The following is a 72,089-nucleotide window of genomic DNA, read 5'->3' as shown; positions in this document are numbered from 1 at the left end:
CAAGATGCAGTTGGTGGACGACCTGAAGAATGGTGGACATAACCAGTGGATGCTCGCCAAGCGAGTATCCCCCAACAATCACTGTCTAAGTGTTAAATTAAAGGCAAGCCCCGGTTTTATGCATAACCGTTTATATATGCTATTTTACTACACTTAATGTTTGTAGGTTTGTACTGTGCACTTAAGTGTAGGAGTTGACTGAAACCCTAGTTGCATGAACTCAGGAATCCTTTTTGAGATGGATACTAGTATGCTAGGTCGAGTAGCTGCTTTGCTAATCAGGGATCTCGGTAGAAGTCGAGTGATTTTTCTAGCACTCGCGCGAGGTCAGGACATTGATTGTACCCACTTTCATATCATACTGATGTTGGTCTGTGGACACGGATCCATGGGGATGCGTGGTCTACGAGATGGAAAATTGGAAAAAGGATTAACGTGCGGATACCTGTGTCAAGCGTTTGAACGTACTAAACACATACCGAGAAATATGGTAAATCGGTAAGCCTAGTACCTGAGTGAACCTGCCCGCAGACATATCCCCTCACGCGACCTGAGACGTGGTCTCCCATTCCGGTTATGGTGGGTACAAGTGCGGTCACTGCACGACGGCAGTCGGGGTCAGTGAGGCATTGTACGCCAAGGCGGTGAGCCCTGATCTGTTGCCAGGGAATCGATGGGGACGGTTGATGTGTGTGGGGACGGAGTGCCCCTACATGTCGTGTGTTTAGGTTTACCTTGCAAGGATAAAAACTCGATTCGAATCATCTGCTTCTCGCAGCTAATGAGACTGCTTGATCCATTGTACTGCATTGAGTAATAAGTGGAAATGAGATTACTGGCAAAAGATGTTGATTGCTAAAAATGTCTGATACCATGTATGAGTAGCTAGGTACTCATCTAGTTAAAAAGGATCATACTAAAACTTGAAAAGCTAAAACTTGATTTTAGACTCAGCTAGTGCTTTTGGCAAACCAAACCCCTCAGCCAAACAGCTGCATGTCTAGAGGTAGAGGAGTAGACTCCTCACACCGGGTAAGTCTAGCTGAGTATTAGTATACTCAGCCTTGCTTGTGGCACAATTTTTGCAGGTACCTCCTTGTTCTGGTTGATGGTGTGACTTGGCCTTCATCCCTGCCACCGGGATAGATGGTCGAGTGGGTTACTGCTTCCGCAGGAAAGGACCAGGAGGAGTAGCGTGGCCAGGCTTCGCTATGTTACTCGGTTTTCTCCGTTAGTTATTTCCGCTGCACTAAAATTTATGGTTATTATTTCTGAAACTCCGATAATGTAATCACTAATGATACTTATTAACTTTGTGGTATTATGCTTTATTGTATTTCTCTGTGCCTCACCTTCGAGTGAGCTAGTGGTATTCGATCCTGGTAAGTGGCTTTATCGGACTAGATCCGAGGGACTGACGGGTTATTCCTGTTTAAGTGTGTTGCTGCCCTTAAGGGTGCGACTTGGGCACTTAAGCTAGAATAATTCGGGTGGTTCCGCCACAGTCGCCAGGGGACCGGGTCCGGCAGATCACTCGCAGGTACTTTTGGGCGTGCCTCTGGGCCTCTAGCCGACCCCTAACGAATGGGGCACAGACGTCCACTCGGATTATCCGCCTGCAGCTCACCGGAGACACCATGTTCGGCGCCCACCGAGGGCAACATGGCGCTTTCCCCCCTCCTCCTTGCGGAAAGGCGACGCAGGGGCGTATGTAAAAAAGTCGAGTCTGTCCCTGATCGCCCTCTCGCCCTGTGCGGAGGCTCGGGGGCTGCTCTCACAAACCCGGCTCCGGTCGAACCGTTGACAGCGTCAACATACCAGCCCGAGAACTTGGGACCCGACCGTACACCCCAGCTACGGCCAGCTCGCATGAGGGAACGACCAGACCAGCCGAAGCATTACGCGAGGCATTAAGACCTCGGAGGAGTCAAACCACTCCTCTGAGGCCTCGGGGGCTACACCCGGCGGGTGCGCTCGCGCTCACCCACCGGAACAAAACACAACCGAGAAAGGCTGGTTCCCTTGCAAAAAAGTGCGACGAAAGCCTCCAAGCGAGTGCTAACACTCCCTTCGAGGCTCGGGGGCTACTGTCGGGGACCATAATTAGGGGTACCCTCAAGGCTCCTAATTCTCAGCTGGTAACCCCCATCAACATAAAGCTGCAAAGGCCTGATGGGTGCGATTAAGTCAGGGATCAGTCCATTCGAGGGACTCGATCACGCCTCGCCCGAGCCTAGCCTCGGACAAGGGCAGCCGACCCCGGAGGATCTCCGTCTCGCCCGAGGCCCCCCTCCAGCGGCGAACATATTTCTGGGTCGCCCGAGGCCCTGTCTTCGCCAAGAAGCAACCCTGACCAAATCGCCGCACCGACCGACCAAATCGCAGGAGCATTTAATGCAAAGGTGGCCTGACACCTTTATCCCGACGCACGCCCTTCAGCCAACAGAGCCGAAGTGACCTCCGTCACTTCGCCGCTCCACTGACCGGCCTGACAAAAAGATAGCGCCACCTGCGCCGCTCCGACTGCGGTGCCACTTGACAGAGTGAGGCTGACAGGCAGTCAGGCCCGGCCGCAGGCACCATAGGAAGCTCCGCTCCGCCCGACCCAGGGCTCGGACTCGGGCTAAGCCCCGGAAGACGGCGAACTCCGCTCCGCCCGACCCAGGGCTCGGACTCGGGCTAAGTCCCAGAAGACGACGAACTCCGCTCCGCCCGACCTAGGGCTCGGACTCGGGCTAAGTCCCGGAAGACGACGAACTCCGCTCCGCCCGACCCAGGGCTCGGACTCGGGCTAAGCCCCGGAAGACGGCGAACTTTTCTCCGCCCGACCCAGGGCTCGGACTCGGGCTAAGCCCTGGAAGACGGCGAGCTCCGCTCCGCCCGACCTAGGGCTCGGACTCGGGCTAAGTCCCGGAAGACGACGAACTCCGCTTCGCCCGACCTAGGGCTCGGACTCGGGCTAAGTCTCGAAAGACGACGAACTCCGCTCCGCCCGACCCAGGGCTCGGACTTGGGCTCAGCCCCAGAAGACGACGAACTCCGCTCCGCCCGACCCCAGGGCTCGGACTCCACCCTGGCCTCAGCCGACGGTCTCCGCCTCGCCCGAACCAGGGGCTCGGACTCGACCTCAGCCACGGAAGACAGACTCGACCCCGGCTTCGGAGGAGCTTCCACATCGCCCAACCTAGGGCGCAGACCAGCCACGTAAACAGGAGGCGCCATCATCACCCTACTCCGAGCTGACTCGGGCCACGGGGAACAAGACCGGCGTCCCATCTGGCTCGCTCCGCCAGACAGGCAATGATGGCGCCCCACATACTCTGTGACGACGGCGGCTCTCAGCCCCCTTACGGAAGCAAGAGGACGTCAGCAAGGACTCAACAGCTCCGACTGCTGTCCCTCCACCAGGCTCCAGCACTCCTCCGACGGCCACGACATCACACCAGCTGGGTGCCAAAATCTCTCCGGCTGCCACAACGGCATGTACTTAGGGCGCTAGCTCTCCTCCGCTAGACGCGTAGCACTCTGTTACACCCCCCATTTTACACCTGGATCCTCTCCTTACGCCTATAAAAGGAAGGACCAGGGCCCTCTTAGAGAGGGTGGGCCGCGCGGGGACGAGGACGATACAGGCGCTCGCTTGAAGCCGCTCGCTCCCTCTCCCGCGTGGACGCTTGTAACCCCCTACTGCAAGCGCACCCGACCTGGGCGCGGGACAAACACGAAGGCCGCGGGATTTCCACCTCTCTCACGCCTGTCTCCGGCCACCTCACTTCCCCCCTTCGCGCTCGGCCTCGCGTCGACCCATCTGGGCTGGGGCACGCGGCGACATTCACTCGTCGACTTAGAGACCCCCCGATCTCGAAACGCCGACAAGTAGACTGGACAATACCTTGATATCCCTGGAGGTGGATGACCAATCGATCTTGGTTGCACCACTTTTTTGGAAAGTTTAGTCAGCCTTTGCTTTTGCATATATCACCTTTTTGACTTTGTTCTTTTTATTGGTTGGTCATGTGGAACGACCTTCTTCTTAATATATTTAGTAAGAAGCTGATCAAAAGTAGGATCGGTTCTGCTAAATTGGCTAGACGTCTTGAAAGTGTTTTGCTCAAAAGTAGGATCGGTTGTGACCACATGGGCGGGTCTAAGGGCACCACGTGGAAAGGAAAGATAATACACCCCAGGATGCATCATTGGGTCCGGACCTCCACAGAGGGACACCGGACCCCTATACGTACAAGTCCGGAGCTCCCAAGAAGGCATGTTGGGTCCCTCGGGCGGGCCCCAGGTCCCTCCGAGTAAGGTCCGAGCCACGGCAAGGTCCCGGGGTGGGGAGGACCCCGGCATGAGTAAGGGTCCGGTGCTGGCACGTGTCCAGACCTTGCCCTACGCTCCCCGCTCAGGCGGAGACCCGCTGCTGCCGCGTGGCTTGTGGCCCGTGACATGAGCCAACGGGCTGAGCCTGGCGGAAGGCCCCTAAAGCCGCGCAGTCTCTGCATTTATTATAGAGAGGACGCGCCGCCTGCCACCACGCTGACAGACGATGTGCCCTCTCAGCATTTAATTCGGCCTGTCCACTCCGCTGGCAGACGGCGTCAGAGCCATCCTGCAGACGACGCGTCTGTCCGGTCTGTTGTCAAACAGTGCGTCCGTGCCATGTGGCACACTGTGCTCACCATCCCTTATACGAGAAGCTTTCCCTACACGCCGAGGATATGCAGATCTCGGGTGTTAGGGCACGAGAAGATTGCCCCAGCCGAAAACGTTTAAAGCTCCAAGTATTATATTCTTTGTGTCTGCCTGGGCCCAAATGTCGGGGCTCAGTACCTTTGTGCATGCCCCCCTTCGGCTATAAAAGGGGAGGCATGCGACATTACAAGACAGATCCAATCTTAGGCTCGCTCAGACGCTAACAAGTTCATACAAGCTCTCAAGCAATACATCACACAGTGGAGTAGGGTGTTACGCTCCGGCGGCCCGAACCACTCTAAATCCTTGTGTGTTCTTGTGTTTCTCCCCATTTCCAACTAATAAGCAAAACACTTAGGCCCCTCCTCATCTTAGGATTTAGGGCGGGTGCACTCCGCCACCCGGCCGGAGATTTCCTCTCTGACATTTGGCGCGCCAGGGCAGGGGGCTAGGCATTAGGTTTTTGCTTGTTTTCCTGTTCGACACTATGGTCCATATTGCCGAGCATCGTGACAAGACTTCTGAAGACTTCCCCATGGAGGAAGAAGCCACATCTTCTACGCCACATAGCTCTGGCCACCGGCGCTTGGTGTCACAACCGTGCGCCCTGCGCGGCAGCACACGCTAGCGCAGGCGCCCCGGACTCCGTCAGGGGTTGCTCCCACCGGAGCGCTCTCTGCGGCCAGAGAGTTGTTGCGTCACCTGCCAAGCCCCACGGCCTCGCCAGGGTCTATGAGGTAGTGGCGCGATGACGTGGATCGCCTCCTTAACATGGCGCACACAGACTCAGTCAGGCCCAAACCTCGATCGTCCCGACGCCAGTATGAGGCATCAGCCTCGGAGTGCTCGCCCTCGGTAAGGGCTGCCCCGACCGAAGACCTACGGGACGAACTCAATCGCAGGCGTGCGGGCAAAGATGTCTGTATCTCTTTAGAGAAGGCGCGTGAGCGCTGCAGCAACTTCGGGCAAGATTTCGCTGCGGTCGTGCCGCGGGCCCCAGGGGATGCTCGATTCTAGACCAGCATCCCGTTGGATGGAGTGGGCTGCGCCGCCCTAGCGGACCACCTCCGTGCGGCAACGTGGCCACCCAAGTTTCGGCCACATCTGCCGAAAAAATACGACGGTACGACAAACCCGTCAGAATTCCTGCAGGTTTATGTCACCGCCATTACGACAGCAGGTGGAGGCACCGCCGTAATGGCAACCTACTTCCATGTAGCCTTGTCTGGTCCAGCCCGGACTTGGCTCATGAACCAAGCCCTAGGATCCATCTGCTCCTGGGAAGAGCTCTGCGCACGGTTTGTGGCAAACTTCGCTAGCGCTTACTAGCGGCACGGCGTGGAGGCGCACCTCCATGCAGTAAGGCAGGAACCTGGGGAGAACCTCCGGGTGTTCATTTCCCGCTTCACCAAGGTACGTGGGACAATCCCCCATATCTTGGATGCTTCCATCATCACTGCTTTCCGCCAGGGGTACGTGATGAAAAGATGTTGGAGAAGTTGGCCACGCATGACGTGGATAACGTCACCACACTCTTTGCCCTAGCTAACAAATGTGCCAGAGCCGCCGAGGGCCGTGCATGGCACTCGGTACCACAGGCCGAGGTTACCCAGGTGGGCGGCTCGGATGTCGTCACCCAGGGCGGAGGCAAGAAGAAAAAGAGAAACAAGAACTGCGGCCACAGGAAGCCGCAGTTCGCTGTTTCAGTCGTTGCTGCCACTGCCGGGGGCCAAGGCGAGCGCAGCAAGCGCCCACGGCCCCAGGGAAGCAGCGGTGGCGCATGCCCAGTGCACCCCAACAGCCGCCATCGTGCCGCCGACTGCCGTGAGATTATCAAACTCGCGAGGCGCGTCAGCGAGCGGCGCGAGTAGTCCTCCAAGGACGTCTCGCCGCCCCACTGCCGGCCATGCCAGAAGGAAGCTGACGAAGAGGCTGCGACTGTGGAGGGACGAAACCTCGGCTACCAGTCACCCGAGGGGGACCTAAAGGATGTTTTCACCGGAGATTCTGACTCCAGCGACGATGGCGACCGTCGCAAGAAGCTGTATGTAATGTACGGCGGAAGCTGGGAGCTCATCTCCCGCAGGAGTGTCAAGTCCCTACGACGAGAGGTTCTTTCGACGGTCCCAGGGATCCCCAAAACTGCTCCACACCAGCGGTGGAGGGGCACCACCATCTCCTTCAGGGCATCCGACTGCCCCGACATCATGGCAGGGGCCGGCGTGCTGCCGCTCATCACCGCCCCTGTTGTCGCCAACATGCGGCTACATAACGTGTTGATCGATGGGGGGGCCAGCCTCAATGTCATCAGCCATGCAGCATTCAGACAGCTGCAAGTCCCAGGGTCGCGGGTGGGGCCCTCTCGCCCATTCTCCGGGGTGGGACCACAGTCCGTATATCCCCTCGGGAGCATAATGCTCCCGGTTACATTTGGGACGAAAAAAACTTCCGCACGGAAAACATCTAGTTCGACATCGCGAAGGTCAAACTTCCTTTTAACGCCATCATTGGGAGGCCGACCCTGTACCGGTTCATGGCCATTGCCAATTACGTGTACTTGGTCCTCAAGATGTCGTCTCCCGCTGGGATCCTCACCGTGCGGGGCGACCGCACCACCGCACTAGCAGCCGTCAAGAAGCTACACACCCTGACGGCCGAGATCGCTCGGCCGGACGACGGAGGGAGAGGCCCCTCGGTCCCCAGTGCCAGGGCACCCTCCAAGACGCCGAAACTACAGTCGTCCGGGGTGGACGGTGGGCCCGCGAAGACCATCCAAGTCGGCGCAGACCCCTCCCAGACCACCCGCATCACGGGAAATCTGGGGGAGAAATAGAAACTCGCGCTCGTCGCCTTCCTCCAAGCAAATGCCGACGTGTTCGCTTGGGAGCCGTCGCAGATGCCTGGGATCCCCAGGGAGGTGATTGAGCACCATTTAAAGATCTACCCGGACGCCAAGCCGGTGAGCTAGAAGCCACAGAGACAGTCCGTGGAGCGACATGACTTCATCCGTGAGGAGGTCCGGAAGCTGTTGCATGCTGGCTTCATCGAAGAGGTTCATCACCCCGTGTGGCTGGCCAACCCAGTCATCGTGCCAAAGGCAAACGGGAAGCTTCGGATGTGCATCGACTACACCAGCCTGAATAAGGCATGTCCCAAGGACCCGTATCCACTGCCGCGTATAGAACAGATCGTGGACTCTACCTCGGGGTGCGACCTTTTGTCCTTCTTGGACGCCTACTCTGGTTTCCATCAGATCCAGATGTCTAAGGAGGATTGGAGGCATACCGCTTTTGTGACAGTGGATGGGCTATACTATTATGTTGTAATGCCCTAAGGTCTGAGAAACGCCTTGCCAACATTTGTTCGGGCAATGAGTAAGACCTTTGGAGACCTGATCCGGGACAAGGTGGAGATCTACGTCGATGACATCATGGTCAAGACTAGGGAGGGGTTGGCTATAGTGGAAGACCAGACCCTGGTTTTCGGCAAGCTGCGGGCAACCCGCACCAAGCTAAACCCGGAGAAATGCATCTTCGATGTCTCCGTAGGGAAGTTGCTGGGGTTCCTGGTTTCGTACCGGGGCATTGAAGCTAACCCGGAGAAAATCAAGGCTATTGAGGTGATGAGGCCTCCCGCCCGTATTAAGGACATCCAGAAGCTTACGGGGTCACTGGCAGCCCTTAGCCGCTTCATTTCGAGGTTGGCTGAGAGGGCGCTACCCTTCTTCAAGCTCCTACGGAAATCAGGCCCATTTGTCTGGACCGAAGAGGCGGAACAAGCCTTCCAAGAAATGAAGCAGCACCTAGCTTCCCTGCCGATCCTGGTTGCTCTGGAGCCAGGGGAACCGCAGTACTTGTACATTACGACAGCTGCAGAAGCAATAAGCATGGTGTTAGTCGCCGAAAGGGCGGCACAAGAAGGACAATCACCTGGAAACTTAGGACCAGCTACAGAGACCCGGACTATCTAGAAGCCGGTCTACTACGTCAGTGAGGTCCTCCATGAAGCAAAGGACAGGTAATTTGAGACGCACAAGCTCCTCTACGTCGTGTTGGTCGCATCCAGGAAGCTGCGTCACTATTTCCAAGCGCACAAAGTTCTGGTGGTGACCTCCTTTCCGTTAAAAGCCATCCTCTACAACCCAAATGCCACTGGCAACATCGCCAAGTGGGCGGCGGAGCTCGCCAAGTTCTAGCTGGACTTCCAGCCCCGCCACGCCGTCAAAAGTCAGGTCCTGGCCGACTTCATCGTAGAGTGGACTCCACCCCCGTGCGCCCTTGGGGGCCTGGATCCTGCTCCGGACCCCACACCTGCTGAGCGCAGGGGTCCGATCTTCACCGAGCCCCACTGGACGCTTTTCTTCGATGGATCCGCCCGCCAACAGAGTGCCGGCGCGGGTGTAATCTTCATTGGCCCAGGCGGAGACCAGCTGAAGTATGTGGTGCGTCTTGAGTTCAAGGCCACCAACAACATGGCGGAGTATGAGGCGCTGATCTTCGGCCTATCCGCGGCCCTATCCCTGGGGGTCTGCCAACTCCTCGTGAAGGGGGACTCTCAGCTAATCATCAAGCAGGTCCACGGGGAATGTAGCTGCAACGAGCCCAGACTCGCAGCTTACCTCCTCCATGTGAAGAAGCTGGAGAAGGACTTCACGACCGTGGAACTACAACATGTTCCCCGAGCCGACAACTCGATGGCAGATGACCTCTCCTAGAGGGCATCAACTCGGGCACCCGTGCCCGAGGGCGTCTTTGAAAGACGGTTGCTGAGAACCGCCAAAGGATGTGTGTGCTCTGGGGGACCCCGCTAACCCTTTAGGGCCACAGTCAATAACTCAGAGCGGTCCCGATGCATGGATCTCCGAGATCCGGGACTACCTGAAGGAAAATATCCTTCCTGAAGACCATGTCTCCGCCGAGCGCATAGTGCGGTTGGCTAAGCGATACACGATGGTAGAAGGGGGTCTCTACCGCCGTGGCGCCAACGACATTCTCATGCGGTGCAACACCCAGGAAGAGGGCCATGAGTTACTCACATAGATCCATGGAGGGGAGTGTGGAAGTCATTCTTCATCCCGCACACTGGTCGGTAAGGCCTTCCGACATGGTTTTTATTGGCCAACCGCCCTCCAGGATGCAACCGAGCTAGTAAAGTCCTGCGAAGCGTGCCAGTACCACGCAAAGCAGATACACACACCAACTCAGGCTCTGCAAATGATTCCGCCCTCCTGGCCATTCGCCGTATGGGGGGTGGATATCCTGGGACCGTTTCCCAGGGCTGTCGGCGGGTACTGGTACCTCTTTGTCGCCATTGACAAGTTCACCAAGTGGTCAGAAGCCACCCCTATGGTCAGCATCACCCAGAGCGTTGTTGTCGCCTTCCTCAAATCGATCGTCTGCAGATTCGGGGTCCCAAGTCGTATCATTACAGACAACGGGACCCAGTTTACAAGTCGGATCTTTCAGGAGTACTGTGAAGGCATCGACACCCAGCTCTGCTTCGCATTCGTGGCCCACCCTAGGAGCAACGGATAGGTGGAGAGAGAAAATGCAGAGATTCTCAGAGGGCTCAAGATGTGTACCTATTATTGCTTAAAGAAGCATGGCGCAAATTGGGTCAGTGAGCTGCCCTTCGTGCTATGGGGGAACCAGACCACACCCAGCCGAGCTACCGGGGAGACCCCATTCTTCCTGGTCTATGGGGCTGAAGCCTGTCTTCCCCCGGAAATCATTATGGGCTCTCCACGGGCCCAGTCGTTTGATGGGTCTGCGCAGGAACAACTACGGCGCGAGGATGTGGACTTCATCGACAGCACAGGTGGCGAGCAGCAGTCTGAAATGCACGGTACTACTAGGCGCTCTGGCGCTACCACCAACGGTTCGTGCATAGTAGGAAGTTTGAAGTCGGGGACCTAGTTCTAAGGCGAGTTCTGAACCGAGAGGGGCTCCACAAGCTCTCTCCCAGCTGGGAAGGACCCTTCAAGGTGACAGAAATATGCTGCCCCGGGTGCGTTCGCCTTGCCACAGATAACGAAGTACCTCTTCCCAACCCCTGGAATATAGAGCATCTCCGTAAGTTTTTCCAGTAAAAACAGAATTGGGGGTTCAGTCTCTTTCCCTGTAACTAAGAAGCGCATTTATATGCGCCAGCCCGGTGAGGTCCGCCCTCAATAAACCCGGTCTGTTGGCCTACACTCGTGTATATCCAATTATAAGGAAGGGGTTCGACCCATAGAACTTTTTTATGTTGGTTTTATTCCTAAGTCTACAACCATTATTGCTATCTCACCCACCCATGCAGTCTCCCTCCCTGGCTGGTATAGCGACATCCGAATTGAGTAGCCAGACCCGGCAACCAGACGATGTGGTGGTTGGGGGCCGTGAAGTCGCTTAGCATGGTCAAGTACCATAAGCCTACATGCCCCACCGCTCTGCAGCCGGTCCTGTTGCGTGAATCAAAGGATAAGAAATACCAGCTACCGGACCCTATGGGTGCACTACTAAAAAATTCCTAGCCAAGACTGTGTGCAGGTCGGGTCCCAGTTGAGATTGCCCCTTGGGGGCCATGACACTGGTTCCTCCTTAAGAATCCTGGCATCCAGCCTCGACACGTCGAGGCCATATCCCAGGGGGGCCAAGTACCAGAGAGGAAGTTGGTAACAATGCACACAACAAAGAAAAAGTGGCGTGCAGATAAGTTGTAATATCGTCTGATAAGTACTACCTAAAGAGTATCTTGCAAAATCAAAGACATATTACAACCCGCTCCCTAGCGGAACCCTCATTTTCTCCACGCAGGCCTGGCTACTCGTCGTTAGTAGGATCCCGTTGGAAGCGCCCTACCACCACGTCCACAACGTCCTGCACGCCCTCCCGGGCAGTGTCTTCAGCATCGGCCACCGGACCCACAATGACTGGCCCCAAAGAGACAGCCGGGTCATGGCTCCGGAAGCATGTCAAGACATACTCTATTGCCGACCGGCAGAGTCTGCTGCCCTCAGCCTCCAAGCGGGCGCCAAGAATCTGATCCAGACGTCGGAGGCGGTCAGCAGCGGAATCTAGTACTGGGAGCGCGTCGGAGATAGACACCGGTCGCACCAACGCCGGGATGGGACTCACCCACAACGGCACCAACGCCGTACTTGCCTCGCCAGCCTAGGCCGCGATGCGCTGGGCCCCGGCACGTGGCTCAGCCCGGAGGTCGTCGATTGTCTTCCTCATCACCTCCACCGCCTAGGGGCCCGAGGCCGTCTGTGTCGCCTGAGCGGTTTGCACTGCCTGGAACTGGCAGACCTGCTCCTCCAGTGCCCGCACTTTCCCCTCCAAACACTTCCCTTTCTCCTCTACCTCGAGCTCAAGCTCATCTAGCAGCTTGTTCCGCCTTGCCCACATCTCCTCCCTGAAGGCGAGGTCCTCCTCCTTCCAGGTGAGATCAGTCGCTCGTTTCTCCAGGGAAGCTTCCCTCGCCTTGAGGCTTTCCTCGGCGCGAGCAATGTTGCTGGCCTTGTCGGCAAGTTCCAGCTGCAGCTTCTACAGCTTCGCCTCAGCCGCAACCTGCTTGTCCCGCTAATCAGACTCTGGCCCCACCTGCAGGCTCACATCCTCCCCTGAGGTGGGCCCGGGGGCCACTATCGCTACCCTGAATCAGGGGTACCCTCTTCTACAGTATGAAGATGCTGTACACATACGACGTCTCTAGGCCACATGGAGAACGACACCCGACCCCACCCCATGGGCGGGTCTAAGGGAATCACGTGGCAAGGAAAGATAATACACCCCAGGATGCATCATTGGGTCCGGACCTCCACAGAGGGACACCGGACCCCTGTACGTACAAGTCCGAAGCTCCCAAGAAGGCATGTCGGGTCCCTCGGGCGGGCCCCGGGTCCCTCCGAGTAAGGTCCGAGCCACGACAAGGTCCCGGGGTGGGGAGGACCCCGGCATGAGTAAGGGTCCGGTGCTGGCACGTGTCCAGACCTTGCCCTACGCTCCCCGCTCAGGCGGAGACCCGCTGCTGCCGCGTGGCTTGTGGCCCGTGACATGAGCCAACGGGCCGAGCCTGGCGGAAGGCCCCTAAAGTCGCACAGTCTCTGCATTTATTATAGAGAGGACGCGTCGCCTGCCACCATGCTGACAGACGATCTGCCCTCTCAGCATTTAATGCGGTCTGTCCACTCCACTGCCAGACAGCGTCAGAGCCATCCTGCAGACGGTGCGTCTGTCCGGTCTGTTGTCAAATAGTGCGTCCGTGCCATGCGGCGCACTGTGCTCACCATCCCTTATACGAGAAGCTTCCCCTACACGCCAAGGATATGCAGATCTCGGGTGTCAGGGCACGAGAAGATTGCCCTAGCCGAAAACGTTTAAAGCTCCAAGTACTATATTCTTTGTGTCTGCCTGGGCCCAAATGTCGGGGCTCAGTACCTTTGTGCATGCCCCCCTTCTGCTATAAAAGGGGAGGCATGCGACGTTACAAGACAGATCCAATCTTAGGCTCGCTCAGACGCTAACAAGTTCATACAAGCTCTCAAGCAATACATCACACAGTGGAGTAGGGTGTTACGCTCCGGCGGCTCGAACCACTCTAAATCCTTGTGTGTTCTTGTGTTTCTCCCCATTTTCCAGCTAACAAGCAAAATGCTTAGGCCCCTCCTCATCTTAGGATTTAGGGCGGGTGCACTCCGCCACCCGGCCGAAGATTTCCTCTCCGACAGTACCTATTTTAGGACGCTGTGGTCTGACGATCTAAGGTCGTTGTTGCTTCTAGTTGTTCGCGGACCGTACAACCTTCATAGCGAACTGTTCGGCCTTAGTGCCCGAACCATCCGACCTATGCAGGTTAGGTGACCGTGATCTGGTATCCAATCGCTTTCTTTTGTCTAGAGCCATTTGAGTAACCACTCTATGAGAAAGATTTGGCATGCGAGGGTCACCAATGATAATACTTTTGCATTTTCCTTTATCAGCCGTACATGACCGAACCAAGACTTTCTTAACTACCGACTCTGATGTGTTGACAGGGACAGGTTGCCTGTCAATCTTCATTTCCTGAATCTCAACCAACCTTTATTTATAGCGGATTGTGTTCGCCGACGGAAGACATTACAATCATTGGTTTCATGAAAAAAGAAGACATGCCATTTACAATACACATGTGTTTTTTGTGTGAGACTATTTAATGTTACCATTCTTATGTAACTCAATAAATATTTAACTTCTCCTTACCAATTCTTCTAAATCGGCTATAGGTAAGAGTAAGCAGAAAGTTTGGTCTTAGCGGTCCAAATAAGCTTAGCGACATATACATCTTTTGGCTCATCATCTGAGCTACTATTGTCATGATTCTCATCATGACGAGATGGCCCTTTGCTTCGGCTTTCACAAGCAAAAGCATGTTGCTGCAACTGAGTTAGCGAACATCAATGCATCGATCTTAATCAGATCTCACGTCTCGGTCCTTGATCTTCCATCTCTCCTCATACATGCCAAACACAATCTGCATCACATGTTAGGACACATGATGCATGATCCACAACGACTCCTCCCCAATTTCACTACAACATCTAGAAGTTAGTTGTCAGTGCTATCATTTGACCTTCTTTCATTCTCTAATAACACATTTGGAGACCTGATGAGAGCACCTAAAGAGGGGGGTGACCTACAAATTTTGCTCGAAAATAATACAAGCTTGGTCTATAATGAGTTAGAGTAAACCAAAACCAAGTTTGGGAGTAGAGAGAAGGGAGATGGGAACTCTTCACTTGATTGCTCAATTAAGATAAGTACTAAACTAGGAGCAAAATTCCAAGTGAATATGAGAACTCAAGAAGACAAGAGACACAACAATTTTTTTACCGTGGTTCAGCTAATGCCTACTCCATGTTGTGGTGACCTTCTTTGGTCAAGGGTTGCACTCAACCCCTCTCAAGTGATCCAAAGATCAAACTTGAGTGCCACATATGTCTTCCTTATAACTCAATCCCGTTTGTGAGGAATCTTCACACGTTGGAGTCTCTCATGGCTTACACAAGTGATCAATATAAAAATGGAGTAAAGGAGGGAGTAGAGTACGCACACAAGAGCACAATCGTAGCAACAACATGCACACAAGCCAAAGAGAGAGCGCACGAACAAGAACGACAGAGTTGTAGCTAAAAACGTGCTCGATTGTCTCAAACTCTTCAAACAACATGGTAGCGGAGTCTCGGAGTTGTAGTATGCTCTAGGAGTTCTTGTTGTGCTGGTATAGGCACCTAGGAGCCTCTTTTATAGCCCCAAAGGGGCCAAGGAGCCGTTGCTCCTCCATCTAGAAGGCCCTTGTTGCCTTCTATCTGCGGATGCACCGGACTGTCCGATGGCCCACCGGACAGCTCCCATGCAACGACCACCGAATCATCTGATTGACCACCTTCCTTTTTTGGTGGGCACCGGAATGTTTGGTGGCATATCAGACATGTCTAGTGACCCTATCGACCGTTGTTGTGCTGACATGGACGGTGCTGATTGCGCGGCCATCCGTTGGCGCTGGGCAGAGCCGTTGGCCGCCTAGCGCACTGGACTATCTGGTGATTCTTAGCCAGTAAGCCCTGGCATTTTTCCGAGAGTTGCCAGTTTGAGCGAGCCAAACAGGCCATCACCGGACATGTAAGGTGCACACCAGACTGTCCGGTGGTGCCCAGTCTGGCCCAACTCCTCCTTTGTGCCAAACTTCTTCCCTTCTTTTTGGCTCAACTTGAGAAGTTCCCTAGCATTTAGATGAACATCGTTAACAATTAATACAATTTACTAAGTGCTAGAATCGTACCTTTGCAACCTCTTTTCAATAGGATTTGCAATATGCTCAAACTAAGTCCAATTGCCACTTAACTTGCACAAAGAAGTTAATAACCAAATACTAGTGCAGGAAACATAGCATGAAGTAAGTGCAACTTATTTAAATACTTAAGCCTTCTGTTTTTGTGGTTTTGTCCAAGGTTGCACTTTTTGGTCCTTTGATCCCACTCATTTGGACTTGTGCTCATGCTCATACCAAGATGGTTAGTTCATAGTGGTGTGTTGAGAAGTTAATCACCAAAACACTAAGAAATGGTCCAAGGGCACATTTCCATTTTACCTGACAAACAACACTAATGGAGGTAACCAATTGAGCCCCCATGCCAACGAAAGGTCTATGTTTGCCCAAGAGTTTGGTTGCCTCTAAGAATGACATTTGTATTGCTTTCACATTGTTCGGACAACTAAAGAAGCAAACCTCAGAATTGTTGAGACACCGAATATTGGAGTACAACTCGTATAGTAATGCAATCATGTGTCAGCCTGTTTGATTTCTTAGTGATTAGAGCAATGATCATTTTATCTCTCGGTTCTTGTATGAATAAATAAAAAGAACATTAGCTATACACAATGCTTAAATCACTAAAAACACCGATCAATATGTTATATTCATCATCATGACCTTTGCTTGGTTTTAACTTTTAGAAGTTCAATTATTTGGCTCCAAAATATTCTTTCATGTATGATGTTTATACTATAGTTCTCTCTATTCCATGTAGAGCTTTTTACATGTATTGGATTTGGGAAGTGAGATATGAAGAGACATCTACATAATCAATCATTCTAAGTGAATTAGCTCAGAGGAGGTGCCTTTTGAATTTGCACAACAAGATTGATGTTAGTGGCATATAGAAACTTTGCAATATGTCTCGCTTTAGTCTATCAAATCATCATTTGTTTTTGATAAAATCTCTTCAATTCCATCAAAAGATATAACAATACCTTCAATGCCATCAAAAAATATGTGTTCCCTTGGATACCCTCAATTTTAATTTTTGATCCCTTGAATGACATTACCATCCATAAGCAGTTAAACAACAGGTAAACATTTGTTCACAGACCAAAATACCCCTTTGTTCACAGACCACACACCATACAGAATATAGATCTCATTTGTTCACAGACCATATAGGTCATACTGGTGGACCCAAGCTACAAGTGCCCTCACAGAACCTAGAGATCTCCAGAACATACTAGATACATTATCAAGCAAAATAACACATGCACAATGCACGCCATACAAAAGTGATAGGGATCTCAAAGTGATATGGACCAACTACAGATTCAAGTCTGGAAGCTTTCTCTTGCTCCTTGTGTGGGCAGCATGGCTTTGCCTTTGAGGAGTTCTGCTTCTTGTAGACATTGCTGGACTATCAGGTGCCACTGAAACTTTGTTCTTCCTTGTCTTCCCTTGTGCCTTTGCCTTCCCTTTAGCCTTCTTCTTGTCTTTTGTAGGCATAGAGGTGGTAGTTGTTGTTGTTGTTGTACCCAAAGACAACATAGGATACCTCTGCATTGCATGAACAACTATGAGACATTAACAAAATCTAATAGTAACAAATGCATACAAAAACATGGGCTTACTTCTCAGCTAGCATAGCCGCTATGTCATCTGGGTCACCATTCTTACAGTTATACCACCTATGGCCATATCCCTTGCAAATAGGGCACTGGTGTGACCCCTTCTTTCTTGTAGTGCTGCCACCAGCCTCTGTACAACTCTTGAACCGCTGAGTATGTCTTCTTCCAGCTGTAGATTTTAGAAGTGGTGGGTGCATGAAGAAACCATGATTAGATTCAGGCCACTGGTCCTTGTCAGGCATGGCAGGGATTAAAGTCTAATATGCTGCTCTTAATTTCTCAACCGAGTAATACATGTCAACATATTTCTCCAATGGTTCCCTAAGAGATGTGATGAATGCAATAGCATGTTTGCAAGGAATGCCTGAGACTTGCCATTTTCTACAAGTACAAGTTTGTTCAGCTAGGTTTACTACACATTTGAAGCCACTACCACCCTTTACAGACACCTCACCAAGAATATCCTCACTCCTCTGCACTTCCATATCCAAGTTAAAGCTCTGCTCCTTTAAATCCTTCACGATGTGTGGCAGAATTATCCCTCCAATCTTTTGAGAGATTGTTCTTCTAACATCCCACTTGTCCATAATAAGTTGCCTGATCTTGTCCATCAAGTCATCTAAATTCAACCCCTTGTACTTCTTAACCCAATTGTTGAAACACTCTGCCAAATTAATGGTTACGTAATCAACCTTGCAAATGGTGCAGAATTGGCTTCTTGACCATATCCTAGTATGACATTCCTTTATGTAATTCATTGCTACAGGTTTAGCCTCATCCATTGCTTTCCAATGTTTCTCAAAGAAATATGGGCTCCATGAATAAGCTGCTGCCCAAAGATGGTCATCAAATATCTTGCCACTATACCTTTTTTGAAGTTCATCATCAAATGTAGCATGCATTCCCTATGTTCTGCAGTTGGGAATACTTCCTTCACTCCTGCCATCACCCCTTGTCCAGCATCTGTACATATAGCTAACCCTTCTGCTGTTCCAATAGCATCTCTAAGTCTCTCCATAAACCATATCTAGTTTTCATTGGTTTCTGAGTCAATCACTCCAAAACCAACAAGGTACATCCAATTGTGTCCATCTACAGCTACTACACATGCTAGTTGTCCCCTAAACTTTCTCAATAAAAATGTGTTGTCCACTGCCAAGTATGGTCTATATCCTTTGAGAAAACCGTCTATGCATGGTTTCAAAGCAAAGAACAATCTATTGAATCTGATTTTCTCAGCTACTGTGTGATGATCAATCACTACAAAACTACCTGGGCAGCATCTTTCTACCTCTTCCTTAAATCTATATAAGTTATTTAAGCTGCTATCCCAACTACTAAATAGTTGTGTTTGGGCAAGGAGCATACTCGCATAGACTCTCTTGTAATTCACATCTATCTTATGCTTGTCCTTTATCCTCCATTGCACCCATGAGCCAGTCCTTGACTTGTTCACAAACCCAAAATTTGGTTGCATTCTTGACGACCTTACTTCTTGCACTAGAGCACGTATGTTGATGTGGATTCTTCCTTACCTACGTACAAAAATACAAGTGGTCCAAAGATCAAATGTTGCATTACAACACTAAAATAAAAGAGATCTCTAAAATAAATGACAAAAACAAGACATATATTACCTTTAATGTTGTATTGTCCCTCATTATAGAAGCATGCAACCTCCATCTACACCCTTCTTCCTTCTTCCTTGAACAATATGCCCTCACTCTCCCTGGGTCACTCTTTTCAATATTATACTCAAATTCAGATTTGATATCATGTTGATTTAATGCCAACTTAAATTCTCGCATGTTGGGATATATGTTGCCTACACTCATTGGAGGGTCATTTCTGTCATAACAAACAATAGGCATAGGGGGTACATGATCTTTCCCAACTTACACATCTTCTTCATTGTACTCTTCATCAGATTCAGAATCAGACTCAGAGTCACTCTCTTCACTCGCAATTTTTTCAACAGTCAAGTAAAAGCCTTCCTCGTCAACACCAACATGTTCCTTATGGGGTTCAGGATTTGCCAAATAACCATCATCGTCATTGTTATATGTGCTAGGTTCACTTGTACAAGGCTGTGTGGGAAGCTTTGTTATAGGTTCGGTTATTTGGCTCACTGGTGGTAGAGATGGACAAGCCAAAGAAGGTATGCGTGGGATATCTTCTTCAGTGTAGCACCACTCTAGGACCGCGACAACATCGGTGGGCTCAGTGTATGTAATGGTCATGAGCACTATCTTGCTGTCAACATGTTTGCTAAACATTTTCAGGAGTTCTTGGTCTGTTTTAATTTGTGGGAAGGTTTTTTTGGGCAACATCATAGTAAAAAACATGCATTATCTCATTGTATCTATGCGGGTACTGATCAACAATTTCTTGAACAAGATCCTTGAAATTGCATAAATCGGAATCTACAACCTTGCTGCATTCAAAGTATGAAAATTCTTTCTATGCTTTTTAGGATTACCAGTAAGTCTGATTATTAGCAAATAACTTGACTTAGGGTCCATCCTGTTAATGAATGAACCATCAAATATATGCTGCTACATTGGATTTTAACGTTTCTAGCACCATATCCAAGCACAAGAACAAGAGATCTCCAAGAACAAGTGGAAGAAGAGAAGAAAAATGAAAACTCACCCAACAGGAAGCCAATCTGACGCTGCCATGACTTCTTGGCAACTGGAAATGCGTGAATCGCGGTCTACAGTACCTGCCGGGGATGCCTGTCCGGCGTGCTGCTGCAGGCCGGGCCGCCGCTGCCGCGCCGCGCCCCGCGGGAGCCGCAGGCCGGGCTGCCGCCGCGCTCCATGCTGTCTTGCTCGGACTGCTTGCCGAGACGCCCTACGCTCCGCGTTGTCTAGGTCGCCGGGACGCCTCGCGAGAGCCGCTGCTGCGCTGTGCCGTCGCGCGCCCTGCGATGTCTTGCTCGCCGGACGCAGATCTGGACGCGGCCTCGCCTAGGTTTCGCTCGACCTACCGTATCTGTGCATGTTCAAGCAAGGGCATAAATGGTAATTTTTTTTATTCAGGAGACATCCACTCCCTTTTAACGCCGTTTCCCTGCCGTTCTGACGTGGGTGGCATTTAAAGGATAAAAAGTTTAAAACGATGGTATCCAAGGGAACACATATTTTTGATGGCATTGAAGGTATTATTATAGCTTTTGATGGCATTGAAGAGATTTTCTCTTTGTTTTTCTCACTTCCATGGCGAAGCACGGGCACTGACCTATATTCCACCTTATGAATGTAGGTTTTTGTCTCGAGAGGATGGAATCTCAAGAGGAAAATAATATACTTCCTATCCTCCAAAGAGATAATACACTATCAGTAGATGAATCTCTACTTGTGTGCTTGTCTCATAACAAGCAAAAAAATTGGTGGTCACTGCAATCGTTTCAGAAGGTATTATAACTTTCATGGTATTGTATGGATCAATTTGTATTTTTTATAGTAAGCAATTTCTGTTTCATCTCACGACTGTTTTGTTCCTAGATTATATTTGCACGCAGGGTAATCTTGCCCTCATCGATTTTATTAAAGAAATCCCTTATGAACTAAGGGTAGAAGTCGTGCTTATTGATGATGCGTTTGTAGAAAGGAAGTGGATGGAATGCCTATGTCAACCGGGCACATATCTAGGCGATGAGGTAATCCATACTTATTTTATCATTTGGTGACCCTAGTATGTATAAAAAAATTTACTCACCCTAGTATTTTTAACCACAACTTACACACTTGCAGGTGATAGGCTGTTACATAAACTTAATAAAAGCTCAAGAGCATGTAAAGTGCCGATCTGGAGGTCATGTCCACATAGAAAATGCTTTCAGTTCAACTTTCTAAAGGCGAGACAGTGATGTTGAAACTAAAACAGATGAGTTATATCCAATTAAATACATGACCTAAATATCTAGCGCTGAACAAAGGGTTTTACTTTACTTAGACCATGACATGGTAAATATGAGTTTGCAATCTACACGGTTAGTGTTTACATGTATTTTATTTTTATGCAATTGTTTTGTAGGTGTTTATTCTGATAAACATCTGAGGAACCAATGATATCTTGCAATGATCAATGCAAAAATATAGAGAAATAAGTGTCCGATTCACTTGGAACTTCATCCGACTGCAAAGACCTCATTGACTCCATGAATATGCACAAACTAAAAATTACTAACCCCTTATTAACTTATTCCAACCTATTATTCTATGTCTTACAATGTATAAAGACTAAGGACTGCAAAGACAACTTGATATGGTATCTCAGCGTAAGGAGTTAAAAGATCACACGTAGCTAGACCTCTAAGTTGCTTCTTGACCACTGAGAGAAATATAAATGGGATATGCAAAGCAGACAGATGGGTACACCCTAAACATTTCTTAACCAATTTATTCATTGATATTAATCTTGCCATTTTTATTGATGTATAATGTAGCTCTTCATGTGTCCTATTCCTATTGAACTATATCGAATTCTGGACATGGGATAAATTGTCTGATAATTTTACTTAGGTATACTATGACTACTATGTGACATATATGAGCATCAACAATCAATGCTATATATAATACCAAATAAATTGTTTCTTATTTGTAGGATGACATGTCACACTTAAGGAAAAAATGGCAGATATATTGCTATCTTCAGACATGAACAATAGAAAGGGATGTATGTTATACAAATATGAAAAAGAAGCTGACACTGGAAGCCCCTCTGATGTTCAGATAGTCCGACAAATCCTAAGAAGAGGAAACTAGTATGTGTTCCTGATGATAGCGAAGTAATGATGGAAGATGAGTTTGGCCACATTATTCAAGCAGACTTAGATATGCGATTTGTTGATGAATGGGATAAAAGAACTCGTTCCAAATTCTCGATCGATGGGTGCATCAATGACTTTTTAAATGAGTGGTCTTTCCACAAAGCACATGCTAGTGACCAAAGCCGATTAATAAATGTTCTATGTGCATCATGGAAATCCAAGACGACACGACATTAGAGTAAGTGCTCATAGTTTTATCTATTTTATGTCTACTAACTATATAGATATATGATATATACTTTCGTCATGCTACATTACATGATGACATGTGTGCGAAGTTTCAACCCTTTTAAGATCGAAATATCTCTCAAAGATCTGCAAGAAATATCAAAAATAAATCAAGATATGGCCCAAAAATATTTTGACATGGTTGTTTCACTTCTTGTTAATAAAGGAAAAAGGCCAAAAGGTGAAAAGACAAGGGCTAGAAAGCATTACATGGTCATGCGCTTCTGTGTAAGTTTATTTTCTATCAATATCGTAATAATATATGGTATATATATATATATCTAATCCTCATTTAATAATATCTATTACTACTCTATAAGGCTTTATTGTAGGCGTCCACACAACGTGTTCTGCCATCCTCTCCCTCGCGCAATCGCGTCGTGCTCACAGCCAACGCCCCCGCTAGGCCCTCCTCGCCCCATTCTCTCTCCCGCAATCCCCGCGGCCTCGCCGCGGCTCTCCATCCTCGCCCACGCGTCGTCCCTAAACCCTGCCCCGGCTCTCTCCATGGAAAGCGCGTCCTCTACGCTCGGCTCTCCGCGCTCGTCCCTAAACCCCGCCTCGGATCGCCGCGCCGGCCCTCGATCCGCGTCCGCGACAGCTTGATCCTGCACGTGGATTGGGTACCCCTCTGCCCCGGATCATCGCCCCCGCCCGGCATCAGCGTCCGTGTCCGTGTTGTGGCGTCCGCGTCTCCATGGAAGGCCGCGGGGATTAGGTACCCCTCTGCCCCAGAAGGTGTCGAGGCTCTCCTACCCCTCTGCTAGCGCCAGCACCGCCCATTCGGGGCCACGCGCAGCCCTCACCGCGGCCCCTTGCGAATTCTCAGATCTGAGTCCGCCGTCGGATCTAGAGGTGACGACGATTTCCCCGAGTTCAAGCGCCATTAACCGCAGCAAGACCTGAAGGACACCGGTGCTTCCTTGATTCCATCCTAGACGAACCGAGGCCCCCAAATCAGGTTTGATTCGTAGTTATCCTTTGCTCCAATGACTTCTAGATGCTTGGGCCACTTGCACAGCTGAACCACATGTGCTAGGCTCGATTTGGTTTTGGGATGAGTTAGGGTTTCTGTATCATAGCAAGATCTTATATCTCTAACTAAAGAATTAATATGTATCGACGATTAAGTGAATTATAGATCAGCTGGCTTTATTTAGTTTGACCCGTAGCCCCGCGGATGCGACTTTTGCCACCTCCATGCGACTGATAGGCTCTCTTTGAGATCGGTATATTGAGCTGTCCAGTTGAGCTCCTTGTTGATCTTTGTTGGGTCGTTGTATACTTCTGCATAATCTCCTGGCCTTCTGTTGAGGTACCCAATTTTGATGTTGACCCCAGTTGCCTTCTTGCAGGCATCAACAAACTCATTAACCGAGCGACCTGAAAGACATGCATATATCAGAGCAAAGTGATAATGACGCCACAAGAGAAGACTTCAGGGATGATTTACTTCAGCCTTACAGCTTGACGCACAAATCACTATTGACCCTACGAAAATGTTTTGTTTAAATACTACAAAGATATGCTGTCACAGAATAACTGTCTGAAGATTCTTGATTTGAGCCTCAGATTCTTGTAACTAAGTCAGTGCTTAGATTGTGGTTCTTCACTGTATTTTTTTCTTATTCAGTTTATTATATTGTTTTTTACAAAATCGCATTGTTGCATATATCTATTTTTTATTCAGCATATTATATTGTTGGATGCAGTTGTGCCAATACAAAAAAAATTCATTTTTGTGTCATCGACTCATCGGCATCAGTAAGTTCTTGTATATATGTGTTATAGTCGTAATTTATCGGCTACATATTGAGAGCACCTAGAGGGGGGGGGGGGGTGAATAGGTGATCCTGTAACACTTAAGACTTAAGCCACAAAAACTTGGTTAAGTGTTAGCACAATAACCGCCAAGTGGCTAGAGAGGAATCTTCAACAAAACACAGTAACCAACAAGATCAATCACAGAGATGGCACGGTGGTTATCCCGTGGTTCGGCCAAGACCAACGCTTGCCTACTCCACGTTGTGGCGTCCCAACGGACGAGGGTTGTAATCAACCCATCTCAAGCGGTCCAAAGACCCACTTGAATACCACGGTGTTTTGCTTGCTTTTCTCAATCCCGTTTGCGAGGAATCTCCACAACTTGGAGTCTCTCGCCCTTACACTTGAAATTCACAAAGAAGCACAGAGCAAGGGAGGGATTAGCAACGCACTCAAGACAAGAAATCACAGCAACACCACGCACACAAGTCGCAACGAGAGCTCACAACACAACTCAATGAGTTCACCACTCAACTAGAGCTCTAATTGCTATCGCAAAGAATCAAAGGCGCAGAATCGATGTCTTGGTGCTTAGGAATGTTGTAGGAATGCTTGGTGTGCTCCTCCATGCGCCTAGGGGTCCCTTTTATAGCCCCAAGGCAGCTAGGAGCCGTTGAGAGCAATCTAGGAAGGGTGATCTTGCCTCCTGTCGACTGGCGCACCGGACAGTCCGGTGCACACCGGACACTGTCCGGTGCCCGATTTCTTTCCAAAAATGGCGCAGTCGACCGTTGGCAGCCTGAGACCCGTTGGCGCACCGGACATGTCCGGTGCACACCGGACAGTCTGGTGCCCCCTTCTAGCCGTTGGCTCGGCCACGTGTCCCGCGCAGATCGCGCGGCCGACTGTTGGCCCTGCCGACCGTTGGCTCATCGGACAGTCCGGTGCACACCGGACAGTCCGGTGAATTATAGTCGTACGTCGCCGGTGAATTCCCGAGAGCGGCCACTTCGCTCGAGCCAGCCTGGCGCACCGGACACTGTCCGGTGCACCACCGGACACTGTCCGGTGCACCACCGGACACTGTCCGGTGCACCACCGGACAGTCCGGTGCTCCCAGACTCAGCACAGTCTTGGCTGCTCGAGCCAAGACATTTCCAATTGGATTTTTCCTGTTTCCAGCACTTAGACACAATACATTAGTCCATAAAACAATGTACTAAGTCTGAGAAACATACCTTTATCCTTGATTTGTACTTTGTCCACCTTTTTACACTTAGGCACTTGTGTTGGACACTAAATCACCAAAATACTTAGAAATGGCCCAAGGGCACATTTCCCTTTCAATCTCCCCCTTTTTGGTGATTTATGCCAACACAACATAAAGCAAGTAGAACAAGTACAAAATCAATTCAAATAAGAACTCAAATTGTTTTGATTCGAGTTTGACATATATGGATCACTCTTTGCCACCACTTGGTTTGTTTTTGCAAATCAAACTCAAATTTCTATCTCTAAGTCAAACACACATGTTAAGACATAAAGAGAGTCATTCCAAGAGAAATTGATTCAAGATTTCAAAAACTCCCCTTTTTCCCATAATCAATACTTCTCCCCACAAGAAGCCAACTTTTGACAAGAGAGACAATAAAAGAGTTTTGACAAACCAAAAGCTCTATTCTACTATTTTCAAAATTTCTTTTTCAAAATTTCTCAAGTGGTAGCTGATCCATTTATCGCTTTGGCCTTTATTTTCTCCCCCTTTGGCATCAAGCACCAAAACGGGATCAATCTTGGCCCTTTAACCCCATTGCCTCACCAAAATCTTCAAATAAGAACACAAAGGCAATAAGAGTACATGAGATGAACTTGGAATAAGTTACCCTCTCATCGGAGTGCAGTGGAAGTCTTTCATGGTCCAAGTCCACCTTTTCCCTTTCAAACCTCCTTTGAGACTAAAACAAGCAAACTCAAGCATATGGTTAGTCTCAAAGGGTCAAGTTGTAGCACAGCTCCCCCTAAATATGTGCATCACTGGCAAAAAGGACTTGTGAGGTCCAGGGAGTGTATGTACAACTTGAGCACCACAATAAGCAACAAAATGCAGAATGAACATGATCAAAGGCATAAACACATGTTTGCTACAATTCAATCCAAGTTCCGCGAATCTAAGACATTTAGCTCACTACGCAGCCTGCAAAAGGTCTTCTCATCTAGAGGCTTGGTAAAGATATCGGCTAGCTGGTTCTCGGTGCTAACATGAAACACTTCGATATCTCCCTTTTGCTGGTGGTCTCTCAAAAAGTGATGCCGGATGTCAATGTGCTTTGTGCGGCTGTGCTCAACAGGATTTTCCGCTATTCGGATAGCACTCTCATTATCACATAGGAGTGGGACTTCGCTCAGATTGTAGCCAAAGTCCCTGAGGGTTTGCCTCATCCAAAGTAGTTGCGCGCAACACTGTGCTGCGACAACATACTCGGCCTCAGCGGTGGATAGGGCAACGGAAGTTTGTTTCTTAGAATTCCATGACACCAGGGACCTTCCTAAGAATTGGCACATCCCCGATGTACTCTTCCTATCGACCTTACATCCAGCATAGTCGGAATCTGAGTACCCAATCAAGTCAAAGTTAGACCCCTTTGGATACCAGATCCCGAAGCAAGGCGTAGCGACTAAGTATCGAAGAATTCGCTTCACAGCCACTAAGTGACACTCCTTAGGATCGGATTGAAATCTAGCACACATGCATACGCTAAGCATAATATCCGGTCTACTAGCACATAAATAAAGCAAAGAACCTATCATGGACCGGTATGCTTTTTGATCAACGGACTTACCTCCTTTGTTGAGGTCGGTGTGTCCGTCAGTTCCCATCGGCGTCTTTGCGGGCTTGGCGTCCTTCATCCCTAACCGCTTTAGCAAGTCTTGCGTGTACTTCGTTTGGGAGATGAAAGTGCCGTCCTTGAGTTGCTTCACTTGGAACCCAAGGAAGTAGTTCAACTCGCCCATCATCGACATCTCGAATTTCTGCGTCATAGCCCTGCTAAACTCTTCACAAGACTTTTGATTAGTAGAACCAAATATTATGTCATCGACATAAATTTGGCACACAAAAAGATCACCATCGCAAGTCTTGGTAAAAAGAGTTGGATCGGCTTTCCCAACCTTGAAAGCATTAGCAATTAAAAAGTCTCTAAGGCATTCATACCATGCTCTTGGGGCTTGCTTAAGTCCATAGAGCACCTTAGAGAGCTTACACACGTGGTCGGGGTACAGTTCATCCTCGAAGCCAGGGGGTTGCTCCACGTACACCTCCTCTTTGATCGGCCCGTTGAGGAAAGCGCTCTTCACATCCATTTGGTACAACCTGAAAGAATGGTGAGCGGCATATGCTAGCAAGATACGAATTGATTCTAGCCTAGCCACAGGAGCAAAAGTCTCCTCAAAGTCCAAACCTGCGACTTGGGCATAACCTTTTTCCATAAGTCGAGCCTTGTTCCTCGTCACCACCCCGTGCTCGTCCTGTTTGTTGCGGAACACCCACTTGGTTCCCACAACATTTTGCTTGGGACGATGCACCAGTGTCCAAACTTCATTGCGCTTGAAATTGTTGAGTTCCTCCTGCATGGCCAACACCCAGTCCGGATCTAGCAAGGCCTCTTCTACCCTGAAAGGCTCAATAGAAGAGACAAAGGAGTAATGTTCACAGAAATTAACTAATCTTGAACGAGTAGTTACTCCCTTGCTAATATCACCCAATATTTGGTCGATGGGATGCTCCCTTTGGATCGTCGCTCGAACTTGGGTTGGAGGTGCCTGAGGTGCTTCTTCCTCTTCAACTTGATCATCCTGTGCTCCCCCTTGATCATGCGCCTCCACTTGAGGTACCTGTTCGTCATCTTGGGTTGGGGGATGCACCATAGTTGAGGAAGACGGTTGATCTTGCTCCAATTGTTCCTGAGGCCGTACATCTCCAATCGCCATGGTGCGTATCGCGGCCGTTGGAACGTCTTCTTCATCTACATCATCAAGATCAACAACTTGCTCTCTTGGAGAGCCATTAGTCTCATCAAATACAACGTCGCTAGAGACTTCAACCAAACCCGATGATTTGTTGAAGACCCTATACGCCTTTTGTCGGGGATCATAATTAGGGGTACCCTCAAGACGCCTAATTCTCAGCTGGTAACCCCCATCAGCATAAAGCTGCAGAGGCCTGATGGGTGCGATTAAGTCAGGGATCAGTCCATACGAGTGACTCGATCACGCTTCACCCGAGCCTAGCCTCGGACTCGGGCAGCCGACCTCGAGGGACTTCCGTCTCGCCCGAGGCCCCCCTTTTAACGGCGGACACATCTCCGGCTCGCCCGAGGCCTTGGCTTCGCTAAGAAGCAACCCTGACTAAATCGCCGCACCGACCGACCGAGTTGCAGGAGCATTGAACGCAAAGGTGGCCTGACACCTCTATCCTGACGCATGCCCCCCAGCAGAGCCGAAGTGACCGCCGTCACTCCGCTGCTCCACTGACCGGTCTGACAGAAGGACAGCGCCGCCTGCGCCACTCCGACTGCGGTGCCACTCGACAGAGTGAGTCTGACAGGCAGTCAGGCCTCGCCAGGGGCGCCATAGGGAACTCCGCTCCGCCCGACCCCAGGGCTCGGACTCGGGCTAAGACCCGGAAGACGGCGAACTCCGCTCCGCCCGACCCCAGGGCTCGGACTCGGGCTCGGACCCGGAAGACGGCGAACTCCACTCCGCCCGACCCCAGGGCTCGGACTCGGGCTAAGACCCAGAAGACGGCGAACTCCGCTCCGCCCGACCCCAGGGCTCGGACTCGGGCTAAGACCCGGAAGACGGCGAACTCCGCTCCGCCTGACCCCAGGGCTCGGACTCGGGCTAAGACCTGGAAGACGGCGAACTCCGCTCCGCCCGACCCCAGGGCTCGGACTCGGGCTAAGACCCGGAAGACGGCGAACTCCGCTCCGCCCGACCCCAGGGCTCGGACCCGGAAGACGGCGAACTCCGCTCCGCCCGACCCCAGGGCTCGGACTCGGGCTAAGACCCGGAAGACGGCGAACTCCGCTCCGCCCGACCCCAGGGCTCGGACTCGGGCTCGGCCCCGGAAGACGACGAACTCCGCCTCGCCCGACCCCAGGGCTCGGACTCCACCCTAGCCTCTGCCGAACGACTTCCGCCTCGCCCGACCCAGGGGCTCGGACTCGGCCTCGGCAACGGAAGACAGATTCGACCCCAGCTTTGGAGGAGCCCCCACGTCGCCCGGCCTCGGGCGCGGCCCCGCCACGTCAACAGGGAGCGCCATCACCACTCTACCCCGAGCCGACTCAGGCCGCAGAGAACAAGACCGGTGTCCCATCTGACCAGCTCCGCCAGATAGGCAATGATGGCGCCTCCCAAGCTCCATGACGACGGCGGCTCTCAGCTCTCTTACGGAAGCAGGTGGACGTCAGCAAGGACTCGACCGCTTCGACAGCTGTCCTTCCGCCAAGCTCCGTTGCTCCTCCGACAGCCACGACATCACGCCAGCAGGGTGCCAAGATCTCTCCAGCTGCCACATTGGCATGTACTTAGGGCGCTAGCTCTCCCTTCGCTAGACACGTAGCACTCTGCTACACCCCTCATTGTACACCTGGATCCTCTCCTTACGACTATAAAAGGAAGGACCAGGGCCTTCTTAGAGAAGGTTGGCCGCGCGGGACCGAGGACGGGACAGGCGCTCTCTTGGGGCCGCTCGCTTCCCTCACCCGCGTGGACGCTTGTAACCCCCCAACTGCAAGCGCACCCGGCCTGGACGCGGGACGAACACGAAGGCCGCGGGACTTCCACCTCTCTCACGCCCATCTCCGGCCACCTCGCCTCTCCCCCCTTCGCGCTCGCCCACGCGCTCGACCCATCTGGGCTGGGGCACGCAGCACACTTACTCGTCGGCTTAGGGACCCCCCGGTCTCGAAACGCCGACAGTTGGCGCGCCAGGTAGGGGCCTGCTGCGTGTTGACGAACAGCTTCCCGTCAAGCTCTAGATGGGCAGTCTCCAGCAACCTCTCCGGCCCGGGACGGTGCTCCGTTTCGGGAGTCTTGAGTTCATGTCCTTCGACGGCAGCTACGACATGATACTCCTTCCACCGCCGTGCGACAACGACAATGGCGGCCGACAACCCGCCCGCCGGCGGCGGAATCGACGACATCTTCCCCGCGTGGTGGAAGAACAACATTCGAGCTCGCTTCGTCCTCTCCCCCGCCAATGGAGGAGGAGGCGGGGCAACCAAGGCCAAGCGGGAGGCCGCGCTTCGTCGGCCGTCGAGCGAATCGACGCCCCCGACGCCCAGACGGAAGGCGCGCCGGGCGTCGACCTCGCGTTCGAGACGAAGGCAAGCGCCGTCCCCCCGCGACACGCTGATCCCGAGCAAGAAGACGACGCCAGCGCGCTCGCGGAGAGCTTGCAGGACGTCGCCCTTGTGCCTGAGATGACGGCGCAACCAGTCCCCGATGTGACTACGTCGCTCCGCGTCGACCAACAGGTACTGACTAACTCCCATCTTACGTCATTTCGACTCGGCCTCAACCCGCCTAGCAACTTTGCTTTGGCGGGCGCTCTCATTGAGGCGAGTGCAACCCCACTGGGGTTTCGTATGCGGTCGCCTTGGGACCGGTTGACGGACGTCTCAACCTACGGGCCCTTTGGGTCCGAGGAAGATGACGATCCCAGCATCTGTTGGGATTTCTCTGGACTTGGCAACCCCGGTGCCATGCGGGACTTCATGACCGCATGTAACTACTGCCTCTCCGACTGTTCCGACGGAAGCCGCAGCCTTGACAACGAGGGCTGCGGCCCAAGCCGCGAATGTTTCCACATCGAGCTAGGGGATCCCTCCGAAGGCAACCATCTCGACATGCCAGAGGACGGTGATCTTCCTAGGCCGGCGCCTCGCGCCGACATCCCGCGGGAGCTAGCTGTGGTCCCCGTTCCGGCGGGGGGTTACGACCCACAACTCGAGCAAGTCCGCGGGGCGCAGGCCAGGCTCAACGAGGGAACATGAGCGCTTGAGCCGATCCGTCGGGACGTCGGACAGGTATGGGCGGGCCAACCCCCGGCCGGAGAAATACGTCACCTGCCCCAAGGTCTCCAGCACTGCGTCGCCAACGATGTCAGGGTCAGGCCGCCACCCGCATCCAGCGGGGTCGGCCAGAACCTGGCAGCCGCAGCGATGCTCCTCCGCGCGATGCCGGAGCCATCAACTACCGAGGGTCGGCGAATCCAGGAAGAGCTCAAGAATCTCCTGGAAGGCGCTGCGGCCCGACGGGCCGAGAGCACCGCCTCCCGAAGGCAGGGATACCCCTCGGGACCTCATGCCACGACTTCCCGATTCATGCGGGAAGCCTCGGTCTACACCGGGCGCACGCGCAACACCGCGCCTGCGGCCCCGGGCCACCTTGGCAACGAGCACCATCGACGCGACCGTCGGGCCCACCTCGACGAAAGGGTGCGCCAAGGCTACCACCCCAGGCGTGGGGGGCGCTACGACAGCGGGGAGGATCGGAGTCCCTCGCCCGAACCACCCGGTCCGCAGGTCTTCAGTCGGGCCATCCGACGGGCGCCGTTCCCGACCCGGTTCCGACCCCCGACTACTATCACGAAGTACTCGGGGGAAACGAGACCGGAACTGTGGCTCGCGGACTACCGCCTGGCCTGCCAACTGGGTGGAACGGACGACGACAACCTCATCATCCGAAACCTCCCCCTGTTCCTCTCCGACACTGCTCGTGCCTGGTTGGAGCATCTGCCTCCAGGGCAGATCTCCAGCTGGGACGACTTGGTCCAAGCCTTCGCCGGCAATTTCCAGGGCACATACGTGCGCCCCGGGAATTCTTGGGACCTTCGAAGCTGCCGGCAGCAGCCGGGAGAGTCGCTCCGGGACTACATCCGGCGATTCTCGAAGCAGCGCACCGAGCTGCCCAACATCACCGACTCGGATGTCATCGGCGCGTTCCTCGCCGGCACCACCTGCCGTGACCTGGTGAGTAAGTTGGGTCGCAAGACCCCCACCAGGGCGAGCGAGCTGATGGACATCGCCACCAAGTTCGCCTCTGGCCAGGAGGCGGTCGAGGCTATCTTCCGAAAGGACAAGCAGCCCCAGGGCCGCCCATTGGAAGAGGCTCCCGAGGCGTCTACTCCGCGCGGCGCCAAGAAGAAGGGCAAGAAGAAGTCGCAATCGAAACGCGACGCCGCCGACGCGGACCTTGTCGCCGCCGCCAAGTACAAGAACCCTCGGAAGCCCCCCGGAGGTGCAAACCTCTTCGACAAGATGCTCAAGGAGTCATGCCCCTATCATCAGGGGCCCGTCAAGCACACTCTCGAGGAGTGCGTCATGCTTCGGCGCCACTTCCACAGGGCCGGGCCACCCGCGGAGGGTGGCAGGGCCCACGACGACGACAAGAAGGAAGATCACCAAGCAAGAGAATACCCCGAGGTCCGCGACTGCTTCATGATCTACGGTGGGCATGCGGCGAATGCCTCGGCTCGGCATCGCAAGCAAGAGCGTCGGGAGGTCTGCTCGGTGAAGGTGGCGGCGCCAGTCTACCTAGACTGGTCCGACAAGCCCATCACCTTCGACCAGGCTGACCACCCCGACCACGTGCCGAGCCCGGGGAAATACCCGCTCGTCGTCGACCCCGTCATCGGCGACGTCAGGCTCACCAAGGTCCTGATGGATGGGGGCAGCTGCCTCAACATCATCTACGCCGAGACCCTCAAGCTCCTGCGCGTCGATCTGTCCTCCGTCCGAGCAGGCGCTGCGCCCTTCCACGGGATCATCCCTGGGAAGCGCGTCCAGCCCCTCGGACAACTCGACCTCCCCGTCTGCTTCGGAACACCCTCCAACTTCCGAAGGGAGACCTTGACGTTCGAGGTGGTCGGGTTCCGAGGAACCTACCACGCGGTACTGGGAAGGCCATGCTACGCGAAGTTCATGGCCGTCCCCAACTACACCTACCTGAAGCTGAAGATGCCGGGCCCCAACGGGGTCATCATCATCGGCCCCACGTACAAACACGCATTCGAATGCGACGTGGAGTGCGTGGAGTACGCCGAGGCCCTCGCCGAGTCCGAGGCCCTCATCGCCGACCTGGAGAACCTCTCCAAAGAGGTGCCAGATGTGAAGCGTCATGCCGGCAACTTCGAGCCAGCGGAGACGGTTAAGGCTGTCCCACTCGACCCTAGTGGCGACGCCTCCAAGCAGATCCGGATCGGTTCCGGGCTCGACCCCAAATAGGAAGCAGTGCTCGTCGACTTTCTCCGTGCAAACGCCGACGTCTTTGCGTGGAGTCCCTCGGACATGCCCGGCATACCGAGGGATGTCGCCGAGCACTCGCTGGATATTCGGGCCGGGGCCCGACCCGTCAGGCAGCCTCTGCACCGATTCGACGAGGAGAAGCGCAGAGTGATTGGCGAAGAGATCCACAAGCTGATGGCAGCGGGGTTCATCAAAGAGGTATTCCATCCCGAATGGCTTGCCAACCCTGTGCTTGTGAGGAAGAAAGGGGGGAAATGGCGGATGTGTGTAGACTACACTGGTCTCAACAAAGCATGTCCGAAGGTTCCCTACCCTCTGCCTCGCATCGATCAAATCGTGGATTCCACTGCTGTGTGCGAAACCCTGTCCTTCCTCGATGCCTACTCAGGGTATCACCAAATCCGGATGAAAGAGTCCGACCAGCTCGCGACTTCTTTCATCACGACGTTCGGCATGTACTGCTATGTCACCATGCCGTTCGGTTTGAGGAATGCGGGCGCGACGTACCAGCGGTGCATGAACCATGTGTTCGGCGAACACATCGGTCGCACAGTCGAGGCCTACGTCGATGACATCGTAGTCAAGACAAGGAAGGCTTCCGACCTCCTCTCCGACCTTGAAGTGACATTCCGATGTCTCAAGGCGAAAGGAGTCAAGCTCAATCCTGAGAAGTGTGTCTTCGGGGTGCCCCGAGGCATGCTCCTGGGGTTCATCGTCTCCGAGCGTAGCATCGAAGCCAACCCGGAGAAGATCGCAGCCATCACCAGCATGGGACCCATCAAGGACTTAAAAGGCGTACAGAGGGTCATGGGATGTCTTGCGGCCCTGAGCCGCTTCATCTCACGCCTCGGCGAAAGAGGTCTGCCTCTGTACCGCCTCTTAAGGAAGGCCGAGTGTTTCGCTTGGACCCCTGAGGCCGAGGAAGCCCTCAGGAACCTGAAGGCGCTCCTTACGAAGGCGCCTGTCTTGGTGCCCCCAGCTGATGGAGAAGCCCTCTTGGTCTACGTCGCCGCAACCACTCAGGTGGTTAGCGCCGCGATTGTGGTCGAGAGGCAAGAGGAAGGGCATGCATTGCCCGTTCAGAGGCCAGTCTACTTCGTCAGCGAAGTACTGTCCGAGACCAAGATCCGCTACCCGCAAGTTCAGAAGCTGCTGTATGCTGTGATCCTGACAAGGCGGAAGTTACGACACTACTTCGAGTCTCATCCGGTAACTGTGGTGTCATCCTTCCCCCTGGGGGAGATCATCCAGTGCCGAGAGGCTTCGGGCAGGATCGCAAAGTGGGCGGTGGAAATCATGGGCGAAACAATCTCGTTCGCCCCTCGGAAGGCCATCAAGTCCCAGGTGTTGGCGGACTTCGTGGCCGAATGGGTCGACACCCAGCTGCCGACGGCTCCGATCCAACCGGAGCTCTGGACCATGTTTTTCGACGGGTCGCTGATGAAGACGGGAGCCGGCGCGGGCCTGCTCTTCATCTCGCCCCTTGGAAAGCACCTACGCTACGTGCTCCGCCTCCATTTCCCGTCGTCCAACAATGTGGCCGAGTACGAGGCTCTGGTCAACGGGTTGCGGATCGCCATCGAGCTAGGGGTCAGACGCCTCGACGCCCGCGGTGACTCGCAGCTCGTCATTGACCAAGTCATGAAGAACTCCCACTGCCGCGACCCGAAGATGGAGGCCTACTGCGATGAGGTTCGGCGCCTGGAAGACAAGTTCTTCGGGCTCGAGCTCAACCACATCGCTCGGCGCTACAACGAGACTGCAGACGAGCTGGCTAAAATAGCCTCGGGGCGAACGACGGTCCCCCCAGACGTCTTCTCCCGGGATCTGCATCAACCCTCTGTCAAGATCGACGACGCTCCCGAGCCCGAGGCACCCTCGGCACAGCCCGAGGTACCCTCGGCACAGCCCGAGGCACCCTCGGCCCCCGAGGGCGAGGCACTGGACGTCGAGGAAGGGCAGAGCGGGGCCACGCCTGATCAAGATTGGCAGGCCTCGTACCTGCAATATCTCCGCCGAGGAGAGCTACCCCTCGACCAAGCCGAGGCTCAGCGGGTAGCGCGACACGCCAAGTCGTTCGTCTTACTGGGCGATGAGGAGGAGCTCTACCACCGCAGCCCCTCAGGCGTCCTCCAGCGATGCATCTCCATCGCCGAAGGTCAGGAACTCCTGCAAGAAATACACTCGGGGGCTTGCGGTCATCATGCAGCACCCCGAGCCCTTGTCGGGAATGCTTTCCGGCAAGGCTTCTACTGGCCAACGGCGGTGGCTGACGCCACTAGAATTGTCCGCACCTGCGAAGGGTACCAATTCTATGCGAAGCAGACCCACCTGCCCGCTCAGGCTCTGCAGACGATACCCATCACCTGGCCCTTTGCTGTATGGGGTCTGGACCTCGTCGGTCCCTTGCAGAAGGCGCCTGGGGGCTACACGCACCTGCTGGTCGCCATCGACAAATTCTCCAAATGGATCGAGGTCCGACCCCTGAACAGCATCAGGTCCGAGCAGGCGGTGGCGTTTTTCACCAACATCATCCATCGCTTCGGGGTCCCAAACTCCATCATCACCAACAACGGTACCCAGTTCACCGGCAAAAAATTCTTGGATTTTTGCGAAGATCACCACATCCGGGTGGACTGGGCCGCCGTGGCTCATCCCATGTCGAATGGGCAAGTGGAGTGTGCCAACGGCATGATTCTACAAGGGCTCAAGCCCCGGATCTACAACGACCTCAACAAGTTCGGCAAGCGATGGATGAAGGAACTCCCCTCGGTGGTCTGGAGCCTGAGGACAACGCCGAGCCGAGCCACGGGTTTCACGCCATTCTTCCTGGTCTATGGGGCCGAGGCCATCTTGCCCACTGACCTGGAATACGGCTCCCCGAGGGCGAGGGCCTACAACGAACAAAGCAACCAAGCTAGCCGAGAAGACTCACTGGACCAGCTGGAGGAGGCTCGGGACAAGGCCTTACTACACTCGGCGCGGTACCAGCAGTCCCTGCGACGCTACCACGCCCGAGGGGTCCGGTCCCGAGACCTCCAGGTGGGCGATCTGGTGCTTCGGCTGCGGCAGGACGCCCGAGGGAGGCACAAGCTCACGCCCCCCTGGGAGGGGCCATTCGTCATCGCCCAAGTCCTGAAGCCCGGAACATACAAGCTGGCCAACAATCAAGGCGAGGTCTACGGCAACGCTTGGAACATCAAACAGCTACGTCGCTTCTACCCTTAAGATGTTTTCAAGTTGTTCATATACCTCGCACCCACGCAAAAGTTTAGTCATCAAGGAAGGGTCGGCCTCGCCTCGGCAAAGCCCGACCCTCCCTCGGGGGCTAAAAGGGGGGAGACCCCCTCTGCGTCGAATTTTTCCCTCGAAAAAAGATCTCTTTTTAGCAGAATTTCTTTCGTGCTTTTTGACTACTTCGAAAAGCGGATCCTGGAAACGACGGAGTACACGTAAGCAGCCAAGGCTGACCGAGCCGAGGGACTCCTACGCCTCCGGGATACGGATACCTCACTCATCACCTTCTGCGATAAGTAACTCGCGTTCGGATAAAGCGACTCCGTGGACCGGACAAGTCTTCACGTTCGAAAGCTCTTCTGTCAAAGTGGTCGTTCAAGCTTCCTCGACTAAGTCGGAGACAGGGCCTCATGGACGGGTGAAGGTACGCGTAAGCTGCAAGGCCGACCGAGCCGAGGGACTCCTACGCCTCCGGGATACGGATACCTCACTCATCACCTTCCGCGAGAAGCAACTCTCGCCCGCACAAACATCCCTGTTACCGACGGAAAGTCCAGATGCTCGGAATAAGGGGAAAAGAGAAGCATCTTTGCAAGCGCAGCGAGGGTGTGTTTTCTGGCCTCAGCGGCCGCAGAAGGCACACGCTACAAGACGATCTGATCCTGCAGGCTCAGGTCTTCACGCTGAAGGGGGCCGTAGCACCCTCGGCGTCGACGACGTCTTCAGCAAGGCCCGACCCAGCCTCGGACGACGACGCGATCCGTGGACTTCTCCGGGAATCCGGCCCGAGCAGGCGGCTCGGCCGGCTACCCCCGGGGCCTCGGCCAACCATCTTCCGAGGGCGCTAGCCCGACCCGAGGCCTCGGCTGATCGACTCCGGCGTCGGACCCGCTGACGGACAACCCGGCTAGGCTCCGGCCAACCAGGTTCCCATTTTCGAGCCAACCCCGCCTCCGTTCGTACTGATATCGCTACCCCTGGCCTCGGCTCATCGAAGAGCGGCCGAGGGGTCTCTTTAACTAAGCTAGAGGAGCCTCAGACAACAAGGCAGATCGAGCCGAGGGATTCCTACGCCTCCGAGATACGGATACCTCACTCGTCACCTTGACACGGGGCGACTCATGCTTGGTGAAGTGGTACAGATAATCAACAGGCGAGACTTAGTGCTCGAAAATGAGGAAAAAACACGGCTCCGTGCCGAAATTATATACATGTTCAGGCCTCGACAGCCACAATGAACAAAAACCCTGGCAATCGAAATGCCATTACAAACGGAACTCCGGTTCCCCCTCCGCAGGTACGAACAACCCCACTCCGAGGGGGAAGGCCTGCGGAGCAACGGAAGGCCGACGAACGGCGCGTCGTCACCTGCTCCAGCAGCGGCGACGACGACGACTTCTGCTCCAGGGGGCCGAACAGCGGCAACGCTGACCTCAGGGTGGATGCTGCTGCCAGGAGGCCCCCGCCTGTGCCAAAACTCGTGAGGCAAGGACGGGCAGAAGGCCGTAGAGCTGGAGGTCAGCCCGTGGCCAGCCCCGGCTATCGCGCCGGCGGAAGAACCTCTTCCGGCTGCCGTGGCGGACGCCGGCGCCACGAGCGGCTCCGAAGCCACTCGCGTCTGAAGACCGGGCACGCTACAGCTGCCAGCGCCACGGGCGACACCTGCTCCTCCCCCCATCACTGAGTGAAGGTGCGGGCCGTCGCCCGCGCGGGGGCCGACCCCAACTCGGCACTCTCCCCTCCCCAGCCTTGGTGATGAAAATCCTTGAGGCTGAGGGAGGGGCAGAGGCCGCAGCCCGGCTCGCTTTCCCCCACCATCAGGCCGGAGGTCGCCATCTCAGGTGACCGCCGGTCGAGGGGTGCGGCCGGGCTGCCTGATGAAAATCCTTGAAGCCGAACGATGGCTGAAAGGTACCAACTCCCACGGAGTTGTGTTCCTCCAACGAGGAGGCGGAAAGACGGTGGGTACCCCCCATCCGGGGGCTTGGAAGATGGAAAGACACGACGCATGAGGGAGGAAGAAGATGTGGTTGCCTTCCGAAAGGGGTCGCCCTCCTTTTAAAGGCAACTCTCCCTACGTGTGCCCCCAAACGCCGCGGGCTGAGTCTTCTCCAACACGCTCCAAGGCCCACCCCTGCGACTCGGGGGCTGGGTCCCGCATGTCATGCAGACCGGCTCCGAGCAGAAGAAGCCAAACCGCCGCGCGTGGTGCGCACAACCGCCCAACGGTTACAAGCGACCCCCCACTTTTGCCCAGACCAACGGGCGGAAGGGGCGGGCAGCCATGCAGGCGGCATGCAACCGCGCCAGGTGGACGCGCTTCTCCGACTTCTGACACGCCAGCTTGGAGGCCCAGGCCCACGCGTCACGCAACCAGCGCGCCAGTTGCTGCATGCAGACAACCGCGCCACCACTTGTGCCACCGTCGCGCCTCTTCGGTTGCGGAGCCTATGCCGCGACTCGAGGCGACCCAGCGCACGACCCAGCGGCGCCAGCCTGGCGCGACGGTCAATGCGGCCGAAAGTGGGCCGGCAGTAATGACGGTGGCAGGCGGACGGGAGCAGCAGTCACGTTGTCAGCCAGGCTCACGTCCCATCCAGGGACAGCAAGAGAGCCTCCTCCCACGGCGTGAAGACGGTGCGCCCGTGATCCGTTCTTCGAACGGCTCGCGCACGCGCAACGGCCGCCCCGCCAACCACTCGCCCCGTCGCATTAACTCCGCGGCGGGACAGGCGGCGCTTCTGGCAAGAGAAGCGGACGACGCTTCGCCTTCGCCGTAATAACCGCGCCAAAAAAGGTACGCCACGTCGTTCGATTTCATATCCTTTTCTCTTTTTCCTCTTTCTCTATCTCTTGCAACAGGGACCGGGAAAGGGGGATACCCCGAAAAGGATCCTTCCCTGTGAAGGAACCGGGCTCCGAGCCCCCCCTACTGATCAGAGGTTCGAAGGCTGGCCCTCCGAAGGGTTCAACAGTCGCCTCAGATCGCGTGGGCCCGACACCCACTACTGGTCAGGGGTTCGAAGGCCGGCCCCCCGAAGGGCTCCATGGCCGCCTCAGGCTACTCGGGCTCTGCGCCCATTACTGATCAGAGGTTTGAAGGCTGGCCCTCGAAGGGTTCACAGTCGCCTCAGACGCCGAGCGAGGGATGACCAGGGGTACGTTCGATACATAAACGAGGCTCGGGCTGCGCTCCCGAGGTACCCTAGGACATTTCCGAGACCAGCGGGAGCGATCTTGTAACGGAATCCCATCGGAGGGAGGCATCGAGCCCTCGGACCCCGTCGCCAGGGGACCGGGTCCGGCAGATCACTCGCAGGTACTTTTGGGCGTGCCTCTGGGCCCCTAGCCGACCCCCAACGAACGGGGCACGGACGTCCACTCGGATTACCCGCTTGTAGCTCACCGGAGACACCATGTTCGGTGCCCATCGAGGGTAACATGGCGCACTCCCCCCTCCTCCTTGCGGAAAGGCGACGTAGGGGCGTATGCAAAAAGTCGAGTCTGTCCCTGATCGTCCTCTCGCCCTGTGCGGAGGCTCGGGGGCTGCTCTCGCAAACCCGGGTCCGGCCGAACCGTTGACAGCGTCAACATACCAGCCCGAGAACTTGGGCCCCGACCGTGCACCCGGGCTACGGCCAGTTCGCATGAGGGAACGACCAGACCAGCCGAAGCGTTACGCAAGGCATTAAGACCTCGAAGGAGTGAAACCACTCCTCCGAGGCCTCGGGGGCTACACCCGGCGGGTGCGCTCGCGCGCACCCACCGGAATGAAACGCAACCGAGGAAGGCTGGTCCCCTTGCAAAAAAGTGCGACGAAAGCCTCCAAGCGAGTGCTAACACTCCCTTCGAGGCTCGGGGGCTACTGTCGGGGACCATAATTAGGGGTACCCTCAAGACGCCTAATTCTCAGCTGGTAACCCCCATCAGCATAAAGCTGCAGAGGCCTGATGGGTGCGATTAAGTCAGGGATCAGTCCATACGAGTGACTCGATCACGCTTCACCCAAGCCTAGCCTTGGACTCGGACAGCCGACCTCGAGGGACTTCCGTCTCGCCCGAGGCCCCCCTTTTAACGGCGGACACATCTCCGGCTCGCCCGAGGCCTTGGCTTCGCTAAGAAGCAACCCTGACTAAATCGCCGCACCGACCGACCGAGTTGCAGGAGCATTTAACGCAAAGGTGGCCTGACACCTCTATCCTGACGCATGCCCCCCGGCAGAGCCGAAGTGACCGCCGTCACTCCGCTGCTCCACTGACCGGTCTGACAGAAGGACAGCGCCGCCTGTGCCACTCCGACTGTGGTGCCACTCGACAGAGTGAGTCTGACAGGCAGTCAGGCCTCGCCAGGGGCGCCATAGGGAACTCCGCTCCGCCCGACCCCAGGGCTCGGACTCGGGCTAAGACCCGGAAGACGGCGAACTCCGCTCCGCCCGACCCCAGGGCTCGGACTCGGGCTTAGACCCGGAAGACGGCGAACTCCGCTCCGCCCGACCCCAGGGCTCGGACTCGGGCTAAGACCCGGAAGACGGCGAACTCCGCTCCGCCCGACCCCAGGGCTCGGACTCGGGCTAAGACCCGGAAGACGGCGAACTCCGCTCCGCTCGACCCCAGGGCTCGGACTCGGGCTAAGACCCGGAAGACGGCGAACTCCGCTCCGCCCGACCCCAGGGCTCGGACTCGGGCTAAGACCCGGAAGACGGCGAACTCCGCTCCGCCCGACCCCAGGGCTCGGACTCGGGCTCGGACCCGGAAGACGGCGAACTCCGCTCCGCCCGACCCCAGGGCTCGGACTCGGGCTAAGACCCGGAAGACGGCGAACTCCGCTCCGCCCGACCCAGGGCTCGGACTCGGGCTCGGCCCCGGAAGACGACGAACTCCACCTCGCCCGACCCCAGGGCTCGGACTCCGCCCTGGCCTCTGCCGAACGACTTCCGCCTCGCCCGACCCAGGGGCTCGGACTCGGCCTCGGCAACGGAAGACAGATTCGACCCCAGCTTCGGAGGAGCCCCCACGTCGCCCGGCCTCGGGCGCGGGCCCGCCACGTCAACAGGGAGCGCCATCACCACTCTACCCCGAGCCGACTCGGGCCGCAGAGAACAAGACCGGTGTCCCATCTGACCAGCTCCGCCAGATAGGCAATGATGGCGCCTCCCAAGCTCCATGACGGCGGCGGCTCTCAGCTCTCTTACGGAAGCAGGTGGACGTCAGCAAGGACTCGACCGCTCCGACAGCTGTCCTTCCGCCAAGCTCCGTTGCTCCTCCGACAGCCACGACATCACGCCAGCAGGGTGCCAAGATCTCTCCGGCTGCCACATTGGCATGTACTTAGGGCGCTAGCTCTCCCTCCGCTAGACACGTAGCACTCTGCTACACCCCTCATTGTACACCTGGATTCTCTCCTTACGACTATAAAAGGAAGGACCAGGGCCTTCTTAAAGAAGGTTGGCCGCGCGGGACTGAGGACGGGACATGCGCTCTCTTGGGGCCGCTCGCTTCCCTCACCCGCGTGGACGCTTGTAACCCCCCTACTGCAAGCGCACCCGGCCTGGGCGCGGGACGAACACGAAGGCCGCGGGACTTCCACCTCTCTCACGCCCGTCTCCGGCCACCTCGCCTCTCCCCCCTTCGCGCTCGCCCACGCGCTCGACCCATCTGGGCTGGGGCACGCAGCACACTCACTCGTCGGCTTAGGGACCCCCCGGTCTCGAAACGCCGACACCTTTGTATTTGAATCATAACCTAATAAAAACCCTTCTACAGCTTTGGGAGCAAATTTAGAGGTTCTACCTTTCTTCACAAGAATATAACACTTGCTCCCAAATACACGAAAATAAGACACATTGGGTTTGTTACCAGTTAGCAGCTCGTATGAAGTCTTCTTGAGGAGGCGGTGAAGGTAGACCCTGTTGATGGCGTGGCAAGCCGTGTTCACGGCTTCCGACCAAAAGCGCTCGGGGGTCTTGAATTCTCCAAGCATAGTCCTCTCCATATCTATGAGCGTCCTGTTCTTCCTCTCTACCACACCATTTTGCTGAGGTGTGTAGGGAGCGGAGAACTCGTGCTTGATCCCCTCCTCCTCAAGGAACTCCTCCACTTGAAGATTCTTGAATTTGGACCCATTGTTGCTCCTTATCTTCTTCACCTTGAGCTCAAACTCATTTTGAGCTCTCCTTAGGAAGCGCTTGAGGGTCCCTTGGGTTTCAGACTTATCCTACAAAAAGAACACCCAAGTGAAGCGGGAAAAGTCATCAACAATAACTAGACCATACTTACTTCCTCCTATGCTTAGATAGGCGACGGGTCCGAAGAGGTCCATATGCAGCAGCTCCAGAGGTCTTGAAGTGGTCATCACATTCTTGTTGTGATGTGCTCCCCCACTTGTTTACCTGCTTGACAAGCTGCACAAGGTCTATCTTTTTCGAAATGTACATTGGTTAGACCTATCACGTGTTCTCCCTTTAGAAGCTTGTGGAGGTTCTTCATCCCCACATGTGCTAAGCGGCGATGCCACAACCAGCCCATGCAAGTCTTAGCCATTAAGCATGCATCTAGACGGGCCTCTTCTTTTGCAAAATCAACTAAATAAAGTTTGTCGTCTAGTACACCCCTAAAAGCTAGTGAACCATCACATCTTCTAAAGACAGACACATCTACATTTGTAAATAGACAATTATATCCCATATTACATAATTGACTGACAGATAGTAAATTATATCCAAGAGACTCAACTAAAAACACATTAGAGATAGAGTGCTCATTAGATATTGCAATCTTGCCTAAACCTTTCACCTTGCCTTGGTTCCCATCACCGAATATGATTGAATCTTGGGAATCCTTATTCTTGACGTAGGAGGTGAACATCTTCTTCTCCCCCGTCATATGATTTGTGCATTCGCTGTCGATAATCTAGCTTGAACCCCCGGATGCATAAACCTGCAAGGCAAATTTAGGCTTGGGTCTTAGGTACCCAACTCTTGTTGGGTCCTACAAGGTTAGTCACAATTTCCTTAGGGACCCAAATGCAAGTTTTATCACCCTTGCATTTTGCCCCTAATTTCCTAGCAACTATCTTCCTATCCTTTCTACAAATAGCAAAGGAAGCATTTAAAGCATGATAAATTGTAGAGGGACCATTCATAACTTTCCTAGGAACATGAACAATATTCTTTCTAGGCACATGATGAATATTCTTCCTAGGGATATCTCTACCATGCATATAGGAAGAACTGGAAGCATACATGGCATAAGAATCATAGGCATGTGAATCAAAAGCATTACAACTCCTATGAGACTGTCTTCTATCATTGTACATAAAAGCATGGTTCTTTTTAGTACTACTTGCCATAGGGGCCTTCCCTTTCTCCTTGGCGGAGATGGGAGCCTTATGGCTTGTTAAGTTCTTGGCTTCCCTCTTGAAGCCAAGCCCATCCTTAATTGAGGGGTGTCTACCAATCGTGTAGGCATCCCTAGCAAATTTTAGTTTATCAAAATCACTTTTGCTAGCCTTACGTTGGGCATTAAGATTAGCCATTTCATCATTTAACTTTGCAATAGAAGCTATGTGTTCACTACAAGCATCAATATCAAAATCTTTACATCTATTGCAAATAACAACATTTTCTACACAAGTTGTTGATTTACTAGCTATTTCTAACTTAGCATTCAAATCATCATTAATGCTCCTTAAGCTAGAAATTGTCTCATGGCAAGAAGATAATTCACAAGAAAGCATTTCATTTCTCTTAACTTCTAAGGCATGAGATTTTTGTGCTTCTACAAATTTGTCATGTTCTTCATACAACAAGTCCTCTTGTTTTTCTAAAAGCCTACTCTTATCATTCAAGGCATCAATCAATTCATTAATTTTATCTACCTTGGTTCTATCTAGGCCCTTAAATAAGCATGAATAATCTATTTCATCCTCATCACTAGATTCGTCCTCACTTGAAGAAGCATAAGTACAGTCTCGAGTACATACCTTCTTCTCCCTTGCCATAAGGCATGTGTGACGCTCGTTGGGGAAGAGGGATGACTTGTTGAAGGCGGTGGCGGCGAGTCCTTCATTGTCGGAGTCGGACGAGGAGCAATCTGAATCCCACTCCTTGCCAAGATGTGCCTCGCCCTTTGCCTTCTTATAGTTCTTCTTCTTCTCCCTCTTGTTCCCTTGATCCTGATCACTATCATTGTCGGGACAGTTAGCAATAAAATGACCAAGCTTACCACATTTGAAGCATGAGCGCTTCCCCTTTGTCTTGGTCTTGCTTGGCTGCCCCTTGTGACCCTTTAGCGCCGTCTTGAATCTCTTGATGATGAGGGCCATCTCTTCATCATTAAGTCCGGCCGCCTCAATTTGTGCCACCTTGCTAGGTAGCGCCTCCTTGCTTCTTGTTGCCTTGAGAGCAAGGGGTTGAGGCTCGTTGATTGGACCATTCAATGCGTCGTCCACGTACCTCGCCTCCTTGATCATCATTCGCCCGCTTACGAATTTTCCAAGGACTTCTTCGGGCGACATTTTGGTGTACCTGGGATTCTCACGAATATTATTCACCAAATGAGGATCAAGAACGGTAAAGGACCTTAGCATCAGTCGGACGACGTCGTGGTCCGTCCATCGCGTGCTTCCGTAGCTCCTTATTTTGTTGATAAGGGCCTTGAGCCGGTTGTATGTTTGTGTCGGCTCATCGCCCCTTATCATCGCGAATCGTCGAAGCTCGCCCTCCACCAACTCCATCTTGGTGAGCAAGGTGACGTCGTTCCCCTCATGTGAAATCTTGAGGGTGTCCCAGATCTGCTTGGCGTTATCCAAGCCGCTCACTTTGTGGTATTCATCTCTGCACAATGAAGCTAGAAGAATAGTAGTAGCTTGTGCATTCTTATGAATTTGCTCATTAATGAACATGGGACTATCCGAACTATCAAAGTGCATTCCACTCTCTACAATCTCCCATATACTAGGATGGAGAGAGAATAGGTGACTACGCATTTTGTGGCTCCAAAATCCGTAGTCCTCTCCATCAAAGTGTGGAGGCTTGCCGAGAGGAATGGAGAGCAAATGTGAATTTGAACTTTGCGGAATACGAGAGTAGTCAAAAGAAAAGTTCGAATTAACCGGTTTCCTTCTCTCGTAGTCGTTGTGGTCGTCGTCCTTTTGGGAAGAAGTAGACTCATCGCTGTCGTCGTAGTAGACAATTTCCTTGATGCGCCTTGTCTTCTTCTTCTTCCCATCTTTCCGTCTATGGCCCGAGCCGGAGTCGGTAGGCTTGTCATCCTTCGGCTCGTTGACGAAGGATTCCTTCTCTTTGTCGTTGATCACGATTCCCTTCCCCTTAGGATCCATCTCTTCGGGCGGTTAGTCCCTTTGTGAAGAGAACGGCCCTGATACCAATTGAGAGCACCTAGAGGGGGGGTGAATAGGTGATCCTGTAACACTTAAGACTTAAGCCACAAAAACTTGGTTAAGTGTTAGCACAATAACCGCCAAGTGGCTAGAGAGGAATCTTCAACAAAACACAGTAACCAACAAGATCAATCACAGAGATGGCACGGTGGTTATCCCGTGGTTCGGCCAAGACCAACGCTTGCCTACTCCACGTTGTGGCGTCCCAACGGACGAGGGTTGCAATCAACCCCTCTCAAGCGGTCCAAAGACCCACTTGAATACCACGGTGTTTTGCTTGCTTTTCTCAATCCCGTTTGCGAGGAATCTCCACAACTTGGAGTCTCTCGCCCTTACACTTGAAATTCACAAAGAAGCACAGAGCAAGGGAGGGATTAGCAACGCACTCAAGACAAGAAATCACAGCAACACCACGCACACAAGTCGCAACGAGAGCTCACAACACAACTCAATGAGTTCACCACTCAACTAGAGCTCTAATTGCTATTGCAAAGAATCAAAGGCGCGGAATCGATGTCTTGGTGCTTAGGAATGTTGTAGGAATGCTTGGTGTGCTCCTCCATGCGCCTAGGGGTCCCTTTTATAGCCCCAAGGCAGCTAGGAGCCGTTGAGAGCAATCTAGGAAGGCTGATCTTGCCTCCTGTCGACTGGCGCACCGGACAGTCCGGTGCACACCGGACACTGTCCGGTGCCCGATTTCTTTCCAAAAATGGCACAGTCGACCGTTGGCAGCCTGAGAGCCGTTGGCGCACCGGACATGTCCGGTGCACACCGGACAGTCCGGTGCCCCCTTCTAGCCGTTGGCTCGGCCACGTGTCCCGCGCAGATCGCGCGGCCGACCGTTGGCTCACCGGACAGTCCGGTGCACACCGGACAGTCCGGTGAATTATAGCCATACGTCGCCGGTGAATTCCCGAGAGCGGCCACTTCGCTCGAGCCAGCCTGGCGCACCGGACACTGTCCGGTGCACCACCGGACAGTCCGGTGCTCCCAGACTCAGCACAGTCTTGGCTGCTCGAGCCAAGACATTTCCAATTGGATTTTTCCTGTTTCCAGCACTTAGACACAATACATTAGTCCATAAAACAATGTACTAAGTCTGAGAAACATACCTTTATCCTTGATTTGTACTTTGTCCACCTTTTTACACTTAGGCACTTGTGTTGGACACTAAATCACTAAAATACTTAGAAATGGCCCAAGGGCACATTTCCCTTTCACTTAGGCACATCTCAGGTCAAGAAGGGGACTACGAACAAGCACCTGCTGTAGCTTCTGGCTGCCCTTTACGTACACTTGTTGAACAAGAACGCACTCGAGGGTTAGCGGATGCTTCCAGTCTCCTGTGTGTAACTATTGGACATAAATTGTTCTCTATTTTTAGGAAACATGCAATACACAGGAAGAACAGATTCAAACATTTCAAAAGCAGCTTGCAGTTGCGACTGAGAAGTTGAAGGTTAGAAGTTGAAGTATATGCTACTAGCATTCTTTATGTCTTTACAATTATGTGCACTGTTCCATTATTTGTCATCTCAAAATTGATACATTTATTCAATTATGTTCTAGGCTCCCACTTGCCATCTCATGCTTTTGCAAACACAAGGTATTGCCATATTGATTCTCTCAACTCTTTTGACTGTGGAAGGCCTTCGAAGACTTCATGCCTTCTTTGTAACCTGCCATTATTCTAATCTTTCATGTTGCAGCAAGGCCCTTGTGACCTCAACAATATATGATTTACAGTCATTGGCAAAGTTCATGTCCAAGGCGACTGGAAATGCTGCCAACTGGGTGCAAATAGTTGGGATGAAGGTAATGACTTGTTTTTAAGGTAGTATGCTACCCTAATATGGTGATGCACCTGATGCTGATATTGGACACCCGAGGAGGAGCGCGCCGTCGCCGCCTTCCACGACCATCTCACCTCGCACCGCCTCCTCCCCGACAAGCACGACGACTACCACATGATGCTGAGGTTCGATTACAGAGGAGTAGGGGAGGGGGAGCCCTCGTTCAAGCAATTATTATACATTTGCTGGTGACAACATTGGTCTTCTTTTTCGTGGTCTTAAGCGTGGTGATGTCGAGCGTGGCCAGGTTAGATTTCTTGAATTCAAAATTGTCTTAGAAGTTTTTTGAAATATTCACTTAACTGTTTTGCCTGGAAACTGCCTTGCATTTGATGGTACATGGTTGCACGATCACCAAACAAATTATACAGTTCTCTTAATCCTGATCCTCAGTGTATGTTCCTTGATTTCTGGGTGTTCAATATCGAAACTGAACGATCTCGAATGTTGACACCCTGTCGTTTCCTACCGTCAGGTGGTGTGCAAACCTGGTAGTCTGAAGACATACAAAAAGTTTGAGGCGGAAATATATGTCCTCACAAAGGATGAAGGTGGCTGGCACACTGCCTTTGTCACAAATTACAGCCCCCAATTCTACTTCAGAACAACTGATGTCACTGGAAGGGTTGAGCTGCTTGGGGAGATGAAGATGGTTTTGCCCGGTGACAATGTAACTGCGAATTTTGAGTTGATATCACCTGTTCCTCTTGAACCTGATAACGACTGCATTCTCAATTTCTTTTGACAGTATAGAACTATAGATCAGGTCTTCTGACAACATGCTATGCTTCGTGATGCCATTGCACGCTCCAAGCTACTTCTTTTCATTTAATACTAAAGAAATTCATATTGGATCATCAACTCGTGCCTTTGATGCAGGGCAAAGATTTGCGCTTAGGGAAGGAGGAAGAACGGTCGATGCTGGAGTCATCTCCAAAGTTCTTAGCTGATTAGTTTCCACTTTCTTCTCCGTAGTAATTCAGTGGCAGAGCTGGCCTGGCCAGTGGCCACCATTTTATTGTTGAGGCGTGGTGCTGTGTAATAATTGTGCTTATTTTTCCATCGCGCTTACATCCACGCTAACCATGGTATGTAATAATTGTGCTTATTTTTCCATCGCGCTTTATTGCGGAGGATGAACACGATGATGCCTGCAGGAGGAACCGACTATGATTGAATCCTACAATAACAAGAGAACAGTTGGTTGATCAGGTGGCGAAGGAGTTACATCTACGCTAACCATGGTATGTAATAATTGTGCTTATTTTTCCATCGCACTTTATTGCGGAGGATGAACACGATGTTGTCTGGTTTTGGTTGCAAAAGGATAAACCGCATGAGTGCCCAGTTTACTCAATACTTTGTGGTAACAGAAACCATTGCCTTGACTGATTGTTATAAAAGATGTTCAGTTGTTGTTGATTATGTGACGGAACCTCCCAAGTAATTAGGCCCACCTACAGTTGTCCTTGTCCAACAGACATCAGACACCCTGTAGATGTTCCTAAGTCACTTGACAGGTTCGGTATCTTTCCTTACCTTACCAGGAACGTTTCACCCGTCTTGCAGACATTACAGAACATCGGAGATATAGAAGTGCGGAAGTAATTACATAAACTTACATTTATTTAGAAAGTAAGATCAAGTTACTTATTACAGACCAGAGCTAGAAACGAGTGCTGAGTACACATATCAAGGGAGGCAAAAACTCCTCCCACTAACTATCAAGGGTATGCTGGATAAATAGGAGTCAAGGAGAGGCTTTAGCAAAAATCAACTTATACTTTTGCAGAAGCAGCTTACTAAAGTGAGTCCTTACTTTCAATCTTTTAACACCATATTAAGTATTAATAGACTCCATTTGCATCTAGTCTAATTTCAACATCTCATTCATACAACATCATTTTTATCCATAGTGTTCACATCCTGACTTTAGGTTGCAGGGCAGTGACCAAGTCTTCATAACCGCGAAGGTACGGCGATCCGAATCGATTATACTCAGCTGAGGATCTCCAATCACACGACATATGTAGCACTTAACCCTTGCATATGTCAACCCGCCACCGGGGTTCTTAAGATCGGATCAGGTTCACGCAAACCGAGAGCACAGATACACCACCGTCCAGCCTCTTGCCACAGAGGGTACACGCTACTCTCGCCACCGCTCCACGCCCATTTCGTGTTATCTTATTCCGGCCTTAGTCTGCCCGAGGCAAGGCTTACCCATGACGAGGCATGTGACCAGTTAAAGGGTCCTCGATCATCAAGCCTACATACACGTTAATCCTTAATCAACCTGGGTAGAACATCACCTGTTCCTAACCCAAGTCTCGATTTACATACTTCCATCCTTAGGATTGTTTATGTTCCCAAGGATGAAAAGAGCATCACAGGGAACTTTGCAGTAAGATCCCACCATTGCTCCAAATGAAAATATTCTTGCAGGTAGAAGCCATCCTTTCTCGAGTTAAATTAAGGACAACCTCTATCCACAAGATCTAAGCAAGGCTAAGCATTTTTGTAAATCATATTTTGATACTTCACAGAAGTATCTATAAAGGTATGGATATCAAGGAAAGCAATGCATCAAAGGGTTGCAAGTAACTCCTATGAACCTAATGCACATTTCACTAGACTTAAGTGTGTAAAAAGTATTTAAAACACAAGGAAAGGGGTTACATGCACCGGGGCTTGCCTTTGTTCATAGGTGAGTCAGGCTCGGACTCGCAGATGTCGAAGTAGAGCCAAGTCCATGCCTGTGTTTCCAAGGTGGTGGTGCCTTCTCTTCAATCACTTCACTCTCTTCTCCGTTTTCTAAATATAACCATATAGGTATATATATAAGAATGAATGTCATGTAATGCTCATGAGAATGCAAAGATAATATAAACTTATAATCTATGTCTTGAGTACAACTTTCCTTCACGGAACTCCGAGAACTTAGGGTTTCCGGAGTCGGTAAAGGAGTTCATAGGGCAGGGGGGGTGGTTTTGGGTTTGGTGATCAAACAAGGTCCAAATCAATTCAAATTCTACCCAAGGCCTCTAAATAATGTTAAAAGCTCACATAAAAAGTTTGGGCAATTTTGGGATTATTATCTATTTTCTAAAAATCCAGAACCAGTATTTTAGGCTATTTTAAATACTCTAGAATTCCCTATTTGATCTAAAAATCATGAGTTTATTTTTATTAAATACTACAGGAAATTAGGGTTCTAAGAAAATTGGTCTCATATTTTTAGGATTTTTCTACCATTTTCTATAGGTTTTCAAAGCTCTACTGAAAAAGAAAAGGAGAAAAGTTAAACAGTGCTGGGTCAGAAGCAGCCCATACGGCCCAGCCCAGAGGGAAAGTCGTGCCCGCGCGCGCTTGACCAAGGCGACTTTGCACAAACGACCCTGGCGCCTTGAATAAACACAGAAGAAACCCTTGCACTATTTCGGGGAGTCACTGACATCATCAGAAAGGCCCCTGTGTTCTTATTCTTTTACACGCCGACACCCTCGACGGCGGACGGCGTCGTGTGGAACTCCGACGAGCACGCGCATCGGACAAATTGCTCAAAGACTGGCGCCCATCTTTGGCCGAACCCAAATTCATGATCTAGTGAGTGTTTTCCCCCCACTAATTCCAAGAATGGCTACTCAGTTTGCACTGGCCACGGTGACCGCGGGTATCGGGGAAAAACACGAGCGTTCACGGCAACCCAGGGTGGTCTAGCTCAATTAGGGGGGTCGTAGAGCTTGAGGAGGGTCTAAGGACTCTAGAACAAGCAACTGGGACACTGGAACTAACCTGAGTTGGGCTGGCCACGGGGAGGTGTTCATCGCGGCGGCGGAAACCGAATTGGGGGGAATCCAAAATTCGAGCTCTCAGGTGAACGATTGACGACGGTATCTGGTGGCTGGGTGCGTGATGACCTTGCAGGGCTCATGGTGGCTTCAATTTATAGGGGGCGATAGCGGTGGCCGGGAATTTGGGTTAAGCGCGGTGGCGGCCGGAGGGAACATGGACACAGGAGCAAGGGATGGGTGGCTTTCACCGTGGCGCTTCCTCCGGTGATCACCGGACATGCACCCAGTGAGTCACAACGACGAGGACCAGCGCACAAACACGTGGCACGTAACGGCGACAGCACGACGGCGGTGAGACTTATCTGGTCGACCGACGGCCGGGGGGGAAAACGGCAAGCGTAGCCACAACCCGAGCGCAAGTGGATCGGACGCCGAGATTCTTACTGAGCCGTGCTTATCCGATGGCCATGGCGCACGAATCACGGCGAGCGGTGATCAACGGCGATGGGCTACCGGCGACAAGCAGGGGGCGGAATTGGGATCTTTTTCAGTTGAACATTTACTGTACCATGGTGATCTCCTATTAGATGAACTGACAGAGCATTTTGAAACTTAGTTTTCTCTCAATTTTGAATGGCAACCTAGCCCAAGCTCTGCATCAAGGTTGTAATACTACATACCAGCTACAACTTTGCTACATGGTCTTGTCACAAAAAGTCACTGAATCATGTTTGAAATTGGGTTTGAAGTTGGTGGTAATTCACTGTTAGTCTGAAAATTCAGACCAAACCAGTCTGACAGCCTGACAGTCCAACTTCAGGCATGATTATCTTCAGTTTTTCCTTAACAACAATGCTCACACCTTTAAGCAAAGTTGTTCTCCATTAATTGGTCTACACACTTGTTGTGGTCACTTTGGGCAAAATCCCTATATTTTAAAAGATACAGGGCTCCAAAGTTGAACCAACAAAACTGAGTTTCAGACTTAGGCTCTATAGTGCTTAAGAGGTGATTCTTGCAAATAAGCCCAAAACTTAGGGTTTAACTTGCAAATTCACATATTTGTGAACCAAATGACTGTATATGTTCAAACATAGTAGTTTTTACACTTTAGTCCAAAGGTTCACCACTTTTGCACATAAGCCCCTAGGGTTTGGTTTTAGGGTTTTCCAGGGTTCCAATTAGGGTTTCTGGTATCCCAGGGGTATAAATGTGATTCAACCTTATTTTTGGGGTCATTTTATAACTTTTACCCTAAGGTCTTTAGGTTTTCTCATCTTAGGTTAAGTTTTACCCCTTTAATCCCTATTTAGGGTTAAGTTCTTTAACCAGGGTTCTATTTGCAAAAACATTAAAACAATACAACTTGTTTGAAATTTTTGCCTAGTGAATGCACTCTAGGTGTATCAAACATATGCAATGCCAATGCTTATGATGTCATGCTCAAGTTTTAGTTATAGTAACACCAGGGGTGTTACATCCTTCCCCCCATAAAAGAATCTCGTCCCGAGATTAAAAATCCTAGGGTAGGTAATGGTAAAGGAAACACATCACATTTTTATTTCCTTAAGTTTTGGTACAAGGCAGGGGTGATGTGGGGGTTACTTCTCTATTACACAGTTATACAGGCTTTACAATTTACAAGAGGCTAAAAAGCCTAGGAAATTCTTGTTCAAGAAGTCTTGAGTTTCCCAAGTAGCCTCATCTTCAGAATGCTGGTTCCACTGTATCTTATAAAACTTGAGAGTTTTTCTCCGGGTAACCCTGTCCTTTTGATCCAAGACTTGAATAGGATACTTAGAATATGTCAGGTCCGGTTCAAGGACAACATCTGTTACTTCAACGGTTCGATCGGGAACCCGAAGACACTTCTTCAATTGCGATACATGGAACACATTATGCACTACCGACAATGTTTCGGGTAGTTGAAGTCGGTACGCCACTGGTCCACATTGCTCAATCACCAGGAATGGACCAATGTACCTGGGTGCAAGCTTCCCTTTAACCCCGAAACGCGATACACCCTTCATTGGTGAAACTTTCAAGTAGACATAATCGCCTTCCAGAAAGCATAAGGGTTGTCGTCGTCGGTCTGCATAACTCTTTTGTCGAGTCTGAGCCTTCTTCATATTATGAATAATTCTCTGAACCTTTTCTTCGACCTCTTTCACCATATCAGGCCTAAAGAAGTATCTTTTTCCAGGTTCAGACCAATTTAGCGGAGTACGACATCGTCGTCCATATAAAGCTTCAAAAGGTGTCATCTTGATACTTTCTTGATAGCTATTATTATATGAAAACTCCGCTAAGGGCAAACATTCATCTCATTTCTGTGGGAATTTCAGAACACATGCCCATAGCATTCCTTCCAGCATTTGGTTTACCCTTTCAGTCTGCCCACTGGTTTGAGGATGATAGGCCGAACTGTGGAGCAACTTAGTACCCAGGGATTTATGAAGTTCTTCCCAAAATTTGGATACGAATTGCGATCCACGATTCGACACCATGGTCTTCGGAACACCATGCAGACTAAGAATACGAGCCATGTACAATTGGGCATAGACAGTAACCGGGTGATTTGTCTTGACTGGCAAAAAATGAGAAATTTTCGTAAGCCGATCAACAATAACTCAGATAGAGTTATACCCATTTGTAGTCCTGGGTAATCCCACGATAAAGTCCATACAATATCTTCCCCTTTCCATGTTGGGATAGGTAAGGATTGTAATGGACCATCAGTCTTCATGTATATGGCCTTGACACGTTTACAAGTGTCACGTCTAGTCACATAGTGTGCAATTTCAATTTGCATCTTTGCCCACCAGAAGAACACATAAGGTTCCAGGTGTGCAACTTGCTTTTTCTGATGACACTGTACTATCTGAGTCTGTTGGGTGGCAATTATGCAACTTTACCCAAATAGAATCAGATGCACCATCTTGGGTAAAACACACAAGAAGAGGTTTACCAACAAGTGGTTACAGTAAGTTCATAGCACACGAGACGGGTGTGAATGTCGAATAACATCACGGTCAACTTGTGTTAGCTAGGGAATCCAGGTCCACGAAAGGTGATATAGATTCAAGAAAAATCACCAGTGGAGGGATCTAAAAATGCGGACTTTGCAACTAGTCCATTTTATCGGGCACTAGACATGGCTCGACCCAATCACTTATGCTGGAAAAGCATACATGAGGCAATCGAGGCACGACTAGAGCGATGGTTAGGTGGTTATTGACCGACTTAATCTCGATTCTTGAAAATTCTTCCTTAAGAGGGGTTGTACAAAAGTGAGCTTAGACAACTCGATAAAATGATCTCTAAACTCAACCTTCGTTCACCAGGCAGTTACACGTTAGTGAAACCAACTTGTTGAACTACTTTTGACATTGAGCAAGTCCTCTCAGTACCATCGGTAAGCCAAGGGTTGAGAGTTCACATTTGCAAGCCAAGGTCATGCATTTGGATAGAAATCCATTTGGTCAGGTTGTTCATCCGTTTCTTCAAGCGAGATGAATTATCCACTTGGTTAGGGAATACATAGATTAATTAGGAAAGCGAATGAACAAACTCCTGCATTTCAGCAGCAGGGAAAACCAGTCTTCATTTTGGGAGCTAATCAGTTGTTATTCAACACTAAAAAGATCCAAGGCTTCACCTTTACACAAAGAATGCAAAGGGAACTTGTGTGAGTAGTCACTACCAAGATCAAAAGAAATAAGACCACACATGAAAGTGGTATGGCCTTTTGATCCAATGGAAATGACAGATGTTGCTTGATCTCTTTACAAACAACAAGAAACTGTTTTAAGGAAGGAGTCCACAGAAGATCACACATCAGTGTAGTTTCACAATGGATCATGACCAGAGACTTCGATACCAACATGCGCCAAGCAGCAAAATCCTGTGTGTACATTCACAGGAGGCTCTCAGTTTTGCCGCGGTACCATAAGTTCTTAACCATGACACCATTACAAAACTGGCACCAATAATGGATCTCACGTGATAAGAACGATTTGCGTAGAGATAACATATTGATATAATCTCATAATGGATTATGACTACTAACTGTGATACAAGCGTGCATCGAGCAGCACAACCTTGTGTGTATACCCACAAGAGGCCCTCGGTTTTGGCGCAGCATCATCAATTTTAGTCATAACGCCAATACCAGACATAACCAATAAGGAATCTCACACAACACAAATAGACTGATCAAGGATGACAAGGTACAAAAGAGACTCCACCTGTAAGTACGATTACAAGTAGAGATCCAAATAGATCATGGCCCAAGGAAGTGAACAAGGCATGGCCATAACCTAAACTTGATGAAAGAAGTATGATGGGAGACTGTTAATTCAGCCCAAGCATATTTCTATGCCCATCATAGGGATCACCAGGTCAAGGATTAAGTTGGTAGGCCTTCGATAGATAACATGTCTTTCCTAGGTTAGGTTAATAAGGCAACATGGTGATCCACATGGAATATCCAAAGAAATAGCCATCTTAACTCTTGAATTTTGAGAAACTACCATAGATATTAAAAGTTGCTTCATAAACCGGCAGTCGTTTCTTACACCATAGTCATATAAAAGCTCACATGTTACATGATCCAGGTGAAACAGGAAAACTCTTTCCAACAAAGTTTAACCTGTTTTTATTACCAAGCTGGTCTATCTACACCTACCTTATTACATTGATCTACTACATCTTCTCTAGCTACACCATCTGCCAGATGTTTGTTGCCATTCTTCCAAGGAACCCCTAGTCCACCGATGCAGGAGTAGGATCAACGGCAGCATTGAGCCTATGCACTGATTGCTGCAGATGATTGACAAGCCGTTGTGCTACTTGAAACTCCATGGGATGAGCACGATTCAATTCTTTGATCGCCTGATCCTGATGGCTTATGTAGCTCATGGTTTCCTTAAGGTCTTCTCTAACAGCAACAGCATACAAATAAATTTCTTCTTGTTGCTGACTTAAAATTTTTAATTTAGAATGAGCATTAGTTAGCTGATGCTCAAGCTCCTTAATGCGATTCTGATCAGCTTGGTGTTGCATCTGAAGTTCTGTCACCTGATGCTCTAGTCCAATAACCTGTTCCGCTTGAACCTTTGTTTCCTCAAGTCGTTCTTGTGCCTGGGTACAAGCTCTATTCTTGGCTGTTTCCATCATCTTAAATGCTGCGTAACTCCCAGTGTACAACTGCTGCCACTTTTGACGACTGTGCCCCCGAGTAAGTTGCAACTCTAGCACGGCCATCAAAACTCGAGCAGATGCCGATTCAACAGAATCCTGCCCAATAGGAATGCTTTCCATTACTCGGGCCTGGTGATGATACACCAATGGGTCACTTAAGGCAACTGCAGGGAACAACCTCATAGATGTGGCTTGTATTTCTTCCCTTTTCTGGTAACAAATGGTTGTTAGCACCTCTAAGGCAGCTACCTGAGCACCCTCCCAAGGAGTCATTCCTTCGGCATGGAACATCCAATATGGCCAAGATGGTTTTCTATCACGTTCTGGAATACGTACTACTACCTCATACCATGGTTGTCCTCTAAGAACAGTGCGTGACCACTGGTACTTGGGTGCTTCGGTATATCCGACCTCTTGAAGTAGTCGCCACAGGACCACTGGAACACCAAAATCTCGTAGAAACTCTCCAACTCCTGTAGGAGCTTCTTGTTGATTCATCTATAGAGAAGGGCAACGGATACACTCTATTCACTAAGGATGTACGAACAAGGTAGATGAATCATGTACTAAACTAGCTACGCAGGGGGTTTAACTTAAAGTTTGTATGACATGATGCATGTGTGATTACAGAATCAACCTTATTTGATTCATACCTTCTATACATTGCACTCTTCCTATCTGGTCTTTAAGATAAACTCTTCAGAATACTTAGGTAAGAAGGGAAAAGAGTTTCTAGGTAAGACTTTTGAAAATCCTTTTGAAGATGTCTCATAATATCTGCAAAGAAGGGCTACGCTCCGATACCAGCTGTGACGGAACCTCCCAAGTAATTAGGCCCACCTACAGTTGTCCTTGTCCAACAGACATCATACACCCTGTAGATGTTCCTAAGTCACTTGACAGGTTCGGTATCTTTCCTTACCTTACCAGGAACGTTTCACCCGTCTTGCAGACATTACAGAACATCGGAGATATAGAAGTGCGGAAGTAATTACATAAACTTACATTTATTTAGAAAGTAAGATCAAGTTACTTATTACAGACCAGAGCTAGAAACGAGTGCTGAGTACACATATCAAGGGAGGCAAAAACTCCTCCCACTAACTATCAAACAAAAAGATCCTATGTGGAGGACCAAGTCCTCCCGTATCTTCATTCTTGTTTTTCTTCATTAGATACCACCTTGGAGCAAAAGCAATGAAAATTTGTCGCTTCCTCACATAAAAACAACAAAGGGATAAACCCTGAGTATGGAATTACTCAGCAAGTCTTACCCGACTAAGGAAAAGACTCTCAAGGGTATGCTGGATAAATAGGAGTCAAGGAGAGGCTTTAGCAAAAATCAACTTATACTTTTGCAGAAGCAGCTTACTAAAGTGAGTCCTTACTTTCAATCTTTTAACACCATATTAAGTATTAATAGACTCCATTTGCATCTAGTCTAATTTCAACATCTCATTCATACAACATCATTTTTATCCATAGTGTTCACATCCTGACTTTAGGTTGCAGGGCAGTGACCAAGTCTTCATAACCGCGAAGGTACGGCGATCCGAATCGATTATACTCAGCTGAGGATCTCCAATCACACGACATATGTAGCACTTAACCCTTGCATATGTCAACCCGCCACCGGGGTTCTTAAGACCGGATCAGGTTCACGCAAACCGAGAGCACAGATACACCACCGTCCAGCCTCTTGCCACAGAGGGTACACGCTACTCTCGCCACCGCTCCACGCCCATTTCGTGTTATCTTATTCCGGCCTTAGTCTGCCCGAGGCAAGGCTTACCCATGACGAGGCATGTGACCAGTTAAAGGGTCCTCGATCATCAAGCCTACATACACGTTAATCCTTAATCAACCTGGGTAGAACATCACCTGTTCCTAACCCAAGTCTCGATTTACATACTTCCATCCTTAGGATTGTTTATGTTCCCAAGGATGAAAAGAGCATCACAGGGAACTTTGCAGTAAGATCCCACCATTGCTCCAAATGAAAATATTCTTGCAGGTAGAAGCCATCCTTTCTCGAGTTAAATTAAGGACAACCTCTATCCACAAGATCTAAGCAAGGCTAAGCATTTTTGTCAATCATATTTTGATACTTCACAGAAGTATCTATAAAGGTATGGATATCAAGGAAAGCAATGCATCAAAGGGTTGCAAGTAACTCCTATGAACCTAATGCACATTTCACTAGACTTAAGTGTGTAAAAAGTATTTAAAACACAAGGAAAGGGGTTACATGCACCGGGGCTTGCCTTTGTTCATAGGTGAGTCAGGCTCGGACTCGCAGATGTCGAAGTAGAGCCAAGTCCATGCCTGTGTTTCCAAGGTGGTGGTGCCTTCTCTTCAATCACTTCACTCTCTTCTCCGTTTTCTAAATATAACCATATAGGTATATATATAAGAATGAATGTCATGTAATGCTCATGAGAATGCAAAGATAATATAAACTTATAATTTATGTCTTGAGTACAACTTTCCTTCACGGAACTCCGAGAACTTAGGGTTTCCGGAGTCGGTAAAGGAGTTCATAGGGCAGGGGGGTGGTTTTGGGTTTGGTGATCAAACAAGGTCCAAATCAATTCAAATTCTACCCAAGGCCTCTAAATAATGTGAAAAGCTCACATAAAAAGTTTGGGCAATTTTGGGATTATTATCTATTTTCTAAAAATCCAGAACCAGTATTTTAGGCTATTTTAAATACTCTAGAATTCCCTATTTGATCTAAAAATCATGAGTTTATTTTTATTAAATACTACAGGAAATTAGGGTTCTAAGAAAATTGGTCTCATATTTTTAGGATTTTTCTACCATTTTCTATAGGTTTTCAAAGCTCTACTGAAAAAGAAAAGGAGAAAAGTTAAACAGTGCTGGGTCAGAAGCAGCCCATACGGCCCAGCCCAGAGGGAAAGTCGTGCCCGCGCGCGCTTGACCAAGGCGACTTTGCACAAACGACCCTGGCGCCTTGAATAAACACAGAAGAAACCCTTGCACTATTTCGGGGAGTCACTGACATCATCAGAAAGGCCCCTGTGTTCTTATTCTTTTACACGCCGACACCCTCGACGGCGGACAGCGTCGTGTGGAACTCCGACGAGCACGCGCATCGGACAAATTGCTCAAAGACTGGCGCCCATCTTTGGCCGAACCCAAATTCATGATCTAGTGAGTGTTTTCCCCCACTAATTCCAAGAATGGCTACTCAGTTTGCACTGGCCACGGTGACCGCCGGTATCGGGGAAAAACACGAGCGTTCACGGCAACCCAGGGTGGTCTAGCTCAATTAGGGGGGTCGTAGAGCTTGAGGAGGGTCTAAGGACTCTAGAACAAGCAACTGGGACACTGGAACTAACCTGAGTTGGGCTGGCCACGGGGAGGTGTTCATCGCGGCGGCGGAAACCGAATTGGGGGGAATCCAAAATTCGAGCTCTCAGGTGAACGATTGACGACGGTATCTGGTGGCTGGGTGCGTGATGACCTTGCAGAGCTCATGGTGGCTTCAATTTATAGGGGGCGATAGCGGTGGCCGGGAATTTGGGTTAAGCGCGGTGGCGGTCGGAGGGAACATGGACACAGGAGCAAGGGATGGGTGGCTTTCACCGTGGCGCTTCCTCCGGTGATCACCGGACATGCACCCAGTGAGTCACAACGACGAGGACCAGCGCACAAACACGTGGCACGTAACGGCGACAGCACGACGGCGGTGAGACTTATCTGGTCGACCGACGGCCGGGGGGGAAAACGGCAAGCGTAGCCACAACCCGAGCGCAAGTGGATCGGACGCCGAGATTCTTACTGAGCCGTGCTTATCCGATGGCCATGGCGCACGAATCACGGCGAGCGGTGATCAACGGCGATGGGCTACCGGCGACAAGCAGGGGGCGGAATTGGGATCTTTTTCAGTTGAACATTTACTGTACCATGGTGATCTCCTATTAGATGAACTGACAGAGCATTTTGAAACTTAGTTTTCTCTCAATTTTGAATGGCAACCTAGCCCAAGCTCTGCATCAAGGTTGTAATACTACATACCAGCTACAACTTTGCTACATGGTCTTGTCACAAAAAGTCACTGAATCATGTTTGAAATTGGGTTTGAAGTTGGTGGTAATTCACTGTTAGTCTGAAAATTCAGACCAAACCAGTCTGACAGCCTGACAGTCCAACTTCAGGCATGATTATCTTCAGTTTTTCCTTAACAACAATGCTCACACCTTTAAGCAAAGTTGTTCTCCATTAATTGGTCTACACACTTGTTGTGGTCACTTTGGGCAAAATCCCTATATTTTAAAAGATACAGGGCTCCAAAGTTGAACCAACAAAACTGAGTTTCAGACTTAGGCTCTATAGTGCTTAAGAGGTGATTCTTGCAAATAAGCCCAAAACTTAGGGTTTAACTTGCAAATTCACATATTTGTGAACCAAATGACTGTATATGTTCAAACATAGTAGTTTTTACACTTTAGTCCAAAGGTTCACCACTTTTGCACATAAGCCCCTAGGGTTTGGTTTTAGGGTTTTCCAGGGTTCCAATTAGGGTTTCTGGTATCCCAGGGGTATAAATGTGATTCAACCTTATTTTTGGGGTCATTTTATAACTTTTACCCTAAGGTCTTTAGGTTTTCTCATCTTAGGTTAAGTTTTACCCCTTTAATCCCTATTTAGGGTTAAGTTCTTTAACCAGGGTTCTATTTGCAAAAACATTAAAACAATACAACTTGTTTGAAATTTTTGCCTAGTGAATGCACTCTAGGTGTATCAAACATATGCAATGCCAATGCTTATGATGTCATGCTCAAGTTTTAGTTATAGTAACACCAGGGGTGTTACAGATTAGCACTTGACTTAAATATTATTTTGTTGATTTTGGGCAGCTCAAGGTCATTGGTGATGGTGGTGATCCAAATGGCCACTATGACAAGGATGATCATCAATGAGGCCTTGTGTCGATAATATTGTCCTATAGTATTGTGAAACATGGTTTTGCCCCATCTTTGCAACATCATATTGTCCTATAGTATTGTATTTGATAAGTGTTTGAGCATGAAGCAGGTTAGGTGGTGTTCTACACCTACGAATTATGCAACCACATATAGATTATTTCTATGGGTTTTTAGTCATGTACTGTAGTGAATCTTTATTACTGGCATACAACATCTCACAACAGTTCTAATAATGAGCAATAAACTTATATGTATTTACTGGTTTTGGTGGTAAGGTTGAAGTTTGCCGAGTAATATGAGCTTAGGCTCAAAAAGCTACCAGAACCTACATGTTATTGTCTGTGTTACTTCATTTGTGACTAGATGAGTGCCTTTGCATTGCAAGAAGAACATTTATCATGATATATGTTATAAGTTATCGTGATATATGTTTCCGTTGCAACGCACGGGCATTCACCTAGTATATATAATATTTATCTAGAGCGTAACTGGTTTTGGCAAAGTTCAAAAGTATCATGAGGACCCTACAAGAAAAGAGTTAGCGAAAACATTTGACTCTTGGCCATCAATAAACTATTATATCATGGATTGTAAATATGTAAGTCTCTGTTCATTTCGAATGCATTTATAAAGGGCATATCTTTGCAATCCTAATGGTTGATATTTTGCAGATTCCTATACCATAGAAATTCACCGATTGATACGTCCTTTTCATAATTGATCATAGTAAGAAGTATGTGATTTTCATCGACTTTACACTCACTCAAGATTAGTGTAAGCATATGCCATACAAGATATTCGCATAAGCGATTATCACAACCTCAAAGAAATATAAGATTACTTACAATAAGAAACGTTCTGGACGAACAGATAATATTTTTAAGTGGGAGCATACAATTCGGACTGATGCTCCAATTGACTCAAAAGAGTATTTTTGGTACCACCTTCTCAGCAATTTTAAGTTTTTTAGGATTTCTATTATATATAACATAGTTGGTGAAACATTATTCTATATGATTAATAAAAACTACCTTATTCTACAAGCTATGACCATGTGGGGGAATGATCGACGAATAGAATTTGTTAGGGTGATTGGAGTACGTTTGTTTAATATTCAACATACATCCCAATTATATAATAAAAAAGATGTTTTGTTTTATTATGTCTCGTGCATAGGATGCAAAGATTGTTTGGAGAAACTTTGTGATTGATCTGTTAAGTTATGAGTATAATTCGTACTGATATACTATCCCTACAAACATATAATAGATCCATCAATATCGCTAAAAAGTTTAGATTAATGTATGTTTGTCGGTATATTTACCTAACATTTAGAATTCTATATTGATTCTTTAAAAATAATTTGTGTGATATTATAATATTTGTTAGACATCAATTCATTTTATTTTAGTCAACATATTTATAATAATATTACATATTTATATCATCAATATAATATTAGTGTTACAATGATATTTTATCACATGGATTTTATATATTATAATGATGTTTATCATTTTATATTTATGTTTATACTAATTTTTAACTCTAGTACTTTGCTCTACGATGTCGTGAGAATGACATGGTACGTTATGCGTATAATATCAGACGCGACTATACAAAGCACGTTCTCCAGCGGTCAACGAATTCCGTTTATTTTTTCCCCCTCAATAAATTTGCTTCATTTGCGTCTGACTCTACAGTAGACTCGACTAGGGCCCTGTTTGGTTCCTTTAGTCACTAGATTAAATTTTAGTGACTAAAGTTTAGTTGCTAAAGTACCATGTTTGGTTCCAGTGACTAAACTGAACTAAAGATCATTAATTGCTGTGAATATTGACTGTTTTACCCCTATTAATTAATGAATGTTTGCTATAAGAAGAAAGTTGAAAGGGCAAATAAGGTAAAAATACTACTTTAGTCCCTTTTAGTAATCCCTTGGTGACTAAAGAACTAAAGTTTAGTCACCCTATTTTAGTCACAATGTTTGCTTCTTTAGGAACTAAGTGACTAAAATTTAGTTACTAAACTTTAGTCACCCCAAACGGGGCCTAGGTTAGCGTTTGCCGTTTGGCACAGCCAGCTCGTTGACCCGGGCCATTTGGGCCAGCCAGCTCGTTGCCCTGGGCCCTGGCCCCCGGGCGCCCTCACGCCCGCTGGCCGCTATAAATAGCGCTCGGCGTTCCTGTCTCCACCCATCCCAAGAAGAGCCGCCCTACCTATTCCTTCTCCCAGCCGTCGAGCTGCCCAACCCAGAGCACCAGCAGCCCTCACCTTCTTCCTCTCGGCCGGTCCTTCAAACGAGCCCGCTCGTCTTGGAGCCGCCGCCGGTCTCGTTCTGGACGAACGTGAGTTTTCCTTTCTCTCGTCCTTCCTTGCGCTCGGTTTACTCATCCTGCTGCCGTGCCCTGCGTTGTGTGCACCAGGACTCTGTAGGGTCCTGAGAGGAGTGGCCGGCGGTTTCGTCTGTGGTAGATCGTAGTACGTTGGCTTAGATCTTGGTTGGGTTCTTGAGGGCGCTTTTGATTTTCGTCGGGAGAGTTTGAGATCGCCTTCCTGCCCCCGTTTGTCGGAGGTGTCGGGAAAACTTACATTTTGTCTGTGCTACCTTAGAATTTGGATCCTGATAATTGCTAATCGTTTGTGCTGTTCTGCTGCCCAAGAAGGAGAACTTACTCTCTTTCGATCGACAGGTTCAAGGAGATTGCATTTGTGGATGCTCTAATGGAGTCGAAAGGTGGCAAGAAGTCTAGTAGTAGTAGTAGTAATTTCATGTACGAAGCTCCCCTTGGCTACAAGATCGAGGACGTTCGCCCAGCCGGAGGAATCAAGAAGTTCCAGACTGCTGCTTATTCCAACGTAAGAACCAAAAAACCTGCGGTACAAGCAATGCCGTTCTAAATCTACTTCTCATTGATACGTTCCACGCTTTGGTTACTGACGCTCGTTATTTGTTTGATCTTTTGTTTTGCAGTGCGTCCGCCAGCCATCCTGATATCGCCTCACATGCAATTCGCGGTAGAGTAGGATTTTAATTCAGTTTTCCTCTTGTGTCGGTAGTTTTCCGTTGGCTCTGGCTGCCTTCCTCTGCTTCTGAGATTCCAACTTGTCTTGCCCATCTCTCCTTTTCCTCTCTCATCCTCTCTTTCTTGCAACACGTCATCCAGTGGCGATGTCTTCAGCAGATTCTTGTGTCTCTTCTCCTGCCTCCCCTATTGGCTTTGAGGGCTATGAGAAGCGCCTCGAGATCACGTTCTCTGACGCGCCTGTCTTTGAGGACCCTTGTGGTCGTGGCCTGCGCGCCCTCTCCCGTGAGCAGATCGACTCGTTTCTGGATCTCGCACGGTGCACCATAGTGTCACAGCTCTCCAACGAGAGCTTCGACTCATATGTTCTGTCCGAGTCCAGCCTCTTTGTGTATCCCCACAAGGTTGTTCTGAAGACCTGTGGGACGACGAAGCTGCTGCTCGCCATTCCTCGCATCCTTGAGCTTGCTGCAGGGCTGTCACTGCCTCTTCTTTCAGCGAAGTACTCTCGTGGGACCTTCATCTTCCCCGGCGCGCAGCCCGCGCCACACCGCAGCTTCTCGGAGGAGGTATCTGTGCTGAACGCTTTCTTTGGTAACCTCAAGTCCGGTGGCAATGCCTACCTGATCGGTGAACCGTTCAAGCCCAACAAGAAGTGGCATGTCTACTACGCCACAGAGGAGCCTGAGCGTCCTATGGTGACGCTTGAGATGTGCATGACAGAGCTTGACGTTAAGAAAGCTGCTGTGTTCTTCAAGAACTCCACTGGTGGCAGCTGCACTTCAGCTAAAGAGATGACGAAGCTCTCGGGGATTCATGAGATCATTCCCGAGATGGAGATCTGTGACTTTGAGTTTGACCCCTGTGGGTACTCGATGAATGGCGTCTTCGGGCCTGCAGCCTCCACCATCCACGTGACACCCGAGGAAGGTTTCAGCTACGCAAGCTACGAAGCTATGAACTTCGACCCCAGCTCACTGGTCTACAGCGATGTGATCAGGAGGGTCCTGGCAGGCTTCTCTCCTTCGGACTTCTCGGTCGCAGTTACCATCTTTGGTGGCCGTGGGTTCGCCAAATCATGGGCGACGGGTGCAGACATCGATTCCTACATGTGCGGTGATCCTGTAGAGCAAGAGCTTCCTGGTGGCGGTCTGCTGATGTACCAGAGCTTTACTGCTGTTCCCTCTGGCTCTGTATCGCCGAGGTCGACCTTGCAGACGGATGGCTGGAGCAGCGATGGAATGGAGATGGCCTCAAATGACGAGATGTGTATTGGCTGCTGGAATGCGGTGAAGAAGGTGGTGAAGAAAGATTTGGATGCTTAAAGATTTGGATAACTTAGGTGGTTCTTCACCTAAGTTATGAAGAAGTCTGAGACCTCTGTCTCTCTGTTCTTTTGGTTTCAGTTAAGCAGTTAGCTGGGCTACCGGCAATTTGTTTGCTTAATATTTTTCCTGTTCAATAAGTACTCTGGATGGCTTGCTGCGTCTGCCATAGTGAGCTGCATATTGTTGTTTAGTCATATTGTTTCTGCTGCCGATGCCCTTGTGGGGAGAATGATCTTGTAACAGACTTGCCTATTCCCGCAATATATTGGAAATTTTGGTTAATAATCTATTGGTTGTCACTCCCGCTGTTGTGATTAGCACATGTAGCACATTTCATACTTCTTTTTTTTTTAAATATCTTGATATTATTTTTGTTGTTAGTCAGTGGGTCTTCAACGACTGATGTTATTCTTGTTCTCAACAGAAGCCATCAACACGACATGATATTATTCTTGTTCATCAACGTAACACTAGCAGTATTATTGAATTAGTTACATAGTCTCAGTATGAGCACCAAGTTTTGTCATTGTTTTGATTCACACTCTTGTTGGACAGGTTTATAACACTTTTGCATATATATGTTTTTCCTGTTATGCTGTGTAAGACAGTTGCGAGCGGGTCAGAGTCAGCGATGTATTTCTTCGAGTAAGACCGTGTCCACCCATATAGTTACACAAAACATTGTTTGTAGTGTTGATTTTAAATATAGGGATGTGTATAGATTGTTGGAGATAGTATTACAAAGCTGTCAGATTTGGCTTCCAAACTCAATGGTCGTACACTGCGAAGCTCTTAGCGCAATATTGCTTCCAAGATTTTTTTCCATGACAACGCAGGAGAGCTATGCTTTATTTAATCTATTGGGATAGTAGCGGATTTTACCTCCATTTGGTCTTGCAAGTTGCAATCCCGGGCTCAACCATGTTCTTGTTCGGTAGCTATAAAATTTTTTCGGACCGTTTTTTTGCACATATGGATTGGGTGAATCTAAGCCATTCACCCCAATCCCTTGTGGGATTAAATCCCTAAACCCAATCAACCAATATGTGTTTGTTTATTCCATATGGATTGTATCCCAAAAACAACTATGTTTGTTTGCTTATTCTATGTGGATTAAATCTCAAACTTAAATACCAACAAAAACCAAATAAAATCAACACAATTTAAACATAGAACATGTTATCTCTCCAGAAATTTAAGCATGCTATACAATTTTAGGTTGCTACTAATTATTCATTCATTGCAAATCAATGACTACAGTTCTTGTCCACCAATAGAACCACCAACAATTCACAATGATATGTTAAAATTTATATAAAGCCTTCTCCAAGTCAACCGAGATGAGTTCCACAGCAGGTGCACCAACTGCAATTGATCAGAATAATAAATTAACTCGCAGGTGTTGGCGCCGATCTGGGCAGCGCCAATCACTAGGGGTGTACTGTCTGGTGGTGCTCTCTGCGGAGGTGCGGACGGTCCGCGGCACAGGGCCGGACGGTCTGTGACCTGGGCGCAGGAGAGACACCTTCCCTACGTCGCACCGGATGGCCCTCGCACAGGGCCGGACGGTCCGCGATGGCATAGGGTCGTCTTGCTCCTCGTTGGAATCTAGATCTTGCACCTAGGGGAGAGATCTTAGGCGCTCTGGGTCGACAGGTCACCCGGGGCGTCCCCAGACGACGTGGAGTCGTCTAGGAATTAAGAGGCAGCCGAGATATAGTATTTTGAATCAACAACTAGATCTTGCCCCCTGGGAGGGCTAAGATCCTAGGGTAAATAAAGTAGATAGATTCGACTGAAATGTGTTCGGGGGTTCTCAATCGGTCGCACCCCTTTATATTTATAGGGGAGGAGGTCTGGACCTGTTCCTAGGAGATAGCCAACAACTCCCACGTGATTAGATGGATAACCAGGCACGAGATAAGGATAATCACCTGAGTTGATCTGATCGCGGGGCCACGGACCGTCCGGGCCCTAAGGCCGGACCGTCCGCCACTTTTGGTGCTCAACACATGCCCCCTGCCTTTTTGTCACACCTGGATTTAAGGAATAAAGCCGGATGCGTCTCATATGTGCGCCAAAGAAGAACAACACATATAATAACAGAGTTTATAGAGATAAATGTCACAATATCATAAAAGTAATTAATACATAGCGGAAGTCTTATGAAAATAGAAGTTAAATATAAAGCGAACAAAAGTCCATCCTTGGCGCCATAAAGTCGACTGGGAGACGCCACCTAGATCAAGTCGAACTCCTCGTTGTGCGGCTCCTCCTGGGCCACCTGTTCTTCTCCTGTGGGGGGTTTATATATCGCAAGAGTGAGCTCACAAAAGATCATAGCTCAACAAGTCGTGGGGAATAATGTGCATGAACTCACCAAAGGTGGGAGTTCATGTGAAGTGTAAGGTTGATCAATAATAGGGGTTAAAGCTGAACATTGCTTTTAATTAGTTGGTCAAATTTTATTAGCAATTACTAGATGTAAGTAAATGCATACCATAATAATAATAGAACAAAATTAATAATAAATCTCATGCAATGCAAATGACAAATTGAATTTAGTTCCATAGTTTAATCATGCGAGAGTCCTGAGCTGCTCATAACCGCGAGCACAGCTAGTATACTAGTTTTACACTCTGCAGAGGTTGTACCCTGTACCCACAAGTCATGTTACCCATTTGCCAAGGGATTGCGACTCCCATACACCTCTACCAAGGAAGCGAGGCAGGGTAACACTACGAGGCCTTTACAAAGTTCCACTAGTTTCAGAAAACCCGTTACAGTTTCTAGAAAGAGCAATGCAGGAATCCCCCGTCTGACTGCTATCGCAGCAAAATCAACCCGGAAACCTCCCTACACGCCTACTTCCCTACTGCCCTTGCTCCTATCGGGTAAGGTAGTCCTCCACTAGCTTTTCTAGTTAGTTAGCCAAGGGCATCCCATTCCACCCTTGTGGTGGCACGAGTTTCTCAAGTTAAGCTCCATGTTCCAATTAAAAATAATGATCTTGTCATGAATAATAAATAAAATAACAGTATAATTGGAACATAAACATAATGTAATATTAAACCCAAAACATATAGAGCAATAGCAAAACTACCCAAATGATTCAGGGATGAACAAGGTAAAAGGATAACTAGACTAGGGTGACCTATTGGGTCCCATAAAAATTAAGCCTATGCATGGATAAGTGATAATAAAGAACATTATTGGGTAATAAAAGTGGTCAAGGGCACAACTTGCCTCCAGTGAGCTCCTGCTCAGCAACTTCTACCTGCTGAACACCCGGATCCTCGGCCACTGGCTCTTCTACTCGCCACAATACAAACAAGCATAGTGCAAAGTATGCTTCCTTAAATATAGGGTTCCAAAATACTGTTTTGCACGGTAAATTGTACTACTCATAGAGTTGAATTTAAATATAGGGATGTGTATAGATAAATTGTTGGAGATAGTATTACAAAGCGGTTAGATTTGGCTTCCAAAATCAATGGCCCTACACTGCGAAGCTCTTAGCGCAATATTGCTTCCAAGATTTTTTTCCATGATAACTCAAGAGAGCTATGCCTCCTTGCAAGATGCAATCCCGGGCTCAACCATGTTTTTGTTTGGTAGCTATAGAATTTTTCCGAATTGTTTTTTTAACATATGGATTGGGTGAATCCAAACCATTCACCCAATCCCATGCGGGATTAAATCCCTAAACCCAATCAACCAATGTGTGTCCGTTTATTCCATATGGATTGTATCCCAAAAACCAAATAACTATGTTTGTTCGCTTATTTCATGTGGATTAAATCCCAAACTTTAAATACCAACAAAAACCAAATAAAATCAACACAATTTAAACATAAACATGTCATCTCTCCAGAAATTTAAGCATGCCATACAATTTTAGGTTGCTACGAATTATTCATTCATTGCCAATCAATGACTACAGTTCTTGTCCACCAATAAGACCACCAACAATTCACAATGGTATGCTAAGATTTATATAAAGCCTACTCCAAGTCAACCGAGATGAGTTCCACAGCAGGTACACCAACTGCAATTGATCAGAATAATAAATAACTCGCCGGTTCGTAATTGAAATACCTTTTATCAGAAGCCACACGAACAAACATACTTACATAAGCTCATTTCAGCTACTAAGTTTTGATGTTATAGAAATGAATAACATTGTATTTGTAAACACTAGCGGAATCGGGTGCTTTGTCGAGTGCCTGAAGCACTCGACAAAAGCCTGAAAAACACTCGGCAAAGTCTTTGCCGAGTGTCGCACTCGGCAAAGAGGGTTCGACGAACAGTACATCAGCAAAGGCTTCTTTGCCGAGTACTTTTTCTCGGGCACTTGGCAAAAAAAAGCGACCGTCACGGCACCGGGGTGACGGAGACGGCGTCTTTGCCGAGTGTTCTAGGTGACACTCGGCAAAGAAATTCCGGCCAGCACTCGACAAAGAATCCGTCAGTGGGTCCCTTTGTCAGGTTCTTTGCCGAGTGCTTTGTACGACACTCGACAAAGTGTGCCTCTTTGTCGAGTGTCAGGGTCACCACACTCGGCAAAGAAGCTATACCGGTGCCCAGGTATTGGTTCTTTGTCGAGTGTTATGGCCCTGACACTCGGCAAACCACCTCTTTGTTGAGTGTAACACTCGGTAAAGTGATCAGTACACACCTTTTTAATTTGTTTTTTCTATTCCATCTAAACAAATAAAAGACACATCATAGATATCATCACATATATACATCACAGATATCATCACAGACATAAATATCCAACACAAACATTAATATACAAGTTCTCAACACAAGTTCAGAAGTATCGACACAAGTTCAGAAGTATCAACACATATGTCTCAAGCTCTGACATAAGTATTCAACACAAGTTCTGAAGTCTGAACACTAAAAACATAACTCTCATCGAGGTGGGTGGTTGGACTGGTGCTGCGATGGGTTGGGCGCTTCATGAGGGTTGCTGGATGCCGCCCCAGATTGGCCCTGCACAGAGAAGAGATTGCATGTGTTATACCAGATGCATTACCAACATCTAACTACAATTTTGATACTCACAGGAGTATGGAACAGAGCAGGGTCAATTGTAGGGAACAATGGAGGTGGTGGAGCGAAACCCTGTGCGGTGCCAAGGCTCTGCATGTATTGGAACATCTCCGCCATCCTCTGCTGATCTGCCAGGCGAGCCGCCCACTCTGCCTCCCGCTCCGCCATCATCCTCGCCTCCATCTCTTGACGTTCCCTCCTCTCTTTTTCTAGCTGGGTCTGTAATATTACAAGCCAATGTTATAGTAACTCAAAGAGAAGGTATATAACTCAAGTAATGACGAGTTACAAAAGCACTAACCTTGAGTTGCTTTATGCGATGTTGTGAGCTCTCGTGCCGAGGTCGTATGGCTGGACTCAAGCCCGTGCTCCTTGCTCACACCTGAGACAAAGTGGGAGTGGACGACGAGTCGATTGCCCCATCGGCAATCCAGTACCGCCCATGTCTCTTGCCTCCTCCGACCCTCATGAGCACATCGGGGTCGATCTGCTTGGTCCTCGGATCGTATTATGGGCCATGGACCTCCTACGCCATGATGGTGTAGTCATGAAGGCAGCTGTAGATGGCGGGGTTGTTGTATGCCTCGGGCCTGTCATCCGGGTTGTAGGTGACGTCGGACGTCGCCTTGCCCTTATGGGCCATAGCATAGGCCGAGAAGATGGAGCAAGGCTGGCCACCATGTGACGCCGACTGCAAGAAAACCAACGAGATAGTTAGAAATAATATCTAATCCAGTGTTATATACCTAAATAAAAAAGAGGGCGTACCCATGCTTCTGCATATTTGCTGAGGCTGCGGCTGCCTTGGTGGTGCGAGGGACCTTGCATCATCAGACGCCGTTTCCGGCTAGCGTTGTGCGCCTCGTCCCAGTCAGGCGAGCACCACCTATCCACCATCTGCTCCCAGCACAGAGGATGTGCGGCGCACCAATATGGAATCATCTACAAAGTAAACACGTACACTGCATATGAGAAGATAAAATTAAATT

The 72,089-nt window shown here is 50.0% G+C and overlaps 1 protein-coding gene and 1 long non-coding RNA gene across 2 annotated transcripts; one reads left to right on the top strand and one right to left on the bottom strand.

The window, feature by feature from the left end:
• Window positions 1–16,508: 16,508 nt before the first annotated feature.
• On the bottom strand, window positions 16,509–20,103 carry LOC103632786 (uncharacterized). The gene is made up of 3 exons (XR_556148.4): window positions 18,743–20,103; window positions 17,109–18,640; window positions 16,509–17,034 (listed from the first exon to the last, which is right to left on the bottom strand). It is a non-coding gene; the product is annotated as an uncharacterized lncRNA (long non-coding RNA).
• Window positions 20,104–63,880: 43,777 nt separating this feature from the next.
• Window positions 63,881–66,340, top strand: LOC100282888 (uncharacterized). Its single transcript, NM_001155794.2, has 3 exons — window positions 63,881–64,033; window positions 64,379–64,544; window positions 64,660–66,340. Exon 3 carries the CDS (start codon window positions 64,858–64,860, stop codon window positions 66,034–66,036), a length of 1,179 nt encoding a protein of 392 aa, NP_001149266.1. The 5' UTR covers window positions 63,881–64,033; window positions 64,379–64,544; window positions 64,660–64,857; the 3' UTR covers window positions 66,037–66,340.
• Window positions 66,341–72,089: the final 5,749 nt, after the last annotated feature.

This window comes from Zea mays, chromosome 7, assembly GCF_902167145.1.
Source record: "Zea mays cultivar B73 chromosome 7, Zm-B73-REFERENCE-NAM-5.0, whole genome shotgun sequence".
Taxonomy (NCBI): domain Eukaryota; kingdom Viridiplantae; phylum Streptophyta; class Magnoliopsida; order Poales; family Poaceae; genus Zea; species Zea mays.
The sequence above is the reverse complement of the archived record's forward strand: the minus strand, read 5'-3'. Positions and strand labels throughout refer to the sequence as shown.

What these genes read in the sequence shown, in the direction of transcription:
- LOC100282888 (NM_001155794.2), top strand. Translation starts at nt 64,858, where the DNA reads ATGTCTTCAGCAGATTCTTGTGTCTCTTCTCCTGCCTCCCCTATTGGC.